The 72,089-nt window shown below is 42.0% G+C and overlaps 1 protein-coding gene across 1 annotated transcript; it reads right to left on the bottom strand.

The window, feature by feature from the left end:
• Positions 1 to 24,092: 24,092 nt before the first annotated feature.
• Positions 24,093 to 48,736, bottom strand: WDR1 (WD repeat domain 1). Its single transcript, XM_039541441.1, has 15 exons — positions 48,508 to 48,736; positions 47,949 to 48,070; positions 43,068 to 43,158; positions 38,727 to 38,874; positions 36,326 to 36,506; positions 34,278 to 34,355; positions 33,312 to 33,392; positions 32,957 to 33,190; positions 31,983 to 32,070; positions 30,652 to 30,808; positions 29,675 to 29,762; positions 27,479 to 27,589; positions 26,852 to 27,025; positions 25,658 to 25,802; positions 24,093 to 25,036 (listed from the first exon to the last, which is right to left on the bottom strand). Exons 1-15 carry the CDS (start codon positions 48,521 to 48,523, stop codon positions 24,927 to 24,929), a joined length of 1,824 nt encoding a protein of 607 aa, XP_039397375.1. The 5' UTR covers positions 48,524 to 48,736; the 3' UTR covers positions 24,093 to 24,926.
• Positions 48,737 to 72,089: the final 23,353 nt, after the last annotated feature.

The following is a 72,089-nucleotide window of genomic DNA, read 5'->3' as shown; positions in this document are numbered from 1 at the left end:
TGCACAAACACTGCTGTAATCTTGCATATTGTCATGATGGCGTTTTGCTAAGACGCACCTTTATGTGCTCCAGGAGTGAAAGTTTCTCCACTTTACCCCAGCATTCTGTCACTGGGATCCTTGTGTGTTCCAGTTCATGTGCCCCACCTGCCACCCTTGTGCTTTCTCTCACTTCATAAGGAAAATGAGCACTTAGCACCTGAATGAGACTCCACCTCATTCCTCAGAATAACTAATTTGGAAACATCAGCCAACATGTTTTACTGACTTTCCTTTTTAAATATTCATTTTAATTCTTCCTATTGGAGTAAATGAAGTTCCTAAATGCACAAGAGCATTTTAAATGACTCCTCTAAGTGAAAAGGCCCATTATGCAAAGTAAATCCATTTCATTCAGTTCATCTCCCACCACAGTTTCACATTCATTCTATCCTACATGGCAAACAGATCCATGAAGACCAAATGTGCACCAGAAGACTCTCTCAAAGAGAAGAAGAGGTAAAACAAAAACCAACCAGATATGCTAAGTGCAGGCTGCTACACAATAAATCTCACAAGAGATTTTTACCTTGTTTCATTCGGTTACTTGGCAACATACCAAAGATAACAATAATCAGAAAGAACCCTAAGAGTGAAATACAAGTCTTGGGCTGGGTCTAGGTACAGGTCTGAAAAGCCATAACTGGAAACAGGAAAGCTGGCTGCAGCATTCATACTCTATTGTACCTCCCTGGCCAGAATCATGAAGTGGTTGTTCCGCAGAAGATCTGGTCCATGCACTAAAGCCCTGATTCTGTTTTTGTTGAAATCAATGGAAGAAGTCTTATTGACTTCAGTGGTGAAAGATCAGGCCTTTGGCACATAGGAAGCCCAGTCTAAAACCCACTGTTTTCAAAAGGAGTCTTTCCTTTGACTGCAGTGAGCATTGATAAGGCTCATGTCTGCTAACTCAGTCATCCCACAGCTCATGCAGGTTATTCCTGTATATGAATATGAGCAGCCTGAAAAAAGACTAATCTTGCTTTTGCAGTATTGGGTTCCTATGTCTACACTGAAAGCACTTAGATCTTGAACGTGGCCCTGGTTGTGGTCTTAGGAAAGAAGTCCTTTTTCAAATGATCTTGAAAATGATTGAAAAGGAATATGCCACTGAACCCAAAGGGACCTTGCTTAATCTAGAAACTTAAATATTAAATTATTTAGAATTATATGGGTTATTTATACAACACCATTAGTGTGCCTGGTACCTGAAAACAAAAAAAAGAAGCTTGGTCCCTCTTCCAAAGAGCCTACAGTGTATACTTAGATATAAAGTATCAGAGGGGAAGCCATGTTAGTCTGGATGTGTAAAAAGCAACAAAGAGTCCTGTGGCACCTTATAGACTAACAGACGTATTGGAGCATAAGCTTTCATGGGTGAATACCCACTTCACTTATGCTCCAATACGTCTGTTAGTCTAAAAGGTGCCGCAGGACTCTTTGTTACTTTTTACTTAGATACAAATATTGTGACAGATAATAGACAAAGTGGGTAAGGGCACATGTGTTATAGGCACTAATACTTAATGGAAATCTGACTGCCAACCCAAGCTTCAGGAGAGTTAACATGTTATAGACAGACATCATAGACATTTGAAAATCAAGTTTATATATTATATATAAAAATCCACTTTAGCTTTCCCACTGAGGCAAAAAAACCAAAACCAAAAACCACCACCAGATCCCCCAACAGTCATGGTTGGACTTGATAAACGTTAGAGATGTGTTATTCAAGATAGTACCACACCTTTGAGTCTAAACGTGCCAAGTTCTGGTTTCTCATAATCATTAAATTTTTTTTTTACATGAACTGGGACTGAGACTGAAGATTATGAGGATGTGTTTTAATGAACCGGTGAGTCACGTGTAAGATTTCACAATATAAGCTTAACTTAGCAAAGGTATTTCTGCTCTTCTGTCTTTTGAGGTGCTTGAGTTTGATGTGGTAAAAACTGGAAGAAAACAATGAGAGTAGATAAGTGGGGCTAGCAGGGTCAGAGAAGTAGAGGGGAGGACTCCCTTAGCATCAGCATGTTGTACAGACTGGCAGAGGAAAGGAGGCCAAAGAAGCAGGAGGTTATTAATCAAGGGCAGCAATTTCAGCCCCAATTACTTCCTGTACAGCTGCTTATTACTGAGTCCAGTGAGTGTGGTGGTGTTCCCTTTGTGGTCATCACAATTGGGGTCTGAGTTGTCCACGCATGCTGGAATTGTATATAGGATATAGGAACAAAGTGACACCAGTGTTTTGGGTTATTTCTGTGGGGGTTTGGCAAGAGGGGAGAAATCCAGTCATTTTGAAAAATCTTAGACTTGTATGTGTAGGTGGCATTATTTGTTGGCCAGAGGAAAAAAACTGCAGCATCTAAGGTTATTGATTTAAGTGTGCATTAATTTGCTATTTATTCAGTAAAGCAGCACTGGGAAATTCCAATGATTTTTTTTTCATGTTCCTCCAAAAAAACATGAACAGCAAAGATACAGCAAGGAATAAAGCTATATTTTAGCTTTCTACCTTTGAGTATTCATCTATCCCTTTAAGGACTCTAAAATACCATCTTTAAACCAGCATTAGGCCAAGACAAAGCTCTGAACCAGCACTAGGTGAGAGCTCCCAGATCTTCTCATCAAAATGCTTCCAACTGTACATTCAGGTTTACCAGCTCTCATGAGCTGATTTTCACTCTGTGGGTGGATTCACTCTGCCCCCTCACAGGCTATCACTGCCACAGAGTGGTCCTTTCCCAAAGACTCAGGAAAGAAACCCAGGACAGAGCCAATGGCCAGTATGGCCATAATAATCTGAATCATTTCAGGGCAAGAAAGACAGACTTTGCCTAGCACCATCGTAGGGCTGAGACTATGATAGCCAACATCCTATTCTGGGGCAAATGCTGCCTAAGGAAGGATTCTGCCTTGAGCTCGGAAATTTTCCAAACTGAATTACTGTTGAAACAGAGTTCATTACCAGTTCTCAGTCACAAGCCTAGAGCTTTTCTGCTAGGTGAATAGGTGTGAAGGGGAGAGTAGGAACACATACCACCAGTTCCCATAGTCTTTCATTTGCTTTGTTTATATAACTGTCCAATATGGCCAAATTAATCCCCCAATGTAAACTCTCAGAAGTTGGTGCAGTCATACAGCAATAGATTTGGCACAATTAACAATGAATAGGAAATCTGACTCAACCTTAAAAAAATAAATGTACCTTTGTCAATTTCCTGATCTATGCCTACATCAAGATTTAAAAATGGTTTAAAAAAAGAGAATGGATATGGGTTTGTCTAGCAAGACTGAACCATTAGCTGCTGAAACAGCAATTAAACTATTTAAGTTACATAGTGAGTTATGTCTTCCAAATATAAAATGAATATTAACTTAATGGGATAAAGTCAGCAGACTTTATGGACTAAATACAGGGAAGCTAACTCAGAATTAAAGATAACAAGAGAAGTGATTGAGAAAACTGAGGATAGAAGAATTTTTTTTTTAAGAACATGATTTGACAACTACTCATTCCTGCTTTGTTATTGGTACGTCTTGGACACTGCAAGGTATGATTGGTAGACACCGCTGGGACAATATATTTTACTCTTTATCTTCTTGAAAAGCTGACTGGTCCAAATTATTATTATTTATATTTCAGTAGCACATAGGAGCTACAGCCATAGACCTGAACCCCATTGTGCCAGGTGCTGTACCAACACAGAACAAAAAGATAGACCCTACCCCAAAGAGCTTACAATGTAAGTATAAGACAAGAGAAAACAGATGGCTACAGGCAGACAAATAAGTACAAGGAAACAATATTATCTAACTAGACAAGCTAGCCTCAATGTGTGGGGAAGAGGTAGGACATATAAGCAGAGTGAATTATATGATGGCAGCAAACATGTTAATTCCATGATTTCTGAAAATATTCCCTTGGCCCTTCGGTGGTCCTTAGGACCTGAAGGTCCTTTGTAATAACAAAATGAAAATACTGTTGGGGAAAAAAAGGTAAACATATATGGGAAAGCAAGAGAAAGACAGCTTCTTGGAACTTGCACTAAGAAAGTTCTAAATGAAGTTTTGATGTGAAACCAAGAGTGTTGACTTTGGATCACATTAGAAATTTAACTGGACAACGAAAGAAGAACCTATCCAAACTCAGGACCACTTGCCAGTATTTACCTATAGCTGCTTTGCAAAGAAGTGGGTGGAGGAGAGGGTTATGGTGTTGCAATATTGCATGTAGCACAATAGACAAAGAGCCATTTTATAGGTTCAGGACCTGCTGTTGCAATACGCTTCTGAGTCACTCTTCACAGTGCCTCTGAGAAAGAAGCACTTGACAGCTTCTGCTGATGGCAGGATTCATGCTGGCTAATTGGCAGGCTGTAACCACCATGCAGCCTTCAGACTACACTGTGGTAGCACATTGTTGTGGGGCTCTTCCTAGCAGTCTCAGGAGAAAGAATCTTTCTTTGCTGTGTGCACATCTTGTGGTAGTGATAATATGATCTCTCCAAACTCCCCCAGCAGCCCTTCTCCAGAGCATAGAGAAGGATTTAGTTCTTTTAATTTATAGATGGTTCTTTTTTTCCTGTTTTACTGTGGGATTAGTAAAAATATTTGAACACTGATATAAAATAGTATACTTGGCTTTGCTAGAGAAGGCACTCCCATGCCAGAAAATTCATATTTACTTTAAAAAGTACATATCCATATAAGTGATTTTAGCTAGATAAACCCAACAAAGAAAGTTGGGAAGCAGTCTAAAGAGAATAGCCTTTTGCTTGCGGCTAGGATTAGCAGTAATGACCTTATGATATGTACTTAAATAAGCAGAACTCAAAACAAAGTTTAACACCGACTTTCCACAAGAAATTGAACCCATCCCATGCCACTGCCTGTCTATCTAAGCCATATTGAGGAACAGATAAGGAAAATGGAATAGATTACAGATGACAAAGAAAGAATGAAAGATATATCAAGCTGACCCATTTGGAGAAGGTTGGTCTGGCATAAAAGGACAACCAATCCCCCAAATTAGAAAATGTTATCTGTGTGGGTCCCATAGATATCATTTTGTTATTTCTCCAGTTTCCATAGACTCAATAAAGCTACAGGGTACCTCAAATTTTAAACTAAAAAGAGAAAACAAACAAACACTAAAAAAAGAGAAAGGAGTTATTTTGCAAGAAACACAACAACTGTCGAGATTTTTTTGCTTTGTTTTTGCCTTTTAAGACAAAAGCTCAATATGTTGATTCTTCAGGTCACTTTGGAAATAGAAAGTTATCAGAGGAGCCACAAAAGGCCTTGTATTCAGTGGTTCCCATGGGGAAGAGAAGTAGAAAGTACACCTCCCCCTCAGATATAAGAATCTGCTGGTGTGGTTACCAAGTGAAGGATTTTTCCAGAACAATCAAGGAGGCATATGTGAGCTGAACAGAACTTTTGGAAGGGTCCAAGATCAGTGTCATGGGATATTAATGCAGTAATTTAGTACCTATATAACTTTTTTCATCTCTGGATCTCAAAGCACATTGCAAAGAATTAATATTGCCCCAGTTTTGCAGATAGGGAACGTGACTAAAGAGGGGTTACGTGATTTTCCAAGGGTCACACAGCAAATCCTTAGCAGACATAGGTTTAGAACTGAGAATGCCTGACTCAGTTCTTTACCGTCAGCCAGACCATACTGTCTCAATAGACATACTAGAGTTGAGTTGTTAATGGGGAAATAAAAACCCAAACACAAAAACAACCTCTCACTTTTCTCCTAGTTTGAGTTTATTTCTTAGTTTCATATTTACCAAGTTCTTGTCTCAGACTGCTATTTAATCCCTTGTAGCCTCTGCCAACAAATCCATGTGTTTCTCTGAGAAATGCCAAGCCTCTTTTATACTTGTCTTCTAAGGTGAATTCAGGTGACCTGACTGTGACATACCAGAGGTACAGTCCAGACTAGTGGGAGGCTGTCACCCCTGTCCTGTAACCTGGGGTGCCCTTTACAATGCCTTGCTGCTATAGCCTCCAACGTGAACACCTCACAAACAGTCTCCAGCATGTAAGTAACTCCCAGCATGTAAGTCACCCCCAGACAGGGGTGTGCACAAAGGTGGGCAAGCAGGAGTACTCCCCGCCCTCCAGTAATTGGGCGGTGGGCACAGAACTCTTCCGGCCCAAAGGCCTCAGTGGGGAAAGTGAGCTCCTCTGGCCCAAGATTGTGCCCCTCCAAAAGTGGTCAAATTTTTATTCCTCCCCACATCCCTGCTCCCAGCTATGTCTGTGTGGGCTGCAGCCAGCCAGACAAACCTTGACTTTTACCTTAGTTATATTGCATACCTCCAGTCCTGGATCTTCCCGCAGAAATGTATGTCCTGTACTGCCCAGCTCCCTTCTGGACAGTACAAATAGTCTAAGTTTGTTATTCCTTAAAGGGACTAATATGCCATCTTATTGCCTTAAATAGTTACCCAAACACTTCAGTTTAAACACACCAGATTAGATAAAATAGTAACATGAGTTTATTAACTACAGAGGAATAGATCTGAAGGGAGTAGAAGTAATGAGGCAAAAAAGTCAGAAATGGTTACAAGCAAAATAAGATAACGCTTACTGGTGCCTAATTTAACAAACTATTTGGATTCAAAGCAAAGTTTTCTCACCACATGCTTTCAGCAATCTTACTGACCAAACTTTTTAGGTCAGGACCCCACCCCCGAAAGTCCAACAGATGCTTCTGTTGTCTTTTCAGATGGAGTGAATGCAATGGGCAGGGTGAGGAGAGAGAAGTGTGTCTTGGGGGTGTCTGCCCCTTCTTGTGAAGGTGGTCATATAATCTCAGGATTATAAGGCTCTTGGGCCTTTGCATGGCTGAGTATCTTTCATAGGATGATTAGAACTACCTCCAGTGCTGAAACTGAGGCAAGATGGTCAAGCCTCACAGGGCTGAGCTGTTCCATCACAAGCCAGAATAGTTTCTCCCACGTATTTTGCAGCCATAAAACAAGTCACACATCATGGCATGTGTATTTAATCTCCTGGGTGGTTTTCCTCATGATATACTGGTAACTTATAATAAATGTATCAAAATATGCTTCCATTTGAGAATAATTCAAAACATGAGATATTTAAACTCTATTTATTATTTTATTCATTATAAAGTGGGTCAATGGAACACAATTTAACTAGCAGGTTTATTATGGGTTTATTCAATTTGTTTGGGATTTTCTAAAGCCTCCTGCTTTAATTCTGGTCCTATTGAAATCAATGGTAAAATGACTATTGGTTTAAGTGGTAGCAGAGTAAGACCAACACTGAGCACTTTTACAAAGTCTGAACACTTTCGGAAAACACCCGTTACATTTTAGGCCTATTCTACACTAGAAAAAGGTTTACTGGTATAGCTATACTGGCTTCCCTGAATGAAATAAGCAGGTTTTTGCTGGTATAAATTCATCTGCACTAGAGCTTTTACCAGTATACAAATACTGTTTAAAAACAGTACTGGCAATACTATACCAGCAAAATTTCTAGTGTAGATGTGGCCTACAGGTCTGACTGCATGGAGTGTCATTTGTAACCTGCATCTACAGATCTAAAATCCTTTTGTAAAGTTAGAGGTGACAGAATCTCCTTAAGACCCTGCTTCTGCAAAGACTTACACATGTGTTTAAATTTATGCACTGGGAATGCTTCCATTGACTTCAGTGGGGCTAAACACAATGCACAAAGTTTAAGCATATGAGTAAAGTCTTGGCAGGATTCAGGCCTAAATAAGGTGACCAGATGTCCGATTTTATAGGACAGTCCCGATATTTGGGGCTTTGTCTGATATAGGCATCTATTACCCCTCACTACTGTCCTGATTTTTCACACTTGCTGTCTGGTCACCCTAGGCCTGAAACTCTGGCACATGTTGCGTAAAACACACACACACACACACAACTAATCTGACTCCATATTTGTCCATACCACATACAAACAGGTCACACTGAGAGGACACATCTGTAGCCATAGCATATTTCAGACACTCAGTCTCTTCCAAATATTCTGATATTTCATTCCAGGACCATTGGCTGATATATTTATTACATATATTACAGTTATTATTTTATTCTGTGTCCCGTTACAGCTGATTGTGCATAATGACAAGAACTTCACAATGCCCTGCCCAGACTCTGTCTGGGAAGCTCAGTCATCAAAGGCACCTAGGGAATTGAGACCAGGGTCCCACTGTCCCATACAAATATATAACAAAGTCAATCCTTGCCCCCAAGGAGCTTTCAGTCCTTTCAAAGCATATCCCAAAAATCAGATTTAGTTTTCATACCTTTGTCATACATGGTATGTCTAACACAAGTCAAATAAAAATATTAGAATAGAAGAAAACCACTTTTTTGATGGAATAGATTTTGCCTTAATTTCTTCAAAAGTACGTCACTGCTTATTCTGCACTCCAATCTCATTCCCATTTAAGCCTTGAAGTTTGTAGAACTGATAACTTGAACACTGTTTTTCACTAGCTCCAAGGTCCATGGGGAAAAATTGTTAATTAATTAATTCTAAATTATTAAAGTTCATGAAATGATTCTGGGACTAGATGATTCTCTGATAGCATCCAAACTGGAGCTCTCTCTAAAATATGGGAATTTGGACATAGTAAGCAGCTTCTATTTCTTTAAAAGACATGAATATCTGGCCATCATGTAAGTACAGAAAATATATTCTTTCAAGATTGTCCCGCTTGTCAGAAATTGACCGAAAGAGTTTTTGGTATATGGGGATTGAAGCCCAGATCCACTAAGCTATTTAGGCTGCTAACTTCCACTGAATACCTTGGTGGATCTGGGGCTGAGTGTCAGAGTTCACAGAGGGGCTACAGTCAGAATAGATTTATAGTGTTGTGAGAACTTGTTATATCCTAAGTGCCATGTAAATTGCACAACTTTTAGTAAGATTTTTCACTTAATCTACACTACATAGAACCATGTTAATGGAACAGTTTATAAACATGACTCATGCTAAGAGTTTAAACCCTGAATTTCAAACGGGGGTGGAGTTAAAATTCAAAAAATGTAGGCTGGGGAGCTTTTATTTTTGAGATTATTTGAACTATGCAGCCAATTAGAGATGACAGATAATAAGGATCATTAGCAGAAAGAAACTCAAGAACAATTTCCACCCAAAAGTTAAGTAATTAGCTTATTTCCTGCCCACATATTTCTCTCTCTCCTAGTTTAGGATTTATCTTTAATCCCTATTCCTCATCCTGGATTCCCCCCCACCCCTTTCTCATTTTATTCTGATTACATCTAATTTCATTCTTCCCTCATTGCATCTCTCTTTCCTTCCTCCCTTTTCATGTCAAATCCTCACTTTGATTTTTTTTAGGCCACTAATTGTCAGTCCCAGTTTCCCAGGGTCACAGTTAGTAGCACTCTGGGAAGTAGGCTCTGCCAGTGTGCTAATAAATTTGAGTTAGTTTTTTCCTACCTCACATATTTTTCCCAGTAATTCAACTCACACAGTCCTGCTCCTTGATCTTCTAATTAATTGCAACAACTTAATTATTTAGTAACGAGGAAAAAACAAATTTCCTTTTCTGAAGACACCTAAGGTGGGATCCATTAAGAGACTTAGGTGTTGCAGTGCTGAGCATCATGGCATCTACCTTATAGGTGCCTAAAATCTAGCCACACAGCTTGATTAAATACCTAGGCTCCCTATATGGTGAAAGGGGAGAGATAGGCATCTTACAGTGCAATCCACAAAAGCTAGCACAGTAGGTGAGGCCACCTAAACTAGCCAATGGTAGATGTCAGCCAGAGGGATGTGTCCACAGCCCCACCCCTGTCTTGGAGGTAGGCACCTACGTCCCGACTGCAGGGAGGTGTCAATCTGTGCTTAGCAATCCACAAACAGGAACTCTGAACCAGTGCTTAATTTTACTGAAAGGGGTGCCAGGTCTCAAGGAATTAGGTCCCATGGCTCAAGCAATTTTGTTACATTCAAAACTGGTGCAGCAAGCCCAGAGGTGCCAGGGCTATGAACTGCCAAGCCTAGAGGTGCCTAGAGGCTCAGCTCTGTCACAAATTAAGCACTGCTCTGAGCACACCTATCGGATAAGCCCTTATGAGTCTTATGGGCCTGCTGGATATATCACAGTCAGGCAGCTGCAGTGTTAGGAACAGAATCCAGGAGTCCTAACTCCCAGCCTGCTACATTCACCAATGTACAGTGCCTCTCTTGAGTCTGTGAATAGAACAGAATTAGGTTCTACTTAGCACCATTCATACTTAAGTCAAGGTGTCCCCCTCTCCCCCACAAAAAGAACTTAAAAAGGTAATGTATTAGATAATGGCAAGGGAATAACTATGTAGTGAAATAGGACATGCTTGACACTTAGTCTTGTACATTTAAATAATTTGTTTTTCTGAGGTGTGGGAAGCTGGTTGGTCAGGATGCCAGGGCAGTCTCTTTACTCTTCAAAGAGGCCCATGGGATCTTTAACTTGTACCTACATAGTTATCTAACATTGGCAAGGACACCCTGGCTTAAAGCCTCACCCATCTAAAAGATAGCATGATAACAGTGCAGCATTGTTTCCAGTGCATCACTGAAATGCCAGTAATGGCTCCAAGCCCAAGTTGTGGTTTTGGGAGTGGATCTATGCAAATACCTGTCTGATACCATGCATGTGGGTCATATGAACTGGATTCCTTGTGGTCCACTTGCAGGGATTGGCAGTGGGTCATTTTGGCAGGTTCGTTTGAAGGGTTGGGATCTATGCAAACCTGGACTTCCAAGGACATTCCCCACCATTCTCTCTCAGACCCTCAGGATTCCTTAGGGTTTTTGATTTCAAAAGGGCTAACTTTAAAGAATTAAGGAAATTAGTTAGGGAAGTGGATTGGACTGAAGAACTTGGGGATCTAAAGGTGGAGGAAGCCTGGAATTACTTGAAGTCAAAGCTGGGGGGTATTGCCAATACAGAGAAGGACTGGGATATCATACAGGAAGATCTGGATGACCTTGTAAACTGGAGTAATAGTAATAGGATGAAATTTAATAGTGAAAAGTGCAAGGTCATGCATTTAGGGATTAATAACAAGAACTATTGTTATAAGCTGGGGAGGCATCAGTTGGAAGTAACAGAGGAGGAGAAGGACCTCGGAGTATTGGTTGATCACAGGATGACTATGTGATATTGCCATGAAAAAAGATAATGCGGTCTTGGGATGCATCAGGCGAGGTATTTCCAGTAGAGATAAGGAGGTGTTAGTACCATTATACAAGGCACTGGTGAGACCTCATCTGGAATACTGTGTGCAGTTCTGGTCTTCCATGTTTAAGAAGGATGAATTCAAACTGGAACAGGTTCAGAGAAGGGCTACTAGGATGATCCAAGGAATGGAAAACCTGTCATATGAAAGGAGACTCAAAGAGCTTGGCTTGTTTAGCCTAACCAAAAGAAGGCTGAGAGGAGATATGATTATCCCTCTGATATATTTATAAAGAGCAAATACCAGGGAGGGAGAGGAATTATTTAAGCTCAGTACCAATGTGGACACAAGAACAAATGGATATAAACTGGCTCTCAGGAAGTTTAGACTTGAAATTAGACGAAGGTTTCTAACCATCAGAGGAGTGAAGTTCTGGAACAGCCTTCCAAGGGGAATTGTGGGGGCAAAAGACATATCTGGTTTCAAGACTAAGCTTGATAAGTTTATGGAGGGGATGGTATAATGGGATAGCCTAATTTTGGCAATTAATTCACCTTTGACTACTAGTGGTAAATATGCCCAATATCTTGTGATGGGATGTTAGGTGGAGTGGGATCTGAGTTACTAGACAGAATTCTTTCCTGGGTGTCTGGCTGGTGAGTCTTTCCCACATGCTCAGGGTTTAGCTGGTTGCCATATTTGGGGTCAGGAAGGAATTTTCCTCCAGGGCAGATTGGCAGAAGCCCTGGGGGTTTTTCACCTTCCTCTGCAGCATAGGGCACAGGTCACTTGCTGGAAGATTCTCTGCACCTTGAAGTATTTAAACCATGATTTGAGGACTTCAATGGCTCAGACACAGGTTTGATACAGGAATGGGTGGGTGAGATTCTGTGACCTGCATTGTGCAGGAGGTCAGACTAGATGATCATAATGGTCTCTTCTGACCTTAAAGTCTATGATTCTATGATCTTGCATATTTTCAGGAAGTCCCCAGTGCCCTGAGGCTGCTCCCCTCCAGCTGGGCTCTTCTGAGACTCAGGTGTCTCTTCCCTTTGGATCATTCAAGGGGTGAGGACTAGACTTTTCCAGAGAGAGATCATCCCAGGACAGCCTGATATGGACTTCCATCAGCTCTTTAAGCCATATGAGATCTTCAGAGGGAGGTGATGTGCCTCCCCTCCTCCCAGTAGAACTGTAGAAGCAGAGAAACCCTCCTGCCACTAGGCATTGGGACAGCTTGTGCTAGTGCAGAACTACCAAGAGGTGCTTTTCTTTTCTAAGAATAGATGGTTTCAGTTCTCTGTTTGCAGGATCCCATGTCAACCATGTGGAGGCAGCTTGTTCAAAATGCAGCCACTCCTTTATTAGCACTTCCCTCTTTGAGCAAATTAGGCTCATATAAGTCTTTACATTAGCTTCTGTTAAGTTATGTACTATTCCAGTCTTTACATGTATTCAAGGTTCTAAATGGCTGTGACCCATCCAGTCTGGCTGACCTCTATGCTTACAGCCAAGTTTTAGTCAGGGTCTGTAGGTGGTTATTTGCTTTGCCCCAGTTATAAACAAGATCAGTGGGAGTCATGGCATTTTGTAAGTACATGCCTCAACCACAGAATCCACTTCCTATTGCAAATGGAGTTGTTTAGGTCAGCTTTGTGATTCACTGAAAGGCTAAGGAAATAGGTTTATTGTTCTCAATTGCTGATAATTCTGTTATGGGTAATTATGCTGCACGCTCAGAAGTGGCCAAGAAAAATGCTATATAAACACAAGTTATTAATGTTGGTAGGCTGGGTACACACAGGGTACACTAGCACCCATATGCTAAAGATAATGGGATGTCTGTGTCATTGGGTTAGTGGAGCCTTCTGCTGGCAGTGTAACAGGATATGTCCCCTTACTCTCACTTCACAATTTGGAGAAGCTATGGGGGACAGGACAGCACATCTTGTCCATCTCCTTTCTACCAAAGATGCTGTGATGATTTGAGGGTAATAATGACCCATGCTAGATGTCCCCTCCCTTGAACAGCCTACTAGAAAAGATTAGCCACTGAGCACCTTCCTCTGAGGAACTGATAAACAACCTCACTGCTCCAGATGCCTTGTCATCAGGGGCCGCTCCAGGCCCCAGCATGCCAAGCGCGTGCTTGGGGCGGCATGCCGTGGAGGGTGCTCTGCCGGTCGCCGGGAGGCGGCTCCGGTGGACCTCCCGCAGGTGTGCCTGCGGAGGGTCCCCTGGTCCCGCGGCTTCAGTGGAACACCCCCCACCCCCCACATGTAGCAGAGACTGTAATTACTAACATCATGCATCTGATGTATCATACATAATGCACGATACTGAAGGGAGAGTGGAAATATTAGATCGATGAAGTCATGTGATCATGCTGAATGTTAGAGAACAGTAAAGTATTACATTGCTTAGGCATGCCAGAATTGAATTATATGTTATATTGGAACAAGACTGATTAAGTCATCAGAATATAGCCAATTACAGTACAGTACAATTACAGGGGCCACTTATACCATACAGGACAAAATATTGGTAGACCATAGCAGCACCAGCCCTCTCTATGCTAAGGAGGCAAATATACACAGTAGGGTAGTGAAACACACTGGTTGAGCAATAAAATCGATCATCTTACCCTGTAACTCATTAGAACATTCCAAGCTGTTAGAGTTGATGTTGTGAATGGAAGAATAGCTACATGATCATCTTTGAAGTGTAAACTCAAGAAATCTCCATAAGTAGTTTCCTGAGACTACTCAGTTGCCTTCCCATAGGCATTGCTAAGAGGACAAACATTCACAATGGAAGAGGACAAGAAACAGGAAATTGGTTCCCCCCCCCACAACCTATCAACCAAAACCACTTCTACATACATACAGTAAAGTTAGACACATTGTATCTTGTCACACTGGTCATCCTGTGAGAGAGTTTAAGACAAAAGGAGGCCAGCTGCATGGAGAAAGATCCTCGTACTTGCAGGGTAGACCCTCGTAGAAGGCTGCCTGGCACAAAATGACCATGAAGGATAATTTATTTTTTGAGAAGCATGGGGCTGTGGAGAAACCAAGTAGCTACAAATTGTGTGAATACAACGATTATAGCTATAATTTAATTATTACTAATACTACACATTTATATAGGATCATATATTTATGCATTTTACAATCTGACTAAAATACTAGGGCTGTCAAGCGATTAAAAAAATTAATCGTGATTAATCACACTGTTAAACAATAGAATATCATTTATTTAAATATTTTTGGATGTTTTCTACATTTTCAATTATATTGATTTCAATTACAACACAAAATAAAGTGTACAGTGCTCACTTTATTTTTTATTGCAAGTGTTTGCACTGTAAAAAGACAAAAAAGTATTTTTCAATTCACCTAATACAAATACTGTAATGCAATCTTTATCATGCAAGTTGAACTTACAAATATAGAATGATGTATAAAAATACTGCATTCAAAAATAAAAATGTAAAATTTTAGAGCTTGCAAGTCTACTCAATCCTACTTCTTGTTCAGCCAATTGCTCAGACAAACAAGTTTGTTTACATTTGCAAGAGATAATGCTTCTCGCTTCTCTTTACAATGTCACCTGAAAGTGAGAACAGGTGTTCTCATGGCACTGTTGTAGCCAGTGTTGCAAGATATTTACATGCCAGATGCGCATGCTTCAACCACCATTCCAGGGGATATGCGTCCATGTTGATGACAGATTCTGCTCGAAAATCATCCAAAGCAGTGCGAACCGATGCATGTTCATTTTCCATTATCTGAGTCAGATGCCACCAGCAGAAGGTTGATTTTCTTTTTTGGTGGTTCAGGTTCTGTAGTTTCCGCATCAGAGTGTTGCTCTTTTAAAACTTCTGAAAGCATGCTCCTTACCTCATCCCTCTCAGATTTTGGAAGGCACTTCAGATTCTTAAATCTTGTATTGAGTGCTGTAGCTATGTTTAGAAATCTCACCTTTGGTACTTTTTGTGTTTTGTGAAATCTGCAGGGAAATGAACAAGATGTGCTGGGTCATCTTCTGAGACTGCTATAACATGAAATATATGGCAGGATGTGGGTAAAACAGGGCAGGGGACATACAGTTCTTCCCAAAGGAGTTCAGGCACAAAATTTAACTAATGCATTACATTTTTAATGAGCGTCATCAGCATGGAAGCATGTCCTTTGGAATGGTGGCTGAAGCACGAAGGGGCATACAAATGTTTAACATATCTGGCATGTAAATACCTTGCAATGCTGGATACAAAAGTGCCATGCAAATGCCTGTTCTCACTTACTGGTGACATTGTAAATAAAGAAGAGGGCAGCATTATCTCCTGTAAATGAAAACAAACGTGTTTGTCTTAGCAACTAGCTGACCAAGAAGTAGGACTGAGTGGACTGGTAGTCTCCGAAGTTTTACATTTTTTTGTTTTTGAGTGCAGTTAAGTAACCAAAAAAAAAATCTACATTTGTAAGTTGCAGTTTCAGGACAAAGATTGCACTACAGTACTTGTATGAGGCGAATTGAAAAATACTATTCCTTCTGTTTATTATTTGTACAGTGCAAATATTTGTAATCAAAATATACACTTTGATTTCAATTACAACACAGAATACAAGATATATATGAAAGTATAGAAAAACATCCAAAATATTTAATAAATTTCAATTGGTAGTCTCTTGTTTAACAGTGCGATTAAAACTGCTATTAAAAAGATTTAAAAAATTAATTGAGATTAATCACGTGAGTTAACTGCAATTAATCGACAGCCCTATAAAATACATTCACTGTCCCCAAAACCTTATAATCTAAGATATCAGATTTAGTGAGAAAATTCATAAATGCCATATGCCAATACACAGGCATATTCTGATCATTCAAAGGGCTAAAGATGCAGAAAACAGAATCTATTATTATGCAACTATAGCAGGTACGAGGTAGACAGGCAGATTCCCAAAATCCAGACTTGACCTCCCTATTCCTAAAAAAAATACTCAGCTGGTAAAGAAATATTGTGCTGAACCTTATTCACTACTAAGAGACTGGCACACTATATTCCAAGGCCTCAGCCTTGTAAGCATGGCACTTCATGGTGTAGTTGGCCTGAAGGCCTTATTTACATTGGTTTTACTATACCAGAATTTTCCACAGAGTTACTTGATTTATATTTGTAAAAGTGGGAGCAGAATCATACCTCTGTGAGAAAAAGCCAGTTACGCACCTTCTCGCAAGTGTTGTTCTTTGTGATGTGTTGCTCATGTCCATTCCAATTAGGTGTGTGCGTGCCTCGTGTACAGTTATCAGAAAGTTTTTCCCCTAGCAGCACCCGTCAGGTCGGCTGTGGAGCCTCATGGAGTGGCGCCTCCAAGGTGGTAAATGCCGAGCAACGCCTCTTCAGTTCCTTCTTGCCAGTTACTCCGACAGAGGGGAAAGCAGGTGGGTTTGGAATGGATATGAGCAACACATCTCAAAGAATAACAGTTACGAGAAGGGGGAGTAACCATTTTTTTGTCTTTGAATGTTTGCTCATGTTGATTCCAATTAGGTGACTCCCAAGCTCTAACTAGGAGGTGGGTCGGAGTTCACGGAATCGCTGACTGGAGCATCACTCTGTCGAATGATGCATCATCTCTGGTGTGCTGGGTAATCGCGTAATGAGAGGTGACAGCGTGAACCGAGGACCACATCACCACTCTGCAAATCTGCTGAATTGGAACCTGAGCCAGGAACACTGCTGAGGGGGCTTGTGCTTTTGTGGAATGTGCCGTTAGTGCAGGAGCTGGTACTTTTGCCAAATCATAGCAGGCCCAGATATAGGACGTGATCCATAATTAAATCCTCTGGGACGAGACGAGGAGGCCTTTCATCCAGTCTGCGACTGCCACAAACAGCTGGTTTGGACTTACAGAATGGCTTTGTACATTCAATGTAAAAGGCTAGTGCTTGTCGAACGTTCAGGGGCTAGAGCCTTTGTTCTCTATTATCCACGTGAGGTTTAGGGTAAAAGACCGGTAGGAAAATGCCCTGGTTGGAGTGGAACTGGGACACAACCTTCAGGAGAAAGGCTTGGTTCGGTCTAAGTTGCACCTTGTCTTTACAGAAAATGGCGCCTCTCCCTTCACCTTTCCCCAGGACACGGTAGGTCTGGGCCAGACGGGTTGGGGTCGGGGTCGGGGCACATCTCCCCCAGCTGCAGCAGGTCCATGGCTGGGCTGGGTTGGGGCCGGGGGAGAGGAATTGCTTCCCGACGCAGCCTTGTGTGCCTGCGTGGTGCTTAATAGGCTGCTACATGGCCACGCAGCTTAGAGGGAACTTAAGTCACCACTACTTTTATTGCATAATTGATTACAAATGATTACTTATTGCAGATTTGATTTACCCTCTCCTTGATGCTCTGTTAAACATGATCTATTGATGAGTAGTATATTAATTGCAATAGCTAATTAACTGATCAGTTTATTGTATGATTGATTCATTACTGAATGGTTCCTTTTGTTACTTCAATCTACTAATTCAGTGCACTGCCTTCTACTTCATTACCATACTCCACTGCTGTGTCACCAGTGACACCTGCTAACTGATTTGCAACCTAATTGACTCTCTAATCCTGGGTTGCCTCATAGTGACTCAGAACACTGTCAGCACTACTCTCTGGATAAAAAAAAAAATTGGCTAGCTGATGTGTCTCAAAATGTAACTGTAAAAAGGGAATCATTGAATGGCTGTGTTTTTAGTAGGATCCGGCAGGGATTGGTTCGTGGCCCTATGCTATTTAACATTTTTATTAGTGACCTGAAAGTAAACATAAAACCACCACCAATAAGATTTTCAGATGACACAAAAATTGGGGGAAGTGATAAAAAATGAAAAGCAAACAGTGACTTTCCATGACCCCACTCTATGTTTTAATCAGGTTAGATGTAAACGTGTAGATCTGAGAACAAAGAATGTAGCCATATTTATCATATGGGGGACTCTACCCTGAGAAGCAGTGACTCTGAAAGAGATTTGGGGGAGCCATGGTAGATAATCAGCTGAACACAAGCTCCCAGTATATCACTGTGGCCATAAGGGCTAATGCAATCCTGGGATGCATAAACAGAGGAGAATAAAACAATTTGTTACCTCTGTATTTGGCACTGGTGCAACTGCTACTAGAATACTGTGTCCAGTTCTGGTGCCCACAATTCAAGAAGGATGCTGATAAATTGGAGAAGGCTCAGAGAAGAGCCATGAGAATGATTAAAGGATCAGAAAACATTTCTTAGAGTGAGAGACATAAAGGAGCTCTATCTATTTAGTTTACCTGAGAGAAGATTAAGGGATAACTTTATTACAGTCTGTAAGTAACTACATGGGGAACAAACATTTAATAATGGGCTCTTTCATTTAGCAGAGAAAAAGGTATAAACAACATGATCCCATGGCTGGAAGTTGAAGCTAAACAAATTCAGACTGGAAATAAGGTGTAAATTTTTAACAGGTGGAGTAACCAACCATTGGAACAATTTACCAAGGGTCATGGTGGATTCTCCACCACTGACCATTTTTAAATCCAGATTGGATGTTTCTCTAAAAGACATTCCCTAGGAATTATTTTGGGGGCAGTTCTATGGCCTGTATTACACAGGAGGTCAGACTAGATATTACCAGGCATGAAATATAGTTTACCATTGCTGGAATAGTTGAAGGATATTAAAATATTTATATCCCCCTCATTCATTTCACTCCTGCTAAAGTACATGTGCCCCATAGCCTGAAATCACACAGGAACAAGTAAATCTATTCAGTGATAGCATCACTAACACACAATGTCAAACTGCCATTCTAGACACAACTGCTTGAAAAAGAAAGAACATACACACCCCAGATGTTACCACTATGCCATCTAGCGTTAGAAGCACACCACTGCAGCTCATTGTACACATCAATCTGGCATAAAATTCACTTGTGACATGGGGAATCCAGAAGCTAAATCTGACAGCAAAGACCATATATTACTGCTCCCCATACTAAATCTGGCAATTACGGTCTACCCTGGTCTCTTGTAGACTGTAGGAAATACATAGCTCATCCTTTCTAAATGGAAACCACTGGCAATAAACATCCTTCTCCATACACACCCAAGAATACAGTTGCTACTGGGCCCAGGATGGTAACTACTGGCTTATCCCGTCCTTGTTATTGATAACCATCATCCTTCTACCCTCTTATTCTAAAATAGCAACAATTGAAGTGAACGGTCTTGTGTTGTATCCCTTATCCCCTTTGTGTGGTATGTTCTGTACATACATTTTAAGCATTTAAATATTCCAGTGAGTTTGTGCAGTGCTCAAATCAGGCTAAATCACTAAAGGGCCAGATTTTTCCCAATGCTCAGCATCCAGTTGGTCTGGATTTTTGAAAGAGCCCAGCAGTTTACTGACGTCGTCAGTTTTTCAAAAATGCTCAGCTGCTATTGAGTCTTCTGGCCCCTTCCTATAAAGCATTTAAATGGAAGCTAAAGGTGCAGAGATCTTTTGAAATCTGGCCCAAAATAAATTAGAGCTTTTAAAATTAATTTTTGTTTACTTAAAGGCAGACAGAGGCAAAGTTCTTTATCAGAAAGTAATCTACATTTCCTTGAATTCCTCCCCTTTTGGGGAGCCTATAATGTAAGAGGAGGTGGTTGCAGTTACCCAGGGTTCTTTCAACCCAAAACTCTCGTTAACTTTACTCTGTGTGAGGTGGCGTTAGGAAATAAATCAGGGGAGACACGGCCATCCGACCGATAGATGGCTGGCACAAACAGGACAACATAAAGTTTAGCTTTCAGTGAAAGCACTCTTACTTAGTCTCAAGCACTTACACACATCTGCAACAAGTTACTAAAACACTCCCCACCCTCAATTACCTAAGCTGAGTGTGGCTCTCAAGTGGCACAGCGGCAGCCTGTCTGCTGGTGGAGAACATAAGATGCATCCAGAAGAAGAGTCCTGAAGAGTCCAACTACCTCAAACTTTCCCCCCTTATTTATACCTTAGTAATACAATGACATGTCCCTTAAAGAAAACTTGTTGAGCAAGCAATTTCAAAGGTCAAGCAAGAGGTTTTCTTCTGATTATTGATTAACCAGGTGTGGTTTTTCCCCCAGAGTTTGCAGCCTTGAGACTGTCAGACATTCCTGAGGGCACAACCTGTTCTTCTAAAATGAACATATCGACAACTTCAACACAATTCTTATCAGGAAGGATGCAGGGCCAAGCTGCCCTTACTGTGGCACCCAAAACCCCCTCCTCTCCCCCCCCACCTTGGTTAAGCTAAGCCTGCTGCATGGCCACTCTACAGCCTGCTTACTTGGCTGCTTTTAGCAATAGCAGTTTCAGGCACTTTACTGGTTTGCCAAAATCTCCCCATACAGTTGCAACAGTTGGATTTTAGAACATAGCTTGTACCTCACCTGTATCTCCACACACTTCTAAAGGCCTTGGTCCTAAAAGCTTAACATACTGGAAGCAGATTCTCCCATTTTTAAAAATTATTTTTGCATAAACAGACCCATAGCCAAACTAAGAACAGGCTTTTGCCATCTACATTAGAATCTAATTTTGCATTAGATCTAGTTAGTTCATAGGTCTCCTGCTAGTTAAGATACTAGGTACTTCAGAGAAAATATATTTTGTCATGTGAAAAGATGGAAATAGATCGAACTCATCCCCAGAGCTTCTCTAAACCATCTCTTTCTACTTCAGCCCCAGCAAACATCTGCTGTAATAGGTCTCTGCATGTTGTTCTCATCTCAGCTGTATGAACAGTCCCATAGCACTCACTTTCTCCACCATGGCATAGTGGGTGCTCTCTGATGGATGCTAACAGTTCATTTAGAGGAGACAAATTGGCTGCCTATAGGCAGCCAATCTACAGACCCAAAGCACTATCAGACTGCAGAAGAAATCACTACCTACCTTATTTTCTGATGAAGATGTGCATCTTTGGAAAATAGGGCCTAATTCCCATACCACTCCCCTAAAGGAAACCCCATTCTCCCCCTAAAGGTTCTTTTCTTGAACACATGAAATATTTGTAATCATCTTCACCCCACCCCCTTAAAGTCCTTAACAGTTCTTTCAGGATACAGACACCCACTTTAGAATGTCAGAAGAAGAGGATCTTGAAAGCTATCACTGGACAGTATCACATGATGAGAATTGTCATGAGTTTGCGCTATTTTAACTTACTGAGAGGACTGTCATTCACCAGTGTTATTAGTCAATACAATAGCAAGTTGGGTCTCTTCATATTTTATTCATTAGGTTCTTCCTCTAGGATGGTAGCCCGGTTTACTATATTTTAGATTTTCTAGTTGTATACAGTAACTCCTCACTTAACGTTGTAGTTATGTTCCTGAAAAATGAAACTTTAAGTGAAACTATGTTAAACAAATCCAATTTTCCCCTAAAAGAGTTAATGTAAATGCGGGGGTGGGGTTTAGGTTCCAAAGGCAATTTTTGGGGGACAGACAAAAGGCATTATATACTGTACAGTACTGTGGTAGGGAGATGCCCCTGGCTTACCCCTGAGACTCAGTGCTGGGGGGTGCATGGTCTGGGAGTTAGGATGAGGGAGGAGGCTCAGGGCTGGGGCAGGCAGGAGGTGCAGAGCACTTACCTGGGGCAGCTCCTGTTTGGTGCAGGGGGTGTGCAGGTGGCTCTGCACAGCACTGACCCCATGGCCACGAATCTGGGCGCTCCCCCCTCCCCTCCCAGCAGGCAGGGCCACCCAGAACGCAGGGGCTTTAGGGGCCCTGGCCTGCAGCTCTAAAGCCCCCTTTGGAATGCGGCCCTGCAAGTACGGACTGGAGGACTCAGGAGGAGCAGGGGCAGCCGTGCAACCAGCAGCCGGAGAGAAGCGGCACGTTCCCCTTCAAAGCCAGCTGGAGAGAAGCGGCACTTTGAAGGGGAAAGCGCTGCTTCTCTCCGGCCATTGGCTGCCCCTGCTCCTCCTGAGTACTCTGGTCCATGCTCGCAGGGCTGCATTCCAGAAGGGGCTTTAGAGCTGCAGGCCAGGACCCCTGGGCCCTCTTAGCCCAGGGCCCTGCAGCCCCTAAAGCCCCTGCATTCCGGGTAGCCCTGCCTGCTTGGGAGGACAGCTTCCCCACTCGCTCCCTCCCCAGAAAGTCCTATGTGCTGCCAAACAGCTGTTTGGCAGCAGGGGGAAGTGCTGAGAGGAAGGTGGAGGTGGAGAAGAGAAACCTTGTGCAGTGCTCCCTTGTAAAGTCAGCCAAACGACGTTATATAAGGGAGCACTGCACAACTTTAAACGAGTATATTCCCTAATGGAGCAGCGACGTAACTTTGCAACAACGTTAAGCGGGAGGACATTAAGCGAGGAGTTACTACAAAACCAGAGAAGTCATCTCGGTCTAAACTACCAGATTAGAAACCCATAATCAATGCCAATAATGAATCTGATGGAAGCTGAAGCCCAGAGTATTCCTATACTCCACTATCCAAGGATCAGTCATAGGCAGCACAAGTGTCTCTGGCTAACATGCACTTACTAGTGCTATCAGACTCAGTTTAAGACTAATTTCTATGGGTAATAAACTTAGTCACTTTTCACTAGAAGAGCTACCTTCCACCAGCCAGCAGAGCATTGCTGGACTCTGCACAGCATTTGTTTCCCTCTCACCTCCTGTAGGTCACACCATCCAATTGCGATAAGGGAGCTACTAGAGGTGGGCTAGGAATAGTTTACTTATTGGATGGTAGGGAGCCTCAATAACTGGTGACATTTCCATTAAAAAACAAAAAACCACACCACCACCACCACAAGATGGTAGAACCACCTGTAGTGAACAACTCAAGTAGTTGTTTTCAGTATAATGACTGATCATTTCCTTGATATCACATTTGCTTGTTCAGAGAAGATAGACTTGACTACCACAGAAAACACAGGGCATTTTCAATGCTATAGCAATCCCTCCAGGTCATGTTTGAAGAACAGTGGTCACTGCACTATAACTGTTGGTAGACAACTACAGTATATAGCCAAGATTGTTAGCTTGGCACTTGCTCATCACTCTTCACTTCAATTAGGTGCGCGCGCACACACACACTTTCCTGTCTTAAAGTTCAGTGTACAAAGATACTGAAAGATAGGGAAAGGCCCAGTAAAGAATAGCTGATACAAAATAAATATTCCAGCAAAAGCTACCTCAGTTGAACTCTACAGGTTGGCTTTATATCAGAAGACAAAAGGTTGTTTAATTGTAACTTCCAGACACTCAACAGCTTTCCATTAGAAAGCACCACACTAAAAAACTATTTCACAGTGAAAAGTTTCCATGAAGGCGAGCAGAGGAAAGACAGTGGGTTTCAGGAGCAGAAATGCTTTCTGTGCTGCCTAGCAAGAGCCATTAGTAACAGTGTGAAAACCAAGCAAGCTGGAAGATTTCCACAAACAAGGGAGCATCAACTTTTTTTGATGGTGGTGGAGGACCATGGGGGAGAGAGGAGATTAAATAGCTGGATTTTTTTCCTAAATCTTGTTCACATGTTAATATTCAAACACTTTGAAGCTGTGGGTAGTGGCAGTTTCATTTTTGGTCATTAGGACTCATGTATCCATCACTTCACACCAACACTCCACAGATAACCAAGTCTTCCTCTGCTCTGCTAACACTCAGAACTTCAAGTCACATCTTAAGGCAAACTTGACAGTGAATTGTGATATCAATCTGAACAGTTTGTTAATAGCTCCACTGTAACAGGTTTTGTTTCTGGAAAGCGCAGAAGTGGCAATCAGAAAACATGTAAATTGGTTAGCAAAAATCACCTCAAGTCATAACAATGATTCACTTAGTTTAATTCCTGTACTGAAACAGGTGTTATAATTACTGCAAATTTGTTTACATCAACTTAATTCTTCTCTTTAGGAAACAAATGTATCTTTAAACAGAAGCCAAGGTTCTCTCCGACACTGAAATGACCAGACAGACATTCTCAGTTGTTCATAAGGTAACAACGATGTTTCTGGAGTGAGAAAATGCCATGACAGTTATTTGTAAACATTAAACCGACAACAGTAAGTACATTAAAATCCCACATTTCCATCCTAAAATAACCACAAATCTTTGACATGAAATACATAAAGAGTTTATTATGTGTGTATGTACCCCATTTCATTATGTGGAGGAGGAAATCTGAGGCAACAGTTTGGTGCAGTACAGACAAGCAACATAATATACAGTAGCTGCACACAGCTTGATTTGTTTTGAATCACAACTAAATATTCTTACTATGACCATTAGTACAGAAATGTTCTGCAATTAGAAAAAATGAGAAGTATTTCTCTCATGCTGTACAATCTCACACGGACTCTGTTAGAAAATAACTGATCATGTTTGAATTTTTCATGCCAACTTGTTCGGCTGTTGCCTCTGGAATGTTCAGCACAAAGGTTAAGTTCCAGACATAATTTAAGTGCTTTTCATGTGCAAACTGTTACTGGCTAAAGCTTTCAAAGTACATTTAATTACAGATATGAACACCCTGTAAAGATATGAGGATATGATAGAAGACCCAGAGGACAATAGAATTTTTTTTTCTTTTAAAGAGAAATGTTATGATCCACTGCAGTAGTTCTAGTCCCTGATGAGGTCCTTCCAAGTAGGACTGTTCACTTGTAGGAGATAGACCATTCTTTGACAGAAGCATCATGGGATGTTGTTACCAGAGTATGTTCATCCAGCCATGCCAAGCTGCTTACATGATGTAGCCTATGAGCATCTGTGCAGATGGAAAGAGATAATATTGCATTTTAAAAAACTCAGTTTAAGAATTGATAGGTTATTACAGTCATCTTAGGACAATATTTTTATTTTGAAAAAAAAAAATTCAATTAGAACATAATGGCCATACCGGATCAGACCAAAGGTCCATCTAACCCAGTATCCTGTCTTCCGACAGTGGCCAATGTTAGGTGCCCCAGAGGGAATGAACAGAACAGGTAATCAACAAGTGATCCATCCCGTCATCCATTCCCAGCTTCTGGCAAACAGAGGCTAGGGACACCATCCCTGTCCATTCTGGACAATAGCTATTGATGGACCTAGCCTCCATGAATTTATTTAGCTGGTTTTTGAACTGTAGTGCACAAAGTACTTGTAAAAATGCAGTTGCCTGCAAAGTGTACTTAGTGAATGGCAGTCTTGATCCATAGAACAGTTAGAAGGTTAAAATTACATTACAGGGGGTAGGATAGATGTCTCCGCCCCTATCTAGAGGGGGAGATAATTGCTAGTGTAATTCTGAGAGAGAGAGAGCGCGCGAGCAAGTGCTGTCCATATTGAGAGAGACTAGTAATTCTCAAAACTAAACCTCTTTCTATGAAAGAAATGCACAACATACCTGGTATCTTGACTCTGGTCTCCGGGTCACTTAAGGTCCAAACATAAACCATCATGTCCATGCCCCCAGAAGCAAAATGCTCATTGTCTGGAGACCAGGCAAGGCAAACAATTTTTGCATGGTGTCCATAGAAGATGTTATGTTCCTATTTGGGAGATATTGGGAAAATGGTGTTATTTTAAAGACTTCAAGTAGCTGTTCTGCTACCTGTCATTGTCCCTCATTAACAGGAAACAAAATTTTAACATGTTGCTAGAACAGTTAAAATATATCTGTATACCCCAGGTACACAGTAAAATTCTAAGCTAAACGCCCTTTACATTTGAAAATCATGGTTATTGCACAAGTCTGTCGCGGGAGCCGTTTAAAATTTCCATGTTATGCTATTTCTATTAACATCTGAAAGGAGCCAACAGAACTTAAACCAAAATGGATCAAAAATGGTAGGACTGGATGTTCAAGTTTTAATCAAACACCAACTGGAGATCCTAGGACTCTCAAATGTCTTGCTCAGCTGTAGCACAGAAGTGGTTATATGAAGCCTTAAGTAGCTGTTTTGAGAAACAACAACCCATACTTGACGGTGACCACATCCCAAATGGAATCTTTCCGAAACTCCCTCTTCTGTCCTTCAACCCCCGCCAGCCAAGTTCCCCACAGACCAGGGCAAATCAAAGTGGCACCAGCCTCTGCCATAACAGATGCAAAACCTCTACGACTTTCTAGATCCACAGGTCCTCCACATGCGGTGTACCTCATCCAGTACACTAAATGCCCAAACAACAACTGTGTGGGTGAAAAGAGACACTACGCTCTCAAATGAACTCAGACAGAAAAAAGGATAAAACCAACCAACCATGGGCAAGCATTTCTCACAACAATGATCACTCCATATCTGACCTCACAGCCCTTGTCCTCAAAGGGAACCTGCACAACACCTCCAAAAAAAATGAGCCTGGGAACTTAAGACTGGTCCTTGGCATCCAGTGGAGTTTAATACAGACAGACAGAGGATCTATGGCTCATTACAGTTATCTGTAACCCACTAACCCTCCTTTGTCCTGCAACAATAGAGGTTGTAACTACCCACGGTCACCTTAAGTTGTCTCTTCAATGTGGGTTAAATAAACATGCAGTTTTAGGACTAGTAAATGCTTTTGTTGGAAATCACAAGTCAGATACAGCAATTCTTACCGCATAGCCATCAGCAACACTAAAGACAGTGACAACTTTGTTTGCATCACAAACTGCAAGAAAGGCACCATCATGAGAATATGCCAGGTCAGTCACAGGACCTTTAGCTTGCAAGGTCTTCTCATCGATTTTCAGAGCGGTTCCTTGGATTGAGTATAGATGGACATTCCCATCCTGCAAGTTAATAATGAAAGTCAAAGCTTTACAACAAAATCAGGAAGGCTATTAAGTTAGAGGATCATATGCAATTACAGATATTTCTCCCTTTGAAAAAAATACATAAATCAGTATTTTTAGACTATATTGGCCATGTCAAATTAAAAACATGCTGCTGCTTTAAGACACGGGGAGAGTTTTGATAAAAAACTTAACTATCTAGAGAGAAGATGTTGGGGAATGTATACTAATCACAGAAGTGGGAAAATCTAATGGAAAGAGGCCAGAAGATAGCAGCTTAACAAAAAAACCCCAACAGCACAACTTTAGATTAAAAGCAAAAACATTAGTACACTGTCAACTTTGATATCTTGGTGCAGCAATAGCTGAGCGATATTTAATGGACAAGCAAAACCAAAAAGCTTGCAACCATGGAATACTGCTCCAGTGCTCACTGGAGTGTATCCTTACCAGTCCTCCCACTGCAGCGGTACCACCTCCTGGGTGAATGGCCACCACTTCTGGTTCATAGCCAGGGTCCTCAATTGCAAAACACTTCTTCTTATTCTTCATCAAGATGATCTATAAATGCAGAGCAATGTACCATAGAGAACATTGGTTCAAAATGCTTGACAGGCTATAATGTCTCGCCATACACACTATGCTTGTCAGCCACAGCAGGAGTTACTACTGCATTGGTTCAAAGGGAGTATTGAGAGTCATTCTAATCTATCTAGATTAGAAGTATGAGACACCTATGCCTGGCAACTAAGCTTTTTCTCCTATGAGCATTTGAAAGTGATGCAGGTGCTGGTGCAGACCACCTTCAGTCTACAAACTGCAAGCAGTCAGGACACGCTCTTGCATACTGTTAGCTGAAGTCCATTTAGTCACAACAAAAGAGGTGCATGAAGGAATCTAGCATTTCAAGCAATGCCTACTATCTTTCACAGTACTGTCTTTGGTTGGGAGGACTGAGTTACGAAGTACACAGGCTGTTGATCTCAACTGCATCATCCGAACTATTTGTTTTTAGTTATGACTGCCTCTAATAGGAAACTCTAGCTGGATAGGAAAATGAGCCTTTGCACATGAGATTATAAAATTTCAACCCACATCCTTATTAGTCAAAAGCATTACAAAGGAATGCAAGCATGGGTGGCAGGTGAACCCTGGGCTTGGGGAAGCAAGTGGCCAGCTCACCCTTTCTGCCCGAGGCCCCGCCCTACCTGCCAGAACCCAGAGCCCCGCCCCCCCCCCCCCAATAGCCCCAGCCACAGGGGAAGAGCACAGCACCAGGAAGGGGTCTGGGGGCTGAGCGTGGGTGGGGCCATGCAAGGCTGTTTGGGGAGGCTCAGTCTTCCCTGGCCTTCGATACCCATCGCCCATGAACGCAAGTGTGGTTTTAAAACAGACTTCCCCTAAGAAACAAGGATCTTTGGTTCTGCGTCATTTGAATCAGGCCGAGAGCTTGAGTAATCTTCAAAGTATCGTAGAGTGTGCTCCAACAATAGCCAAGAGATACATATCTATAGTGCCAGGAGGTGATAAGCAAGCTGTACACCAAAGATGGATACAACAGCATAAGTGGAGTAGCCTACCAAAGTAACAAAATGTTCAAGCAAGAGACTAAGGAGAATGGGTCCCTGTTTCTGTATTTTTACTACTGACAAAGGTCCTAAGACTGTTATCCTGACCATATCCAATATAGTTATCAGCGACTAATGATTTTGTTTCTTATATTAGCTATAATCTTCCTTCCAATTTTTTATTTTTAAAAAGATGTTAAATATCTATTGGGATTTTGGTTTTAAAGAGATGTCCTTACATAAGAACATCTGTCTAGTCACTGTATGAGCTAGAAGGTTAGATATGTATTTGCTCCTGCTCATTAACAGAAAAAGCTACCTTCCATATTTAAAAAGTGTTCTCACACACACACACCCCCACCAAAAAAAGGAAAACAAATTAAAGAAGAAACCAACACTGCTGTAATCAGCACTGGATTCAAATTTCATGTTGATTTTCATGTTGACTCAGCCTCTTTTGGCATCATTAGAGGAGTATGGTTACATACAGTTCAGGCACTGATTTAACAAAATTAATTTTTCTACCAATTTTAAAGTTTGGTGCAACCCCGTAGCATGGATGCAGGTACACCCTGATACTGGTGTAATGCATCCACAATAGAGGTGTGCACTAACTTAAAATAGACAAGTGGATTTAAACAAACCAAAAGCAAAAACAAAAAACCCACTGTATTTAGACAAGTCTTACACCAGCAGATTCTTTGATTTAGTTATGTTTGTACAGAATTTAAAAATAGTAAGGTGCTATATAAGTGCTGTTACCATGGGCTAACATTAACAGCTGCCTCTACCAACATAGACTCCTCCACTGAAATAAGTTTTAGAAATTTGTTAGTGTACCAATGACATACTTAGAGCATTAAATACTGTATAGGTTACACAGGGCACATCTACACAGCAACCAGACACCTGCAGCTGGCCCATACCAGCCGACTTGGGCTCACAGGACTTGGAATTCCACACAGCAGTGAAACAGCTCTGCAGTCCAAGCCTCACAAGCCCAAGTTGGCTGGCCCAGGCCAGCTGTGGGTGTCTAGTTGCTGTATAGACATTATCAAGGTAATATCTTGATACTTACTTGTCCAATGCATATAACTACTGTATATCCACCAGGACCAACAGCTAAACATTTTGGTTGAACATCCATTTTTACAACATCCTGGCCACTGAAAAGAAAAATACAAATTGCTTTTCTGTGTCTTTATTTTATTCATGTACAAGTCTCAATTCAATAGTCAGCCATTGAGAGATCCTTGAAAAGTAATCATGAAGTAAGTCTTCAGGTCTGCAATGTGCAGACAGTTCCCTTAGCTAGCTGTTGAATATCACTTCAAGGTATCTAAATTCACAATCACGATCTACAGCTGGATTCTTGTCTTAGAAGTTAAGGCTTCTCTACATGGAGACACCTGGGAAAATTAACCTGATTTAAAATTTTACAGTGGATTACTTTACCCACATTAAATTATCATGTGGATACTCTGATTCAGAATTAAAGTGACCTTAATTAATCTTCAGAGAGATAGACTGGGTAATCCTAAAAGGACTTGTCTCCTGAGGAGGTAGGATTGGCATAACCACAGGGGAAAGAATGTTTTCCAAAAAGAATCTTAGATCTTGTTTTCTTCTTATACAGTGTACTATATAAAGCCACATAAGAACAGAAGCATGCTCTCTCTCAGATATATCTATATAGTGAAGACAAAACCCTACACAAGTCATGCAATACAAGACAGATACATCTGATGCTTAAGAAATAAAAATAAAATCAGAAAATACTGTCTAAGAAATTAGTCTCATGTATGTGGAAAAAAATTAACTGATCTTCTATTGTTTCATAGATAAAGCAAGTTGGGTATTGCAAGCATTTCTAGGATTTTCATGGTAACTTGAAAAATTTGCACAAGTTGTATGATGAAGCCATTCAGCATCCCACACTATACCAGTGAAATTCTCTCTTTTTTAAAAAAGAAAAAACACGCAAAAAAAACCCCAAACACCAAACCACCCACCCCATACATACATAACACAACCAAATATGGTAGCTTCACTAACCTGTAGTCTCTCTTGGTTAGGCTAGTATAACGCACAGTGTCATCCATACTGCAACTGACCAGCTGATCCAATTCATCCACGGCCATTCTAGAAACCTGGTTTGTATGTCCTTTTCCAGAAAAGTCATCATTCTCCCCAGTTTCGGAATCCCAATAATGTGAGAAGTAGAATTAAGGAAATTTTTCTTAGAAAAGTGTGCGTGCGTGGAAAAAACTAGGACTTCCAACACCCAATTCCAGATAATGAAAAACAAACACTGACTCAAGTATTCCACAAAGGAACTAAATGAAATATTTGAATAACCAGTTTAGAACAGTAAAAAGGTATTGGCAAACAACAAATCATTTAGCGTTAGGTCTCAATGCCTAAGGAACACTTTCCAAGAGGGATATGGATATAAACACTGTATCTGTACTTTTCTTAACAAGGGACTAGTCAATCTGGTATGTTATCACCATGAGAGCTTCTTCCTCAGCAAACCTTCAAGTTTGTGTCATATATTTGCCAAAAAGATAATGCAGGTAAAGTGTGCATTATGTTCACAATGAGCATAAGTGTATAATACATCACATGTTAAGGGAATGTATAAAGAAATTGTATAAATTCACATTTGCCTGTTACAGAAAAAGCTAGTAGGGTTCAGCTAAAAAAACCCTCATAGGCTGACCCTCTGACAACACCCTGGGGGGAGATCTAGATTGCATTCCACGTTTATTGCTCCATGGGCCAGTGGGAACTGGAATTATTATATAATTAATAGATGTGCAAATTCTCTGGGAGTTGGGGGCCTGATTATGCTTGAGACACTGGCTAGACAAGGAACCATAATGAGCGGGTGACAGTCTTGCCAGGAGGATAGCAAAAAAATTAAGGCTACGATAAGGTGGTGAGAAACTTGCAGCGCTGAGAGCAATGCATAAAGCTAGGCTTATTAGTATATAAACCCAGAGGCAGAGCAACAAGGAGTTCATAATCCTTTCAGTTTAGGAATGACTTGATCCCTCTGAAGCACCTGACATTGGCCACTATTGAAGACAGGAGACTGAGCTGGATGGACCTTTGGTCTGACTCAGTATGGCTGTTCTTATGAATGTTAATAGGGATTCATGTAAGACTATTGTGGTATCAAGAAAGCAAGTTATTACAGAGAATGATAAAGATTACAGATAAGTGCCACGTTAGTTACAAGTTAGCAGGAATTTGGTTCAGCAATGTCAGAGGAAGTTATCTTGTCTTCAGTAAAGTGATTTTAAAAAGTTCCTGGAAAGTAGAATACCCATCTTAAGGAGAAGTGGGATAGAACAACACCATTTGATCACCAGAAAGGATATTAATGTGTCCATCATGACTTCCGGAGTAAATATAGGATTTTCCACCATTTTTATGCACCGTCAGACACTGAATTGATTTACTATGACCCTGTGAAAGAATAGAATTAATAGGCAATTCATTTCTCAGTTATTCAAACTAAAACAACAGCAATCTGTTCACAAAGTGCTACTGGTAAGATTTAGAAAGTAACATCACATTTTGGTTTTGGTCTTTGTTCAATCTCAAAATTCAAATGATTAGTTGTCTAGGTCTGTTTCAAGGAATCAATACATAAAGAAAGTGTTACAGCACTGATATTTCTATACAAATTCTAAAGAATTAAACTTTCTGTAATATGAAGTCACACACTTATGCATGGAAAGGGTCCTAAAGGGATCTCCATCCAAAAATAAGTGTTATGTTCCATCATAAACAAGTTCAGTGTTTACAAGATGGTTAAATATGGTCACCTACATGTATTGGTTGCCAGAATTACAGTAACAATAATAAAAAAAACAAGAAATCTAGGACACAGGTTTCTAGTTCATGTAAAAATGTAACTCCCATGGGATTGCTTTGTCACCCCGCCACAATTCCTATTATTAGAGCTTGACTACATAGTGAACCATATCTCCATGTTCACAACAATTAGCACTTGCAGGATTATGAAAGATGCTCATGGGTGGTATTCTAACTCCGATTTTTTTAGTGTAATTTTAAGCATGTTTAAAAACTAGTGTGGAAGTAAGCTCTTATTAGCATAATTAAGATCATTACTCACCTACACATTTGAACAAAGTATAACTACTATATCTGACTATGACGACTCAGGTGTTAGTCAGTGATACGCTCAGCAATATCCAGGCTTGAGGGTTCAAACAGATTCCTTACAGCCACATTTTAATGGAACAGTTACTAGTCCCAAACAGATTATTGCTAAAACCAAACTATGTGTAGTAGAAGGTGTGCTGCAGCGTGATCAAGGTCAACATACCTTTATGACACGTAGAGGCTTATTTGGGTTATTCTTATCCAAATAGTTAATGTAACCAGAGAGGGAGATGCTCAGTAAATGGTCCTTCTGCCACAAGCAACCCAACTGCTGATCCAGAACATTTGATCCCATGTTAAATGTACTGACAACAGAGTTAGCACCAACATCCCAGATTTTAGCAGTTTTGTCTCCAGAAGCAGAAAGCAAGCGAGTGCTATCGGGGCTCCAGCTAATCTGTAAAAACAAGTACCTGCTTTAGTATACCGACTGCACTTTCCATTGACAACAGTATAAGATCTTGCAATACTAAGTTAGATATTTATTGTGCTGCAGTTATGAAACAAAAAATACTTACAGCATAAATGCCTCCATCATGAGCCTTATTTCCACCCAGAGCACAAACTTTCTCTCCAGTCTTCCCATCATAGACAAAAATCTTTAAACAAAAACAAAACACATCACATAAGCATATTGTACAAAGTAACAGACAATTAGAGGAAGCTTGCACATATACAATCTCCAAAATGTATTATACAGCTAACTCTTTGCTGCAGGCATTAAAGTAACTTTGTAAAGGTCAAGTTAAGGCTTGAGGACAAATGCATACTTGTACATTAAATATTTAAGGTACCAGAGGATGTTAAGGCATTCTAAATAAAAGCAGCAAGCTGTTCCATGCAGGAATTCTGACATCTGAAATACTGGGAAGTATTATGCTTATGGCTCCTACTGTGATAGCTGCCATTCCCAGCTAGTCATTGGAATCTGCCTATATGCAGGAAGCTAGCCATGGCAACAGTGCTGTTGTCATTCTTGACCTCCTTAGCTGATAAAAATGTGTAGAGACAGGCTCTTACCTAGCCATTTATACTGCACCCACCTTCTCAGCCAGTGCAAGGAGTCTAGCAGTGGAAGCACCAGCACAGTTACGTGGTGGTACAGGATCAAGCCCTTTCATAGGGGATTTGAGAATTTTTGGATATTTTCCTTTGAGAACTGAAGAAAGCCTTGCTGCAAAAAGCTTTAGGCAGAGGTATCATCCCCCCAGCAGATAAGTAGCCTGCATTGGGGAGGAGCATCAGGAAGAGAGAGAAACAGGTACAGCCTGATAGGAGCAGCACCAGGTTTTTGTAGAACAGCTGCTGTTGCAGCCGTATCATAGGAGGATAATGACAGTTCTTAAGTCTGTTTTCTCACAGTAAAGAGAATCAGTGTGTAGGCTGTGGAACTGCTCCCCCAAACCCCATCCCCCTCAAAGAGTGTGTAACTCACAATTATTCCCCTCCCCCAAGTGGATATTGATGTGGCAGCTCATTTTTACCTGGCCATCTGCACTAGATGTAGCGAATCTGTTCCCATCAGGAGAGAACCTCACACAGTTAACAAAACGGCTGTGGTCCTGCAGGAGACAGCAATTAGCACCCAGCCAAAAACAGAAAAGCTTTAGACATCTTAGATAAATTACTTGATCCCCATGAGACCCATTCATTTACAGTGAAGTTCTAAAGCAAGAGGCTCTCCACCCTACTCAAGCCACAGACTGGCTGTGAGGGAGAGGCCTACAGAGGAAACCTCTGCACCATCCAGCATAGGTAAGAATGGAGGGTGACAGAGGTGGGTCAAGAGCAGCCATAGGATCCATGGCTCTGCAGTTCAAATAGCTTTAATGCAGGATACAAATCAGATTAGGAGTAATCACCATGGCTTTGGTTAGGAGGGAAGAGACACATCCCATTCAGGATTACTATTTTGTCTCCACCCACCCTCCATCTGTTCACTTCATACACATAAAGCCTTAGGAATCAGGCTTATGCAGGTGAGTTGAATTCCACCCATAAGAGTCAGAAAATGCATCCATTTCATGCCCAATGTTTATAACAACTTTACTCATTGATTTGGATTTTGCTAAAGAAGCAGTTACGGAAAGCTGAACGGTCTGAGTTGCCCATACACCAGTCTAGCCACTATAAGTAATCATTTAAACCTTCAGGAGTTTGTTCTCCAAGAGGATTGCCTACACTACAAAAAACCCAACAACCTTGGCAGAGAGCGTCTCAGAGTTTGGGTCAACAAGGTAAATGTTTCCACTCAGGCTCAGACTCTCCCCCACCTTGCCAGGTCTGAGTCCAGGCTCCTGCCAGAGTGGGAATATCTACACTGCTGTTTTCAGCTCTATAACACAAGCCAGGGTTAGCTGACCTAGGTTCCCAGATTCACTGATGGATTTCCCTCCCCCCATGCAGTGCAGACATACTGTAAGAGAACCAAAAAATAAGAAGTAGCTTCTGAAGTTCAAATGTATATTCAGTAGTGATAACACTTTACCGATTGTGGCACTCAAAACTGTTCTACTAAGTCTAGAATGGAAAAAGGACTAAAAAGCACTTAAAGGGTTTAAAGTCACCTTAAGGCACATGCAAACAACAGGTTTCCAACTGCCTTAAAATTAGTTGCCAAGTTTAACTTTTCAAGAAGCCCTACTAGTATGGTAGGGACTGCAACAGCGCCAAGTGGCAAGGCCTACCCAGAAGAAGACAGGCCCCAAGTAATAAGGCCAGGAGGCTCCCTAAGGGATGACATAAGAGATGTGAATGGTTTGGATATAGTCATTCCACTGTTTGGTTTGGTTTTTGGAAGGTCTCACATTGCACAAGTGCAACCCAAACCAGAAATTAAAGCTGACTTGTTATTTTCATAGTCCAGACAAAGTAAAGGGTGAAAATTAGATTTGTAGCTTCAATTTCATTTTTAAATAACCAGTAGTGATTTTTCGATACCTAGGCTAACATTTTCAAAGCTGCCAAGGGATTTGGATGCCTAATTCCTGTTTAGAATTGAGAATCCAAATCCCTTAAAGAGATTTGAAGATACCAAACCCTTCCTGCTCCACGGCTTTCCCATCCCCCGCCCAAACTGGCACTGCTGAAAGTATTGTTAAAAAAACCATGGTAGAATATTTTGAGATTGGACTAAATGAAGGAAAAAACTGCTCCTCAAGAAGGGATACTGAACATTGTTACACTTCCTACAAACCCACAAAAGAGTAATGAAAACCAGCACAGAAAAAGATGTGAGATGACACTAAACTTAAAATTATACTGTTTTGAAGAACTAGTCTAGAGAGAGAGTTTCCTTTCTAACCCATCATTTATTTTGTTTTTCTGAGCTTAAGCTAGACCTTCAATTATCCTCAACCATGGCTACTCAATGCTAAGAAGGATTTTAAACTGGAACCAAGATTTTGTCATGGCAATGAGCTGTATCACAAAAAGTAAGAACTGTGAAGACTTTTTAGTATACATCCATACGACTTAACACAGCGACATAACAGAACTTATGCGCAGAAGGAGAAAAGTATGTTAGACTCACACTTATTGTAAACTTGAATTTGAACGGCGGTCCCTCAAAGAAAGCACCACAATTGTCATCACTGCCAGTTACTATACGATAGGGCCTTGTTTGTTTTATATCCACGCTGTTGATCACCTTGTTGTGCCCAGAGATCTCTCCGACTGAAGAGCCAGTATCCCATAGGAACACTGCTCCAAATCTATTTAAAGATGACAATACACATAGTCCATAAAATAAAAATTACATGAAGGCTTAACTCCTTGAGCATCAGTAATCTGCATAGTGAGTGCACGCAGACAACAGAAATTAGGTCATCTAGTTAATCTCATGCAAGTGCAGCATTGTTTCCTAAAGGATATTCAAGTCCTTTGTCTAGGAGACGGGGTCCAAAAACTCAAAAGAGGATAACATCTGCCACATGTACCAAGCAGAGAAGCAAATACACAAAGCTTTTTAAATTAAAAATATCCCTTGGATCTCATTTTAAGGGATCAATTACTTAAAGCATACTGAGAGGAGCAAGTTGTTGTCCCAGGTGGATAGTTGCTACAAACAGATAATGGATAGTATGGAAGGCTGGAATATAAAACAGCATCATATATAGGGCCCTACCAAATAGATGGTCCATTTTGGTAAATGTCAGTCATACGATTTTAAAAATTGTAAATTTAATGATTTTAGCTATTTAAATATGAAATTTCACAATCTTGTAATTGTAGGGGTACTGACCCCCCCAAAAGGGGTCAGCTCGTGTTTTTAAAACAGTAAAAAAAATACTCACTGTCACTAATGTAGTTAAACAAGCTCTAGACAATCATTTCAGCAAGTTTCTAAAATGAAGCTAGATTTGCTGGAAGTGCAATATGATTCGTTAGGAAACCTTAATAACTTTGCTCTATTTTTTAAGTTTTTTTACTTCTGGGCATTTTGAAAGAAAAACAAAACAAAAATAGGTACGTTGATATGGAAGATACCACACACATTTCTTCAGTACCAACCCTTGGGACATTAGCAAACAAACTAATGCAGGAGGTGTCTCCCCAAAGAATTAAGTTAGGAGTCAATATACAGTAGAATCTCAAAGATACAAGCACCAGAGTTACGGACTTACTGGTCAACCAGACACCAATCAGGCAGCAGCAGAGACAAAAATGCTTTGGGGCTTTAGCCCTGGGCATCAGCCGCAGGGGTTTGGAGCTGCAACTGCGGGGGTGCACGAAGAGAAGAGGAAAGAAGTTTGGGGCGTTAGATGTGGGGGTGGAGGGAGGTAGTGCTGGGGCTTCAGCCTCAGTGCTCCCCCCATAGCTAAACCCCTGACTTGCTCCCCACTGAAACTAGGAGCGGAGCCATGGGAAAACCCTGAGCCATAGCACCCCCTGTGGGACAGAGGCTAGGAACAGAGCTGCAGGGCTGAAGCCCTGAGCCCCAGCGCACCCTCTGGGTCTAATGCCCTGAGCTCTGGTGCTCTCATGGGGCAGAAGCCCTGACCTCTCCAACCCCATGCCTGGAACCCTGAACTCCCCGCCCTGCAGTTGCAACCGCACCCCACCACCGGCCGATGAAGTCTATAATGTCTTGTTCAGAGTTGCAGAACATTTCAGGGTTACAAATAACCTCCATTCCGAAGATGTCCATAACAGAGGTGCTATTGTACCAGCCACTTGTATGGAACAGTAATTAGTTTTAAGATGCAGTATGTGGCCTTTGTCTGGAGGCCACTCTTGCTGGATTGGTCCCCATCTTCACAGGTCTGCCAGTCTTTTGTACTGGCAAGTGTACACATGTACCTGATTGAAGCTATACAACGGACACTTCTAGCCTGATAGACAAGATTGCAATTGGTGGTGAATTGTGTTCTTATTGCAATTAAACCCAAAAATGTAGTTATGCTCATGCGGAAGATGCAAATATAAAAGTGGGATTCTCTCTCCAACACATTTTGTGAACATTAAATGTTCTGAGATCTCTGCAGTTCTCCCTGCTACACACCCCCGCCCCCTCAAACCAAAAAAACACACCTCACCACACCCTGTGAACAAAATGGGCAATCTTGAATTGATTGTATGCAATGTCATAGCCATGTCGGTCCCAGAATGAGAGAGACAAGGTGAGAGAGACAGTATCTTTTATTGGACCATCTCACCCACCTTGTCTCCCTAAGAGGGAGAGGAAAAAACAAAACGTAGTACTGCTCTAAAAAGGTCTATTTTAATGGCATTGTGCTTCCCCAGTGAATAAGCTACTAACAGTTCTGCAGCTGTCAAATGCTATGTAAAGAGTTTTGCTACTAAACAGTGAATCTAGAAGTCTAAACAAGGAGGGTGATACACATTTCTCTTTGAGGAGCTTAAAGCTTTCTGCATCACTGATTTTGTTTTGTTAGGACAAAACAGTTTACAGTAGATTGAGAATTACTCACTTCTCCCTGCCTTCCCCCACAGCGGCAAGCCTCTTGCTGTCTTCTGTCCAGGCAATATCCTTGATTTTTCCTGCAAATGGCTGATATTCATACTTCAGTAGGTGTTCCTTCTGTGTGGTATCCCAAATTCTAAGCTTTCCAGAGACATCTGCCGTAACACAATAGTACATAACTATCACTGTTCCAGCAAGTACCAAAGTCACATGTCTCAGCAATCTGTCACAGTAAAAATTTTCAACCATACTGATCGCTAGTGCTAAAAAACCTACCATCATACGCCATTATACAGACTAAGATTCCTAAATAAAACTGAATCCAATAAGCATTAGAAATTGGAGCTCGTTAAAATCATATATTCAAAGTTCATCACGCAGAACTGATGATTATAGGTGTGTCCGAGATACGCACAGATCTGCTCTGCGTACAAGTCAGGCATTTGTGCAAATGACCTTTTAGGTCTCCAACCACAAGCATAAATACCTGGCCTACTCTCTGCATACAGAACTTAAATGCAAATGTACGAAGTTTAAAAGCTGGATTGCTACCCAAAAGTCAAATAAGTGTATTCAACAATCGTCCATCATCCTCAACTTCAAGGGATCGCCAGTCCATGAAAGACAAATTTCAAGTTATCCGTGAGTCCACTGATGGCTGAGGAGGCCTATTCTAGAGCCACAGACTCTTCCACATTGCAGACACATTTCCAAGCAGATGGGTGAGCCTGGGATGTTGGTTTGAGCCCTGGCCTGCTTGGTCAATCCTGTTTTTCCATTATTCGACAACGGTGATGTCACAACAGGCAAGGGATACAAGTTTATCCTTTTTAGACCAGAGGTCTCAGATTTATGCTTAGTATTCTGAGCATGCATTGTCAGTTGCCTTGAATCAATTACCACTTCTTCAGAATACTAGAGAAGCGTGGAACACAGTTCAGTTCAGAGGAAATATTGCGGTGTTAGTCACAAGTTGTGACACCCTGTACCTCGGGCAGGGGACACCCTACAACTCCATGTTCATCTTTATAAAATGATTGTGTGGTATCCAATGCAAAATTTGTCAGGTCAGGTGTTTTCGGAAGGCTCATGATGCACTGAGCATGGTTGTTATAGCGATGTTCTAGTAATGTTAATTTCACGTATATAGTTATGAGGCTGAAAATGTATCCTCATAAAGCAAGCCCAGACAAAAATTCTCCAAGAACACCTCATCAGGGCAGGTATGGGACAAACTCAGCCCAGCCTCACAGGAATCAAGGACGCTGGCCTCGGCAGCAACAAAAGAATCTGTTAGCCTCTCGAGGGAGTCATTCCCCTTCCTTTGGTCAGTTTGGAACTGTGATGAGGTAATGCTCACCTGACTCTGAAAGGGGGGCAAACAAAGCCAAGAGGAAAGAAAGGGCACGATAAAAGGGAGACACATTTGCCATGCTCTCTCTCCCACCTACATCTACAGACATCACACCAAATGACTGAAGACCTGATCAAAGAGGAGATACTGGCTGAAGAGCAGCCAGTCAGCCTGTGGTGAGAAGCATCTAAGTTTGTAAGAGCATTCAAAGTGTTAAGATCAGCTTTAAACGTGTTTTGCTTTTATTTCATTTGACCAAATCTGACTTAGGTTTTAAGTCAAAACCTATCTTTATAGTTAATAAATTTGTTTATTCTACCTGAAGCAGTGCATTTGGTATGAGGTATGTCAGAGGCTCCCCTCAGGATAACAAGCCTGATACATATCAATTTCTTTGTTAAATTGATGAACTCATAGAAGCTTGCAGTGTCCAGTAGGCATAACTGGGTACTGCAAGACGGTGGTTCCTAGGATTGTATCTAGGACTGGAGATACTGGCTAGTGTCATTCAGTTGCACAATCCAAGGAGCAGCTTACATGCCAGAGGCTGTGTGTGAACAGCCCAGGAGTTGGGGTTCCTACAGCAGAGCATTATTCCTGAGTCCCAGGCCTGTACCCCGCCCACTGAAGTATCACTTGAAGACAACAACGTCTACATTAGTGTTTTGTTATTCCTCCCCCGCATCATTTCACTACTGCTGTAGTAGCAATGGTGGGAACACTAGCATAAGAAGTGTGCAGGCCTCTTTTCCCCTGGGTTATCCAATTCAGCTCAGCAATATCTGGGGGGAAAATGCAGGCATGGATGCTTCTCAGTGACACTTAAGACTTAATGCACAATTGCTTCAAATTTAAAAGTGTGTTTTTTGGGTTTTTTTTGGTACAGAAGACCCACACAGCCTGACATACTTAAAGGTTAAATGTATGCTTTTGATCTGTGCTCAGTGGACTGGCGAGTTACTTACAGGTTACATACAAAAAAAAGTTTCAGGGGAAGACTTTTGATACCCCAACAGTCAAACATTGAGTATGTGGTAGGATGGGTGATGGCTCAGATGCCCCTGCTAGCAGACTCACTAAATAATGATCTGTGCTTAGAGCATCTTCTCCAACTAGACCACAGGTGAGAGAAAATGCAGCACTGATCTCAGTGTGTGTGTGTGTGGGGGGGGGGCACAGCACTACTGTTCAAAGTCCCTCAGAGTGGAATTTTATATTTCCAATGCCCTGCCTATTAAGAATAAAGTAGATGGGCACTCGGGCAAAGTGAAGTATCAACATAGGACAAACCCAGAAGTGCTGGGTTTGGGGCAGGGGGACACTACACACAGTATTTTAAAAAGGAACCAGTTTGACAATCACATGGACTGGTAGCCAGGAAAACCCTGCCTTTGATACAGACTATTTTACAAGGCTGCACTACCCAGACTTTTTACACTCCATTTGTGCGCAAAAGATATGTGCAAAGCTTAGGATCTGCATGGAGGGGTCCACAAGGAGGGTGGGGAGTGAGGTAGGGAGAGTCACTGAAACTTCCTGCAAATTCAAGATAGCCATGTTGAGAGATAAAAAGAGAGAGAATGAATTTAGATGGTCCCACTCTGAGATTAATGCAGAGTTGTGCCCCACTCAACATGGCTGTAAGAGCACGCTGTCATAGCAGGTCCATACTGGTTCTTCTATTTAGGAGCCGAGAGTATGTACAAAGGATATGCACACCCAACGTTCTGTGGAACCTGGTTTCATGGAACCTCCCTGTGCACAGCTCAGCTTTCAGGAAAAAGCTGATAGAACCTCTATGGAGGTGAAGGACCTGGAGATCTGAGACTAGATCCAAAGCCATGAAGTGGTTCTAGAGCCATAACCTGGCCCATGAGATCTTGGCAGTGCTGTGAAGCTACTCAGGAACTTTGCTGGAGCCAAGATTCCGGCCTGGAGCAGACTTAATCTTGTAGGCTCCAGAAGTCAATTTGGCATGTGTTCACATATGGAAGGTTTTATTTTCAACCAAACGGGTTGGGAACTTATTTAAAAATAAATAAGACGACAAGTTAGGGGCTTGAATTCAAGTTAAGATGTTTCTTACTTGTCAATACAGCCACCATGAAAGTGTTATATATCTTTCTTTAAAGATAGTGTTGGAGAATAAATATTAATAAACTAAAAATACTTTTAAAATCTTTTTAAAGTTTCCCTTATTGATTTTTGTCCTTTCAGCTGACAAAGATCAATTATCTAATGGAGCATGGCATTAATGTAGGTTTGTTTCCTTGTTTATACAACAGTATCAAAAATAAATTTTAGTTTCTGCCAGGAAGCCAGATGAGGCAGCAAGGGCTTTGTTTAGTGTAGATTCTCGAAGTTTGGGTTCATTCTCACTGTTTTCATAGAATCTTTACACAAAAATAGTTTGAGAATCAGCATCCTTTCCCTGCCAAGTTGCTGTGGTGAAAACTGCAGTTCAGTTTACAGCCCTGAGAGAGATCAGTCCAGCAACAAGGAAAATGAGGACCTTTTTGTGTGCATATGAGACAGACACACACAGACCCAGTGGCAGAATTTCATTTTAAAGACAGAATTTAACACCATATTTACAGTTTAGAGAACTTGTAAAGAGCAAAAACCAAAATTAAAAATTCCATAGTTCTCTCCTAACGCTGATGCACATACAAGGCATTCACTATAGCTAAAGGACTGTTTATAAGAAGTTAATTTTATATGTCTATTATGTACAAGTTTATTAAGTTTAGAGTATATTAAAATACTTGGATTTAAACTAACATGTCTCCTCATGGAGGAGGAAGCATAGTGTAACATTAATGGCACATGGTTAGGAAAAAAATACTTATTTTTGTTTCAGCTTTGTTAAATACGTATTATGTAGTCTACAAATGTTCAAGCTATATACCTAAAGTCTGTGCCACTAAGTTTTAACCTAAGCATTTTAGCAATCCTGTCCCATAACTCATGCCAGAATGTGTTCTGATACTTTACCTCCAGATGCTATGTAGAATCCACTGGGAGCATACTTGGCAACCACAACTTGATGGGCATGCTCAGTATAGATATCAGCAATTGCTGGATTCTGCAGATAAAACAGAATTAAAAAGTTACAAAATGACATTTGTGGGTTTCAGAGAAAAAAAGAGAAACAAAACTGTTTTAAAGCTGAGGCACTGGAGATACTTAAATCCCATCTACAATAAAGAGGAAGGGAGAACAACAGAAGTAAAACATACCGCTGATCAGTGGAAACTTACTGTTTAGTGTGAGACAATACAGGGTCTAACATGGCTCCTGCAGTGAGAAGCAATATCCTCACTGGCCAATCACACATTAGCGTAATCCCCAAAATACCTGTCCACAATACTGGAGGTTGGCAATTCATTGACTGATAAAGACTAAGTTGCACTGGAATGTAGAGAGAAAGGGTTCCAGAACAGGAATCAAGATAAAAAGCACTTAAATATATACAACTGTACAGAAAGATAGGTAGGTGAAAGGAGAAAGTAATCACCTACTTTGTAGGAGTACTAAGCATGGAAAGGTTACTTCAGTGAAACATGCCTATAAAGCCTTAGAACAAAAAATGTTAGATAACTCCTTGCTTAGCAGGACATATGCACTTGTAGTTTCTGATGTATTAATACTGTAAGTCTTCACTGCTAGATCTAGAGACATATTATGAGAGTTGCATCAGCAGGCACAGGAGATTACTTAGCTACACTTGCAGATGTAGAGCCCTGGGAGTTAAACCAGCCTTTGGAGACCACAGCAGGGAAAATGCTGCCGTATGTTTACACTGTCAGCTGCAAGCGCACTGGCATGGCCACATTAGCAGCTCTTGCAATGCCACAAACAGCAGTGCATTGTGGAAGCTATCCCAGTGTGCAAGTGCTTGCAATGCGTTTTTCAAATGGGAGGGGGGTGGAGTGTGACAGGGAGTGTGTTGTGTGTATGTTGGGGGAGACAATGTGTTGTGGGGGGCTGAGAGAGTGTGTCAGCATGCTGTCTTGTAAGTTCAGAAAGCAGCAGCCCCTCCTCCCCCACACTCACAACAGCAGCATTCCACACTAATGGCTTGCTTTGTCCCGGAGCAGATAAGCATGCCAGTTGTCAGAAATGGAGATCTGAAAGGGGCTATCCACATGCCTGCGGCCAATTTCAAACCAATGAGAAGAGTGGCCTCTTGACTTCAGGGGATTATGGGATGTTGCCGGAGGCCAATCAGAGCGCAGTAATGCAACACCTCATCCACACTGATGCCCGGGTGTTTCAGCCAGAGTACAGCACACTTTATGCTTCTCGTGGAGGTGAATTACCAGGAGCACTCCAGCTGCAGAGTCCAGGTGCTCTACATGTCTTGCCGGTGTGGACACACCTCAGAAGTTAGGGCGGAAGGGGCTGCTTTAATACACTAACTTTCAAGTGATTTACTAAGGGCTTGGCTACAATGTGGACTGAAACGCCCTTGTCTTTTGGGGAAACTAATTTATAAGCAGATTTCCCTAAACAGATTTCAACAGAAGGGCTAGTATAGAAAAAGTTATTCCTACGAGCAATAGGAAAATTGGGATCCAGACGAAGTTGCATCATTGACTGTAAAGACATTACAATTATAGCTTTTATGCTTCTCTTTGGAGAGGTCTTCAAACTCCATAGCAGAAGGGACACTCAGGTCATTCAACACATGCTCAGATGCCTCAAAGTTTAACCACAAAACTGACTCAGTGACTGAATGAGTGAGGAGCTCTATCATCCCTACCACATCAAAATACAAGAGATACTGGTCTATATTTATTGGATATCATAACATTTATTCCATAGAGTATTGATTATTCAAGTGCAGCAGACCAGCTAAATTAAAAAATTTTTTGACTGATGGTTCTGCAATTTGTCAGTTCACCTTTCATCTCCAAAAAAGACTTGTGTTGTTTGGTCAAAAGGAAAGAAGTGTGGGTGAAATTGTTTTGATGCTGTAATTCACAAACATTTGTTCGACTGCATCATAAAAATCACTAAGTAATAGGGTATGATTCGATCATGTGCTCAGGAGAAACTGGGCTGTTACAGAGTACCTATTCTGTATTAGGAAGCTTGCAGGTTTTTTACCAGGAAAAGGTCTTGCTCTTGCCAGTACTATCAGTCTCTCAGAGATGTAATGTAGCTTACTTAAGCAAGGGTAAGCTTTTCTATTTCTGGTCTAGAATACATTTATACCAGTTGAGTGCACTTCTAGCTCTGGCAAGTCAGAAATTATTGCACTTTAAAGAGTCACTCAATTCCCTGACACTCTCCATTTTGCTGGGTGATTGAATTTAAGTAAGCAAAACATGTCTGTTCTACAGGACAAGTTCATATTCCTCTCTGTTGTAGTTTCACCTCCTATAAGTTCAGACGGCTCTCTGTATACTGCATTCTATTGCCAACATTATGAGTTGTTCCTGTTTTGTAGCAGAGTTACATCAGTCCTCTGAAGCGAAGTGGATAAAAACTGGATTTGAGGGACACTGAATTTAAGACAGTCAAGCCTCTGATTTATTTTTTTAAGCCTACTGCTGGTTAAAGATTATGAATGCCAAACATAAAGAAAGCCTTTTTTTCAGTTTATTTTCTTTGTACATTTAATAGCACTATTCCCCCAATTATAGCCAGTTCCTTCATTTGCGTGCATCTTTCACCCAACAGGGAAGAGAAACATTTGTTTAGAATTAGAAGTTATGACAGGACCAGAAAAAACTAGGACTGGAATGAATGGAAATTCAGGGGCAGGTACAGTATTAACTCATTCTTTGAGGACCAGCTAGCGGGAAAAGGAGGGAGGGACCTGTTCAACAACCAAAACAAAAACACACACCAAACACAGAATTCAGGTTATTCATTGAGATTATGTGGCCCTTACACCGAAACCAGAGCTGCTTATGATAGCTTGGAACTCAAACTGTCTCAGACTTTGCAGGAAGAAGGACCCATAATGGAAGTAAAATATTCATGAGATATCAAGTCTTTCAAGTATCACTGATCCCTCCTGCCTTAGCAATGCTTTTCCAACACGCATCCAAGACTTAAATATACTGAATCAAGTTTTGGACTTCTCTGTCATAGCTAAGAGACCATCCTCATTAGCCTCACGTACTTCACTAGGGGCAATGGATTTGTAAGACACCAACGACCTGTCTGGTTTGTTGACTAGGATGAAGCAGTCCCAGCTGGAATTGGGAGAGTTATTCTACTGTACAGGAGTCACATGTATTATTCTCCAAGGGTCTGTCCCTTGTTTGTGTTGACATGAGATAGAGTTATTTGACTAGGCTTCCCTATTTTTGATGGGGAGTGTTTCAGAGACTAGATTAATAGGTAGTACAGGCATGGTCCTTTACTAAGGAGAGGATTATTCATTTAATACTACTATTAAATTGCAACAGACTGAACAAAGACTACGATGCATGCTTTTGTGACATTAAAAACTATTAAAACAAATTTTGTAACAAGCTGCAGTCAGCTGACAACTACCAGAAGACTCTCCCCTTGCCTGCCAGTTTACTCTTACAGCATACCGAAAGATGTAGGTATTAGTTTTAATGTTACGACTAAGTCAACTGGCTTGGATATCTTTCTGTACATCTGTCATACCCTCTTAGCATTTTACCCTCTTAGCTGAAACTTTTGGTTTCAAGAAGACTGGGACATTTTTGCTGTTGTCATTTAGCCAAGATGTGGGACCACAACTATGCTGAAACATTAAAACTAGAGTCCAAGGAAGTTTTTTTTTTTAAAAACCAAGAAACCTGAGATAACATTTAAAAAAAATTGAAAACAATTTAGTATTTGGTTCCATATCATGGAAGGCACTTTCAGCACACTGGCAGCTAGAAAAGAGATTTGGATATACCCAACAAAGGGGGAGGGAGCACAAATCCTGGAGAACCACTGTCAGAGACAAACATTGTCATGGAAAGCAGGAAATTCCAAGGATATATAATCTTCCCACCTGTAACCTTGCCCCCACCCCACAACGTTTACATTGCGGGGGGGGGGGGGGGGGGAAGAATAGAGAAGGAAGGAGAATAGGGTGAGGAGTCTCATTTTCCAGTAGCAAAAATACATTTACCATTTTGAAGACTATATTGAACCTGGAGCCCAAAAGAATAAAACAGCTCTACAAGCTGTTCCCATGCATTTCAATAGAATGAAATCTTTGCAGCCTGATTATTACTATTTAAATGGCACATTGTTCACAGTTCACTGCTGATCACCACATAAGATACAACCTACTGAACATATCTGTTTTATACATTTCATTCATATGTAGTAAAGTTCCCTAGGACTAAGACTAAGAGCTTTGCATATGCAGATATTAAACTTTCAATCAAATAGGTGAGAACTGTTTTGATTTCTCAAATGCAGCAAACAGAGTAAACCACACAGCACTGGATTTGATTTGTAAGATTGGGTTTTTCTCCAAGGAGACAGCTTAGCCCAGGAAGTGGGGGTATTTATTAACTTAATAAATCAATTTTAATGGATCCCTAGGCCCCATAATACAGATATTTGTATTATCATATTAACAGGGCTAAGCAGAGCATGACATACCAATCCCATCCTAAATTCTACAGGAAGGGATGAGAGGAGGAGACTACGCAGATTTTGCAGAGATTTTTTTTTCCTTTACAGATTTCTGTAGTCCCCTCCCTGCCCACAATTTTATGACTGAGTCATACACCCTCCCTCTTCATCACAGATCTATCTGACCTCCATTGAAATTCCAAAGTATCAGAAACAAGCCATTATGGGAGAGCAGTTGGAAAAAACCAAAAAGAAACTTAGAGGAAAGAACCACATCATGAAACAAACAAAAACTATATTATACATTACATCAATGTTTCTGATGACGACACATTTTCCATTGGTATACAGAAAGTTGTTGCCCTTGGGATCCCCGCCAATAATTTTGGAGACGCCTCTTTCAACCTGGGGGAGACTGGCAAACACTTTTTCTACAAAAAGAAAAAAAAAACGTAGATGTTGATTGCGGGCATCCCTAGCAAACGTCGTTCAAAGGCAAGTCAAGCCGCCCCAGTGGCTGCTGCTGCTGCTGAACAGTCACTTGTTGCTGCCCCGGAGCCCGGGACACGGAACACGCTGCACCCAGCACAACCCGGGCGGGGCTAACGGGGGTCCCCGGCGAGCGAGCCCAGCGCGGTCCCAGGCACCGCCCGGGGCAGCGGCAACGCAGGCACGGCCGGAGCCCGAGCAGGCGGCACCGGAGCCATTGACACGGCACGTCGGCTCCGGGCTGAGCCAGCCACCCGCCGTGCAACCCCCAGGCGGCGGCGGCGGCAGCAGCAGCCGCCGGGGCGGGCTCCGGGCAGGCAGCCACACGAAGGTGGCTCCCTCCGGGGCACGGGAACAGCCGGGCGCCCCCCGCACTTACTGCTCTCGAACGGCATCTTGGCCCACTTGTTCCCGCGGCCAGAGGGAGGCGACGCGCTCGGTGCCCAGGCGGTGGCAGCGGCCCAGCCTCTCCCTGCTCCTGCTCCGGCCTCAGCCCCAAGCTGCAGAGCAGGAAGCGCCCGCCGAGCTCGCCGCTACTCCCAGGCTTTGACCATATATAGTCAACTCTGCGCTCGCCGAGGAGCGGCGGCAGCTCCCCTCCGCCGCGAGCCCGCGCCCCCACGCCCCGCCCCGGAAATGACGTAGGCTCGCGCCAGCCGCGGCCGGCCCCGCCCCGCCCCAGTCTGGGCGCGCGCCGCAGAGAAAGAGACGGGGGAGAGACTTCGCCCGGCCTCGGCCTCGGGCCTGAGAGCCGCCTCGGCTTCTGCGCATGCTCGCTCCCTTCGGGTGGCCCTCTGGCGCGTGCGCGAAAGGGAGAGCGAGCGGTGAAGGCGTGCGGCGGCGGCTGTTTGTCCTCAGCGTGCCCTGCCCCCACCTCCTTGCCCGAGCCCTGCAGGGCAGGGCGCGGAGAAGAGGGAGCGATAGCAAGCGGGCAGTGGGGGGAAGGGAGGGGGAAGAGAGACAGTGGGGTGAGCAGGAGGGGCCGTGGGGGCTGAGGGCGGGGGCAGATGGGGCTGGGGAGAAAGACGGGGGCGCTGGGGGCTGTGGGGAGACAGGCGAGCCGGAGTTGATGGGGGAGGGGGAGGAGCAGATAAAGGCGGTTAGGACTGAGAATCGGGGTGTGGGAGGGGACGGAGGGTAGCACAGATCAGGTGCGGGCACAGCGGGGAGGGGAGCAGGCAAAGGTGGTTAGAAGTGGTTGCTGGGAGACAGTGGGGAGCGGTTGCCGAGCCTGGGTGTGAGATGGCAGCCGCTCAGGAGTGGGTACAAGGCGGAGGAGCAGATCTTGGGTGGGTGAAAGAAGATGGTGGAGCAGACTTGGGCAGGATGACAGTGGATTGATCGAGGAGGTTGGGTAGATGGTGAAGCAGATCAGTAGGGAGTATGAGAATGGAGGAGGAAAGGAAGAGCTACTCTTAGAAGCTACTTGGGCTGGTCTCCAGTCCTGCTCTGGTCTGCTCCACAACATAGGTGATACATGGATTTTGTTCTGAAAATAATTGCTTCATGGGCACCATGCTTGTTATAACTTAAAAAAAGGTGTCAGCACAAAACCCTAGATATAGTTGTACTGAGCGCAGGAATTTAATCACTTGAATTTGCTCCTGCCACCATACCCCAGATCACTGAAAAAAGGAAGCCCTTTCTGACACTGGGCGTTCTCATACGGGGTGCAAAGTAGCTGGGTCATACTTGCAATTAGTCTTTTCTGGGTAATCAAGCTTAAAATCCATCAGACTTCCATGCTGTTCTCATTTTTGAAGGCTATCCAGTCTTTATTTGTATTTTTATTAATACCCCCCTCCTCGCAATCATGGTAGTGTTTGAGTGTCTCACAACCAATGAAATTTTCTTCAGAAATTCCTGTGATTTAGGGAAGTAGAATTATCCATTTATTTTATAAACAGATGGAGAACTGGCCCAGAGAAAACTGACTGCCTAAAGATTTACAGGAAGTTTGTAGTAGGGGCAGAACTTGAACACAGCACCCAGTCCAGTGCCTTCAACACAAGACTGTCTTTCCTGTCATTTTGAGAGTAGAAGTGTGGGAGAAGGCACAGGAAACTGACTGAACTCCACTTTGTGAGGAAAACAAAGCAAAATGTATGTTGGGGAACATCGAAAACACAATCAGCATTTTTGTGGATATATATGAAGCTGGGACTTTTGAAGCAACCACAGCTAAAAGGGTAGATAATTAGGCTTTAGCATGGTCTCACAATCATATTCATGAGGCATTATTCTTTTTAGAGATTCATATGTTATCTTGCATGGATAGGGCAGCTAGTCCCTTGGATCAGTCCCAAATGCAGACTGTTATATGAAATCTAGCCCAGGATGCTTTACTCATTTTTCCACTTACCTTGAAACACTCAGAATATGGTTTAGATAAGATGTGATTTCCTGTGTCACTTGGCTTCAGTTGGAGTTCTGGATACAGCTGGCCAGGAAATATTTTTCCCCATGAAAATTTTCATTTTTTTCTAATTTTTTCTACACAACTTTTCAAATTTCGAGAAAATTGTTGATAAAATCTTTATTCCTCCCTCACAAATTTTTTCCATTTTTTCAGTGATTTTTCAGTGGAAATTTTTCACTCAGCTCTAGTTGTGGGTGCTCAGCACCTCTCAACAGGGAAAAACAGACAAGTCCAAGCTTTTGAATATTTTGAAAATGTATGCTGTAATGGCGTTTTCTCAGACCTGTGGAGACACTGAGCTATAGCATTTGCTTCATTTTTGAAAGCATGATTATACAGTAACAACTTTATCATTGAAGTCTTTTTAGAGAAAAACTGAGAATTATGATTAATTTCCTTTATTGACTACAAATGTGCATGCTGCTTTGCAAAGCAGACAGAACTGCATTCTCTACCACAGAAGGCTTACAGAGGCCCTAATTCTGCGAACATGCTTACTTTTAAGTGTGTGTGATGTCAAAGGGACTACTCACATACTTAAAGATAAGCAGCCATGCAAGTGTTTGCAGGACTAGGGCTTATGTAAAACAAAAACAGATTGCAGCACTTGGGGATTTTTTTGGGGAGAGCATAGACTACAGACCTAGGAATGGATTATTGTAAAGAACGTCTAGAATGTGAACTACATAGCATCTCCTCCCCGCCCTGAAGAAGAGCTCTGTGTAAACCTGAAAGCTTATCTCTGTCCCCAGTAGAAATTGGGCCAATAAAATAAATTACCTTACACATGTTGTCTCATTGTGGGGGATGTGAGTGATATTCCCAAACTGGAGCCATTCTTTTTAGGTGACAAATCTGAGGAACTGTCCCAGATTGAGGTGTCATTAGAGGAGGTTTTGGAACAAATTGATAAACTAAACATTAATGAGTCACCAGGACCAGATGGTATTCACCCAAGAGTTCTGAAGGAACTCAAATGTGAAATTGCAGGATTACTAACTGTAGTCTGTAACCTATCATTTAAATCAGCTTCTGAACCAAATGACTGGAGGATAGACCAGTTTTTAAAAAGAGCTCCAGAGGTGACCCTGGCAATTATGTCCGGTAAGCCTGACTTCAGTACTGGACAAACTGGTTGAAACTATAGTAAAGAACAAAATTGTCAGACACATAGATGAACATAATTTGTTGGGGAAGAGTCAGTGTAAAGGGAAATCATGCCTCACTAATCTACTATAATTCTCTGAGGGAGTCAACAAGCATGTGGACAAGGGGGATCCAGTGGCTATAGTGTACTTAGATTTTCAGACAGCCTTGACAAGGTCCCTCACCAAAGGCTCTTAAGCAAAGTAAGCTGTCATGGGATAAGAGGGAAGGTTCTCTCATGGATTGGTAACTGGTTAAAATATAGGAAACAAAAGGGTAGGAATAAATGGTCAGTTTTCAGAATGGAGAGAGGTAAATAGTGGTGTCCCCTAGAGGTCAGTACTGGGCCCAGTCCTATTCAACATATTCATAAATGATCTGGGAAAAGTGGTAAACAGGTGGCAAACTTTGCAGATGATACAAAACTACTCAAGACAGTTAAATCCCAATCAGACTGCGAAGAGCTACAAAAGGATCTCCCAGAACTGGTTTCAGAGTAGCATCCGAAGAAGTGAGCTGTAGCCCACGAAAGCTTATGCTGAAATAAATTTGTTAGTCTCTAAGGTGCCACAAGTACTCCTTTTCCCAGAACTGGGTGACTGGGCAACAAAATGGCAGATGAAATTTAATTTTGATAAATACAAAGTAATGCAAATTGGAAAACATAATCTCAACTATACATATAAAATGATGGGGTCTAAATCGGGTGTTACCACTCAAGAAAGAGATCTTGGAGTCATTGTGGATAGTTCTCTGAAAACATCCACTCAATGTGCAGCAGAAGTGAAAAAAGTGAACAATGTTGGGAATCATTAAGAAAGGGCTAGATAATAAGACAGAAAATATCATATTGCCTCTATATAAATCCATGGTACATCCACTTCTTGAATAGTGCATGCAGATGTGGTCACCCCATCTCAAAAAAGATATATTGGAATTGGAAAAGGTTTGGAAAAGGGCAACAAAAATGATTCGAGGTATGGAACAGCTGCCGTATGAGGAGAGATTAATAAGACTGGGACTTTTCAGCTTGGAAAAGAGATGACTATGGGGAGATATCTTAGAGGTCTATAAAATCATGAGTAGTGTGGAGAAAGTAAATAAGGAAGTGTTATTTACTCATAACACAAGAACTAGGGGCCACCATATGAAATTAATAGGCAGCAGGTTTAAAACAAAAGGAAGTATTTTTTCACACAACACATTCAATCTGTGGAACTCCTTGCCAGAGGATGTTGTGAAGGCCAAAACTATAACAGGATTAAAAAAAGAACTAGATAAATTCATGGAGGATAGATCCATCAATGGCTATTAGCCAGGATTGGCAGGGATGTGTCCCTAGCCTATGTTTGCCAGAAGCTGGGACTGGACAACAGGGGATGGATCACTTGATGATTATCTGTTCTGTTTACTCCCTCTGGGGCACCTGACATTGGCCACTATCAAAAGATAGGACACTGGGTTAGATGGATCTTTGGTCTGACCCAGTATGGCTGTTCTTATGTAACTATATAGCAATATTTTAAAATACACCTTTACCCCACTATAAAGCGACCCGCTATAACATGGGTTCACATATAGCGCAGTAGCAGCGGGGCTTCAGTGGCGCTTTAAAGGGTCTGGGGCTCCGGCTGCTGCGGGGAGCCCAGGGCCCTTTCAATCACTGCTGGAGCCCCGCTGCTGCTACCCCAGGGCTGCGGCAGTGGGGCTTGCCGGCGATTTAAAGGTCTCGGGGCTCCAGCTGCTACGGGGAACCCTGGGCCCTTTAAATCACCGCCGGAGCCTTGTCACCCCCTACCCCGATATAATGGGGTTTCAACTATAACGTGGTAGGGATTTTTGGCTCCCCATGACTGCGTTATAGTGAGGTAGAGGTGTATATAGGGAATAAAAATTCAGATTTAATCATGTTCCTTCTTTCCCTCCCCAACCACTATGAGTTTGATAATAGTGGAAAAAACCCTTCTTATAATAATACAAGTTATTTAATAAGTACACCTCTATCTCGATATAACGCCATCCTCGGGAGCCAAAAAATCTTACCGTGTTATAGGTGAAACCTCGTTATATTGAACTTGCTTTGATCCACCAGAGTGTGCAGCTCCGCCCCCCCGGAGCACTGCTTTACTGCGTTATATCCGAATTTGTGTTATATCAGGTCACGTTATATCAAGGTAGAGGTGTAGTAATAAATTTGCAGGTCAGCAATAGGGCCCTGGGCACATGTTAGCAGCTCCTTAAAATGTAGTTCACTGTCTTTTTGCATTTCTACACCACTTAACAAAATGTTGCACACAAGTTTTGGTAGAGTGGTGAATGATCAGCGCTCCTTTGGAAGACTGATAAGCAAATAGGCCTCCTTGTGCTGCATTTTGGCTCCTGGGGAGTGATGTTGCAGCCTGTTTATCTCCATTTCTTGAGGCCTAAATGGGGAAAACAGCCCCCAGGCAAACAAACAAAAATGGAGTAGGAAGTTTGATATAAGGGATTTGTTAGTTTACTGTACAATGGGGCTAATTTACAATACCTATTGGCCCAATAAAAGATATTACTTTGTCTCTTTCATATCCTGGGACCAGCACAGCTATAACACTGCAAATACCTGATAGTTGTATGACCAATTTCCAAAAGTGGCTAATACAATGGAAGATAGGCACTTTAAGTGCAAATACAACAACATTGAACAAAACCGAAAACAAATAAATCTTGAATTGTGCCTTGAAATTCATTAGCCTCTTGTTCTGATCGACTTCCAAGGGGACACATTGGGAATGTGGAATCTAGGTTCCATGAAAAGGAACAGTGCTGAGTATTGTAAACATACTGGTGATATTGGAGGATAAAACATATAAAGGTTTCCTCTAGTGGCTTCATGCAAATATTAAACAGGAGATTTGGCAACATGAAACTTGTTGACTAAGGATAGGTCTACACTTAAAGTGCTATAGCAGCACAGCTGCACTGTTGCAACTGTGCTGCTGTAGTGCATCATTCACTCTAGACAGGAGGGGTTTTCCTAACAGCATAGGTAATACATCTTTCCAAGAGGTGGTAGCTGATAGAAGAATTCTTCTGTCGACCTAGTGCTGTCTACATGGGGACCTAGGTCGGCTTAACAATGCTGCTCAGGGGTGTCGATTTTTAACACCCCTGATCTCTAGTTAAACTGACCTAATTTTCTAGTGAAGATCAGGCCTAAGATCAGGGACTAGGGTGAAATCCTGGCTCCACTGAAATCAAAGGCAAAACATCCATTGACTTCAGTAAACCAGAATGTCACTCCAGATTCTTACCATTCTGCAACTGCTTAGCACAAGTCAGCTGGTCAAAAGGGCCATAAATAATACTGGAAAATGGACCTGACAAATTTAAGCCTTGCAGATTCTCTGTGTGCTGGTCTACACTGGGGTGGGGCGGGGGAAATGTCAATGTAAGCAGGGGCGGCTCTAGCGATTTCGCTGCCCCAAGCACGGCTGCACGCCGCGGGGGGCGCTCTGCCGGTCGCCGGTCCCGCGGGTCCGGTGGACCTCCTGCAGGCATGCCTACGGATGCTCCACCGAAGCCGCAGGACCAGTGGACCCTCCGCAGGCACGCCTGTGGGAGGTCCACCGGAGCCGCCTGCCGCCCTCCCGGTGACTGGCAGAGCGCCCCCCGCGGCATGCCGCCCCAAGCACATGCTTGGCGTGCTGGGGTCTGGAGCCGGCCCTGGATGTAAGATACGCAACTTCAGCTACGGGAATAGCGTAGCTGAAGTTGACGTATCTTATTTCGACTTACCTCCCGTCCTCACAGCGCAGGATCAACGGCCGTGGCTCTCCTGTCGACTCTGCTTCCACCTCTCACCCTGGTGGAGTTCTGGAGCTGACGGGAGCGCGTTCAGGGATCGATATATCGCATCTAGACGGGATGTGATATATCGATACCCGATAGATCTATCGCTACCCGCCGATCCGGTGGGTAGTCTGGACGTACCCCCTGACTAAGAGAATGTTCATGTGGCATAGAGCCACAAGAGTGGAGCCTGTACCAACACTTTCCTAGCCCCTGGTTCAAACAGCATGGTCAGGTGAAATGTGGTGTAACTGGTGAATCCCCCCTTCTGTGTGCAGGGCTGGTGCAAGAATATTTTGTGCCCTAGACGAAACTTCCATCTTGTGCCCCCCCTTCCCCCAGCATCGCTTATTAAAAACTTTAAAAAATGAATACTGCATAATGTGGCACTGTTCATTAGAATTACACGTTCGGCTTGAAAATTTATTAATTTAATTATTTAGTCTACATATTTAATGAAAATAAATGAATAACCTGACAGTGCTGACATTGTTATTGTTTTCACTTCGCACAACATAGCATGGATCTTAAAATAAATCACATACATTATACTCAATACACTGTCATAGAGTAACACGTTATAATTTAGAATTTATTTTTCCGCAGGGAAGGGAAGCAGACTGGGTTCGGTCAGTGGGGATTTGGGTTTGGCTGGGGAGGGGAAGGGAAGCAGACAGGATTCAGTCAGTGACGGTTTGAGTTTGGTCTGGAGGAGAAGGAAGCAGACTGGGTTTGGGTCAATGGGGGACTGGGTTTGTCTGGGGAGCGGAAGGGAAGCAGACAAGGTTCGGTCACTGGGAGGATCGGGTTTGGCTGGGGAGGGGAAGGGAAGCAGACTGAGTCAGTGGGGTATCGGGTTAGGTGGGGAAGGGAAGCAGACCAGGTTCGGTCAGTGGGGGTTCGGGTTTGGCTGGGGAGTGAAAGGGGAGCAGTCTGCAGACTGGGTTCAGTCACTGGGAGGATTGGGTTTGGCTGGGGAGGGGAAGCAGACCTGATTCAGTCAGTGACAGTTCGAGTTTGGCTGAGAGGAGAAGGAAGCAGACTGGGTTCGGATCAGTGGGAGATTGGGTTTGTCTGGGGAGCAGAAGGGAAGCAGACTGGGTTGAGTCAGTGGAGTATCGGGTTTGGTGGGGAGGGGAAGCAGACTGGGTTCGGTCAGTGAGGGTTTGGGTTTGGCTAGGGAGTGCAAGGGGAGCAGACCACGTTTGGTCACTGGGAGGATCGGGTTTGGCTAGGGAGGGGAAGGGAAGCAGACTGGGTTTGGGTGTGGATGGGTGCGGCGGGCAGGGTAGGATTCAAAGAGCCGCAAGGTGAAATGGGTCTATCCTCTCCAGTCAGGAGGGTAGAAAGCTGTGGTGTAGGGAGGTGGGTTAAAGCGGCTTAGCTGCCCCTCCATGCAAGAGACCCCGCCGAGCTGCCAGTCATGGCCTCCCTCCCTTCTCTCCCCAGGGAGCAGAGCCTCTGCCCTGGAAAACCTGCAGCCTGCTTTCCGAGGCGCACTGTGTGTTATTCCTGGCTGCTGAAATGGGCCTTGAGGGCCATAGATAGCCACTGTAAAGTAGAATAGCCTTGAAACTTTATGCTGAGAACTAGATTGTTGGCCACCTTGGTACATGCCAAACTGCAACAGTCACTGGTCTGGAGCTAGGATCTTGACCAATGTGTTTAGTTTCAATGAGTTTAGTTTCAATCTGCCATGTCTAAACCTAAACTTTGTGTAGCACTTTAATCATTTTGTTTTTAAATAAAGCCTCACTTCTCTGTATATTTGGATCAGTGTGCACAGCTCTAGCTGGTACTATTACTAATGTAATGATAGGTTCTAGCTCCAGTACACACTGATGGGTACAAAATTAGTTATAGCCTCTCAGGAGAAAGATCTAGGTGTCAGTGTCAACAGCAGCTTAATTAAGACCTCTCTAAAACGCTAGGCTATATTAAGAAAAGGAAAGGATATGGATAATATAGAAAACATAACACCATTGTATAAATTAAGGGCATGTTTTCACCAGGAACATTCAGTTTTGGACATCAAGATATTTAGCAGAGATAATAGTCCATAAAAATACGCCATCAGTAATTAGAGGCATGGGAAGGAGTTTAAATACAAATTGAGATTAAAATGCATGGGACTACAAGAGAAAATAAATTATATTCCTCTAGAATTTAAGATTGAATTATAGGACAATTTATAAAATCAAGGGAACAGTCATTAAAAGGCAATTGATTTTAAAATGATAAAAGGAGTGTTGTATGATTGACCCCTGGAATTCCCTGTCACAGGATAATATTGAGGCAAATGCCTTAGTAAGATTCAGCTGTTATAAAGATTAGACATAAGAATACATATGCATAAAAATAGTGTCTGCTGTTGCTCTAGATAAACGCTCATTTCTCATGATTCAAGGCATAAGCTAAACACCCTTTAGAGTTCAGAAGAAATTTACCCATAGCCAAGTATTATATAGTTAGGTGTAGTATGGAGGTTTTATGCCTTTTTCTGAAGTATCAAGGTTTGACCAGTGTCCAATAGGATATGAGACTAAATGGACCATAGAGTCTGCTTGCTCTGTGTTATTTAAAAATCATACTCATAGGAACAGACTTAAGGAACACATCCTATTTCTGTGGTGGTCCAAATGGTCAGACACACTTACTCTAAATTATGTAGGGCAGCTTACAATTGTCAATAATATTGAGCATTACAGTTCCTCTCTTCCTAACCACCAACAAAAAAAGGGGGTTTGTTGCATTTTGGGTCATGTGTTACCTTTGCCATAGAATGTGGGAATGTTTCTTTGACAGTGTAACAAGCCTTGTGGATAAGGGGAAGTGGCATATCTTGACTTTAGTAAGGCTTTTGATGCTGTTGTCTTGTATGACTGTCTTATAAACAAAACTAGGGAAATACAATATAGATGGAGCTACTATAAGGTGGGTGCATAACTGGGTGGAAAACCGTTCCCAGAGAACAGTTATCAGTGGTTCACAGTCAAGCTAGAAGGGCATATCAAGTGGGACCCCACAGGGATTGGACCTGAGTTCAGTTCTACTCAATATCTTCATAAATTATTTAGATAATGGCATAGAGTACACTTAGAAAGTTTGCGGCCAATACCAAGCTGGGAGAGGCTGCAAATACTTTGGGGGATAGAATTAAAATTCAAATAATTTGGACAAACTGGAGAAATGGTCTGTAAATAGGATGAAATTCGATAAAGACAAATGCAAAGTACTCCACTTAGGAAGGAACAATCAGTTGCACACATTCAAAATGGGAAATGACTGCCTACGAAGGAGTACAGGCAGGGCTGGTGCAACCATTTAGGCGAACTAGGTGGTCGCCTAGGGCACTAGGATTTGGGGGTCATCATTTTCTTCGGCAGTGACCGCAGCAGCCAGATCTTCGGCCGCCCTGGTTGCCACCGGCATTTAGTCAGGGAGCTGGGGCAGGGGAGCACGGGGAGGGCCGCCTGCAGCAAGTGAGGGGGGAGGGAGGGCAGCACGCAGGGGAACTCCCAGCCCCAGCTCACCCCTGCCCCACCGCCTCCCCGAGCACACTGTTGCTGCTTCACTTCTCCCACCTCCCGCCTGGTGAGGCGGGAGAAGTGAAGCAGTGACGGCATGCTCGGGGAGGAGGCGGGAGAAGTGAAGCAGCGACAGCGTGCTCGGGGTGCTCGTGCTCGTGAGCGGAGCAGGGGTGAGCTGAGGCGGGGGGGTGCCTCAGGGCGGAGGGTGGGGGTGGGGAGCTGCTGCGGGGGAGGGGGCTCCTCAGGGTGGAGGGGGGGTGCTTCCGCGGGGGGAGGGGGCACCTCAGGGTGGGGGGGGAGGGCGCAAGGTGGAAGTTTCGCCTAGGGCGCAAAACATCCTTGCACCGGCCCTGAGTACAGGTGAAAGGGGCCTGGGTGTTATACTAAATCACAAGCTAAATATGAGTCTACAGTGTAACACTGCTGGGAAAAAAGTGAACACCATTCTGGGGTATATTTGCAGGAGTGTTGTAAGCAAGACACAAGAAGTAATTCTTCCGCTCTATTCCATGCTGATGAGGCCTCAATAAGGAGTATTGTGTTCAGTTCTGGGCACCACATTACAGGAAAAATGTGAACAAATTGTAGAAAGTCTACTCTAGAGGACAGCAACAAAAATGATTAAAGATCTAGAAAACATGACCTATGAGGAAAGATTGAAAATACTGGGTTTGTTTAGTCTGGAGAAGAGAAAATTGAGAGGGGACATGGTAACAGTTTTCAAGTACATCAAAGGTTGTTACAAGGAGGAAGGTGAATAATTGTTCTTGTTAACTTCTGAGGATAGGACAAGAAGCAACGGGCATAAATTTTAGCAAAGGTAGCTTAGCTTGAACATCAGGAAAAATTTCCTGTCAGGGTGGTTAAGCACTGGAACAAATTGCCTAGGGAGATAGTGGAATCACTGGTGGTTTTTAAGAACAGGTTAGACAAACACTGGTCTGGGATTGTCTAGTTATTATTTAGTCTTTCCAGTTCTATACTTCTATGATTATACATTGGTTATTTTTACTGTTATGCTGCAGATTTTCAGCATTAGCATTGTTTCCATGCCTACTACAAAGTAGATGTGGTATTAAAATAGTTGTTTGTAACAAAAAAAAATATATCTAGCTTCCAAAACACCTCTAGACTTTTGTTCTTTCCAGAGGTACGTACCCTTTTGATACAGGGTGGCCTGTCCTTTAAGGGCCCTGGAGCCTGGGCCCAATCTTCTTTAATTATCAGACTCAGCTGGGAAGATGGTCAGGTGATGCCTGTGAAGCATTAACAGAGCTCAATTGGAGGAGAGCTGCAGGAGGGAGGTTGGCTCCTGTGTTTGGTCCTGGAGTAGAGAGAGGTGCAGACTGAAAGATCTCTGGGTCTCTGCAGCTTGTGTTTGCTAGGGAAATAACTGTTTGTTTCTAATATGAATTAAATAAACCATGCCCTGAGGGAAGGGCCTGAAAGAGCTGGATGTGGTGTTTAATACTTCCAGTAGCCCAAACACCTTCATAATGAGATAAAGCAAAAACTCTACCCCACTCTAAATGGTTATTCTTGATCTGGCCTGATAAGAAAAGCTGTACTATTTGGTAATAATCCTGTTGCTAACAGTATGAAGAAACAAATGGAAATATAGTGGAGACAAAAAATCAAGACTTGACATTGATTAGTGTATGTCAGGTGCAGGGCCGGCTCCAGGGTTTTTGCCATCCCAAGCAGCAAAAAAAAAGCCGCAATTGCAATCAGCTCTACTGCCGCTGCTTCAGTCTTTGGCGGCAATTCAGCGGCGGGTCCTTCGCTCCGAGAGGGAGTGAGGGACCCCGCACCAAATTGCTGCCGAAGAGCCCGACGTGCCTCCCTCTCTGTTGACCGCCCCAGGAACCTGCTTGCTGGGCTGGTGCCTGGAGCTGCCCTGGTCCGGTGTTAACTATTTTCAAAAAGAAATTCCAATATTACAGCCAGACATACACACACTTATAAGGCATGCTGGCCTCCAGCTGTCACTAGCATACCTTTGAGTGTTCTGAGGTAGTAGACTAGGCAGTATCCTCTATAGTAGGCTATTTGACATCAGCATTTTATTTTGAATCCTGGTGCTCTGTTGCATATTGCTTTGCTAGTGGTACCGTGCCACACATTCCATTAGCATGTGTCACATTTTATACTGGTGTCTGACATAGCCTCTGCTCCAACTAGCATACCACTGATGTTACTGGTAAGAGCCAAATTAATTTTAAGACCATGTGACGTATTGCCCACTGCTCATTATAAGTCTGCTCAATTCTGTATCCCTCCCACACAATTCAATGTACTCTCAGTGGCACTCTTAAGTTTTGATTTTTGTAATTGCAATCCAAAGCTAAACATTGTCAAAGTTGGGAGCCCAGAGTTATGCACTTACATCCACATTTAGGCACCTAAAGAAAGTGACCTGATTTCCAGAAGTAATGAGCACCTGCAACACCAATTGAATTCAGTAAGTTTTTGAGGGCACAACATCAGTGAAATTCTACAGTACTGAGAGAGACCTAATAGGCAAGACTAAGACAGAAGTAAGTTATGCCAGAAAATGCAGCAGGACATAACTTGAGTCATAGAATATTACATCTCACCGTTGGGGAGTTGTTAAGTTATCTGTGAGCAATGCCATCCTTTACCTCAGAGACCTTCAGTAAGAGCTCTGAAACAGAGAGAGCTGCATTTTATTCAGAAGTACACCATATCCAGCCTGCATTGTGTAAAGCAGCAAACGTGTTTGTACACAAGGGGTTTATTCATCCAACAGAGGAAACTTCAATTATGCAGTGAATTATATCCAGGATGTTATCACTTTTCCATCTAGTGAGGATCTGATTCTGAAGTACGTACTTGGATTTTTTAGAAACCATTGTTTGCCATGACGGTTCAAACTCAGTAATCAAGTAGTCTTCCAGAATGACTCCACTCAAAAGAAAGCAAAACTCTGTAAGATTAGATTAATTCTGTTTTTAACCTGTTTTTTGAAGGCCTATCCTTTGTGACTTTCCCATAGCAAGTGTCCCATAGAACTTGTTTGGTTGATTTGTTTGTTACACATTTTTATTTTGTTTGGGGTGATTGTGACGCTTCCTGGGGGTACCCAGGCCCGTGAGGCACCTTGCTACAACAGGCCCATAGTCTGAGCAAGCCTTATCTGTATCAAACAAATAAAAAGAAGTATTTCTTCACACAACACACAGTCAACCTGTGGAACTCCTTGCCAGAGGATGTTGTGAAGGCCAAGACCATAACAGGGTTCAAAAAAGAACTAGATAAATTCATGGAGGATAGGATCAATGGATATTAGCCAGGATGGGCAGGAATGGTGTCTCTAACCTCTATTTGCCTGAAGCTGGGGATGAGCGACAGGGGATGGATCACTTGATGATTACCTGTTCTGTTCATTCCATCTGGGGCACCTGGCACTGGCCACTGTCAGAAGACAGGATATGGGGCTAGATGGACCTTTGGTCTGACCCAGTAGGGCCATTCTTATGTTCTTATCTGCCAGAGTTCAGATCCCTGACTCCACCAGTCACGAGCAACACAAGTACTCCCCACTCTGCCTATACCTGTTCTGCTGTCCTTCTGCATAGTGATAGGCACACACAACCCTTGAGCCCTCCAAGCATTTCCCTGGAGCATCCAGCTGCTGTTCCCCTGGACACTTGCCATACAGATTTGCTGTTCCCAAAAGAACAGTACCACCCAGCTCTACTAGTTACAGCCTAGATCACAGCTCTGCGTAACACAGCACTTAGATATGTTTACAGTGAAAACAAGCAAGAGTTTATTTAACAGAGACGAGATTCAGATTAAATATTGGAAACAGAGAATTAAATATATTAAATAAAATCATAATTTGCATTCTAAACCCTAGATTTATGTAACTAGTTCCTTTCATGTCTTAGAGCAAATGCTCACCTCCGAAGTCCTTGTAGTGTTTTACAACAAGGCTCAACTGTGACCTTTAGTTCATGAGACAAGCCAAACAGACAGCTTGCTTCCTTGGTGGAAGATTCAGGGGGTACCTCTGCCCCACATACATACCAGCAAGCCAGAGTCTTTTCTCATAAACAGGATCCCATCCTGCTGTTTTATTTCTTCCCATACATTCCCTCGCTTGAAGATTTCACAATCTCTTGATTAGCATTTTGACTCCACATGCAAGTAGACCTATATTGTAAAGTGGACAGTGCACGGCAGACCTCCTGGTGACCTGCCTTACCATAAGAACATAATTTTCAGTATAGATACATAATCATTTAAAAATGTATGTGCAAGTTATGATGACCAGTGGGCCACTGGCTCTTAGTAGAGGCCACAGATGCCACCCTTTGGTGAATTACTGTGCATATATCTGACCCAGGGGACCCCTGTAAAACTCTATGCATCCCTTGTGTATTCTGCCAATTGGCATCAAGGGATCCCTGGGTCACAGGGATGTATTGCTAAGGATAATTCTCCATTGTTAATAAGTAATCTCCCATTAGAAGTATTGTACCAAAATAATTCATAAGCCTATATTTGGCTTCTTTTAGACTGAGCAGATTGTATAGGCTAGAAACAGGGCACTCTGATTAGGTCGGAAGCAGTAGGGTATGCTAGTATGAATATGCTAGGGGCAGCCAGCCAGAGAGTCCTTACTTCCATTATGCAACTCTTTAGTTGCAAGTGTCATAATATTATTTATTTTATAGGCTCTGATCCAAAGTTCATTGTAGTCAATTGGAATCTTTCCTTTGCCTCAGACTTTGGATCAGGCCTGCATAGCTCAAAAATGCGTTAAGTCAAGCTCTCTCTACTTCACGATGGTTATAGTATATAAATAGATGTAGAGATGAAGGATAAATAAAAACTGAAAGTGAAATGAATGAAGCGGTGAAATTTAGTATGGTTGCTAGTTCCATTAATCTGAGTAAAAAATTTACATTAGGACATTTTTAACGTCCATGTTGTTAACACTTCTAAGAGAAGACAGAGTAAACTCCATGCATGGTTTACAACAGTCCAAACTCTCCCTAGAGTTTTTGGAACAATTTTAGTTGACTAGCTTCACAGCACTCCAAGTATGATAAAAGCCAATATTTTCAAGGTTGAACAAAATGAGCACTGTTAGAAATACATGGGGCTTTACAAAGTGTGTAAATTGAATTTAGAGGAACCTACAGTCTAATCTGGCTATTTAGTGACTTGGGTTTACCATTTGTTTTGTCAAAAGATCTATTGAGTGGTATGTAAGGCATCATGGATGTATAGGAAGTAAAATAACTACCATTTAAATTACTTTTGGGGTATATAGCAAGTTGGGATGGAGGAAAAATGGTTTTTTGAGGGGATACGATAGCATGTAAAAGACTAAAAAAAATATGGGCATTTGCTAGTAGTAGCAATGGCATGCTGTTTACATGACACCAAGAAAGTGTTAACACAGAGTGGAGAGCAATGCCATTTGAATTACTTAGCCAAAAGAAAGCACAGTTATGTTATTGAGGGCTTTAGTATGTCTCTTAATGATGGTGTGTTATCAGGATTAATGGCTTGGCACTGGAGAAAAGGCATATCAGCTCTCACTGGCATGTATACCAGTTTGTTACACAGGCTAGTAGTATGTTAAATGATATCTCACTGGAAAAGGGGAAATTCCAGAAGCAATTGTAACTATGGCACACAGCATATACTCTAGATGGTAATGTCTTCACTTTCGTCACTGCAAAAAGATTACAAAAGGAAAAGTACCATAATAGGATCTTCTGTTGTAATGTAAATATCTTTAATCCAGATTATTTTGGTTGAAAATTCAAACAACGAATAAAATAGTTTCATTGAATTTGTCTGTTAGTTTCAGGAATTAATTTTAAGGGAGTTAGCTCAATCACATGAAATGTGTCTAGGGGTATGTCTACATGACAAAATAACCCCATGCTAGTAAATCTCAGAGCCCATGTCATCTGAGTCGGGCTCCAGGGCTCATGCTATAAGCTAAAAATAGCCACATAGACACTCCAGCTTGGGCTCTGAAACCTGGCGTAGGGGGAAGGCCTCAGAGCCCAGGCTCCAGCCCAAGTCTGAACATCTACATTGCTATTTTTAGCCCTGTAGCATAAGCCCATTGACCCAGGCTGACTCAATGCCACTTTTTTTCCCTTCCGTATAGATGTATTTTAGGAGCTGGATGTTTAGTCCAGTAATGCCTTTCCAAATGCATATACCTCTGAGATGCCTTGTTAAACGATACTGTAAAATGAACTATACCTCATCAGACAGTCATTTTCTAAGGGTAAAATTCACTCTGTGCAGAGAGACAGCAAAATGCCTATGTATCTTTTAAAATCTCACTTAACCTCTGTTTTGGAGGCTTAAGTTGTGCATAGGTCATGCACCTTTGCTTGGCAAAGAGCTGTTCACTTTATACATCCAGCATTTCTAACCACTGCCACTAGTAACTGGGAAAACAGCAGATCCTTGAGATTCAAGTAAATCTAGGTTTAGTAACTGGTAATAAGAGAGTTAAATAATGCACATCTATTCCAAAGATGTAGTTTAGTCTAGTGATGAAAGCAGTGGACAGGGAGTCAGAAAACACGGGTTCTATTCATGACACTAACTATTAGGGCTGTTGATTAATTGCAGTTAACTCACGCGATTAACTCAAAAAATTAACTGCAATTAAAAAAATTAATCACAATTAATTGCACTGTTAAACAATAGAATACCAATTGAAATGTATTAAATATTTTGGATGTTTTCCTACATTTTCAAATATGTTGATTTCTATTACAACACAGAATACAAGTGTACAGTTTTCACTTTATTATTTTTTATTACAAATATTTGCACTGTAAAAATGATAAACAAAATAAATAGTATTTTTCAAGTCACCTTGTACAAGTACTGTAGTGCAATCTCTATCGTGAAAGTGTAACTTATGTAACAACAAAAAAATCTACATTTGTTGTTACATAACTGCACTCAAAAACAAAACAATGTAAAACTTCAGAGCCTACAAGTCCACTCAGTCCTACTTCTTGTTCAGCCAATCGCTAAGTTAAACAAGTTTGTTTACATTTACGGGAGGTACTGCGGCCTACTTTTTATTTACATCACCTGAAAGTCAGAACAGGTGTTTGCATGGCACTTTGGTAGCCAGTGTTGCAAGGTATTTACATGCCAGATATGCTAAACATTCCTATGCCCCTTTATGCTTCAGCGACCATTCCGGAGGACATGCTTCCATGCTGATGATCTTTGTTAAAAAAATATCACATTAATTAAATTTGTGACTGAACTTCTTGGGGGAGAATTGTATGTCCCCTGCTCTGTTTTATCCACATTCTGCCATATATTTCATGTTATAGCAGTCTCAGATGATGACCCAGCACATATTGTTTGATTTATGAACACTGTCACTGCAGATTTGACAAAACACAAAGAAGGTACCAATGTGAGATTTCTAAAAATAGCTAAAGCACTTGACCCAAGGTTTAAGAATCTGAAATGCTGTTCAAAATCAGAGGGACGAGGTGTACAGCATGCTTTCAGAAGTCTTCAAAGAGCAACACTCTGATGCGGAAACTACAGAACCTGAACCCCCCCCCAGCCCAAAATCAACCTGCTGGTGGCATCTAACTCAGATGATGAAAATGAACATGCATCAGTCTCCTCTGCTTTGGATTGTTATCAAGCAGAACCCATCATCAGCATGGAAGCATGTCCTCTGGAATGGTGGTTGAAGCATAAAGGGACATATGAATATTTAGCACATCTGGCATGTAAATATCTTGTGATGCCGGTTACAACAGTGCCATGCAAACGCCTGTTCTCACTTTCAGGTGACATTGTAAACAAGAAGTGGACACCATTATCTCCAGCAAATGTAACCAAAGCATATTCTCACCAACAACTGCACACCGCACCATAGTAACTCTAGCTCAGGAACCAACCCATGCAACAAACCTCGATGCCAACTCTGCCCACATATCTACACCAGCAACACCATCACAGGACCTAACCAGATCAGCCACACCATCACCGGTTCATTCACCTGCACGTCCACCAATGTAATATATGCCATCATATGCCAGCAATGCCCCTCTGCTATGTACATTGGCCAAACTGGACAGTCTCTAAGGAAAAGGATAAATGGACACAAATCAGACATTAGGAATGGCAATATACAAAAACCTGTAGGAGAACACTTCAACCTCCCTGGCCACACAATAGCAGATGTTAAGGTGGCCATCCTACAACAAAAAAACTTTAGGACCAGACTTCAAAGAGAAACTGCTGAGCTCCAGTTCATCTGCAAATTTAACACCATCAGCTTAGGACTAAACAAAGACTGTGAATGGCTTGCCAATTACAGAACCAGTTTCTCCTCCCTTGGCTTTCACACCTCAGCTCCTGGAACAGGGCCCCATCCTCCCTGATTGATCTAACCTCGTTATCTCTAGCTTGCTTCTTGCTTGCTTATATATACACACCTGTCCCTGGAAATTTCCACTGCTTGCATCCGAAGAAGTGGGTATTCACCCACGAAAGCTCATGCTGCAAAACTTCTGTTAGTCTATAAGGTGCCACAGGATTCTTTGCTGCTTCTACGTAACCAAACTTGTTTGTCTGAGCGATTGGCTGAAGTAGGACGGAGTAGACTTGTAGGCCCTGAAGTTTTACATTGTTTTATTTTTGAATGCAGTTTTTTTTTGTACGTAATTCGACATTTGTAAATTCAACTTTCATGATAAAGAGATTGCCCTGCAGTACTTGTTTAGGTGAATCGAAATATACTATTTCTTTTGTTTTCTTACAGTGCCAATATTTGTATTAAAAATAAATATAAAGTAAGCACCATACACTTCGTATTCTGTGTTGTAATTGAAATCAATATATTTGAAAATGTAGAAAACATCTAAAAATAGAATATCATTTATTTAAATATTACTGTTCAACAGTGCGATTAATCGCGCTATTAATCATGATAACTTTTTTTAATTGCTTGACAGCCCTACTAACTATATAATAGTGATACACACCACTTGTAAAGGACTGTATATGAGATCACCACATGAAAGACCCTACTTAAATGCAAAAAATTATAGCGTAGAATAAGCTGTCAAGAAAAATTGTCATGCAAGAGAGCTCACAGGCATCCTGTGAAAGAACATGGGATGTGACATGTCATTCAGAGGCCCTTATTGACTTGCTTCAGCTATAGCTAGAAAGTCACTGCTTTAAACAGGCTTGGGGCAAAATGTGACACGTTCGATTTCCTTTGAATTTGCCAGTTCCCTTTCCTCATAGTGCATTGGTATGTCCAAGGGTTCCGTATAGAGGAGAGTGAGACCCCGTACAAAGGCTTCTGGTTCAATATTTTTGGTGCAGCAGGCCTAGCTCCACTTCCTATTTTACTTTTTTTTGTTTGTTTTTTACACACTGGTTCCTGTTCCAGCTTCTGTCCCCTTTCTCTTTTTGAGAATATGCTTCTTGCATTTTTTTAAGTACATGAGATTAACAAATAAATAACAATGTCTGACCTGATGGCTGCTTTAATTTATGCTGGCTACTTTCAGCCCTGCAGAGTCAAAACCACAGCCAGAGATTGCCTCATCTGCCATAATTTTATTAATAAAAGAGGTGACATAGGAGCCTCTTTGGAACGTCTGAGCCACCGGAGGATTTTCCCTTGCACTGGGGATAATTCCCCCAAGGTCAGATAAATTTGCTTTATAGAAAGAGGCCACAGTGCACCAGTGTGTTTCCTTATCAATTCAACATATTCATAAAGTAATTCATTTTTCCTTCACAAATTCACACATCAGCACCAAACATATTCATATGCTCACTCAAATGTAAACGTCACATTTTTTAAAGCTTGTCAGTGTTTACAGAAGAGGTCCAAAAGACTAAATGCTAATTCACAGACAAGGTGGGAGAGGCAATATCTTTTATTGGACCAACTTATGCTGGTGAGAGCCACAAACTTTCAAGTTTATACAGAAGCTTAGGCTATGGCTACACTACGAGGTTTTAGTGACGCGGCTGTGCTGCTACATCTGTGCTGCTAAAAGGCAAACAGTGTAGCTGCTGTTTGTTGGCAGGAGAAAGCTCTCCTGCCAATAAAACATTTCCACCCCCCACGAGCGGCAGTGGCTTTGTCGGCAGGAGAGCACTCCTACAGTTATTTCCCCATTTTTTTAGGATGGCATTGGCCTCCTTCCTGCTAATCTTCTTAATACATTTTTACTTTGTTGATCTAAAGATCATTATGGGCCACAATGAAGCTATGCCAGTTTACAGAGCCAAGATTCTGGCTCCATAGTTCGGATTTAATATATTGTAATTGTGGACAAATTTAGGATGCTGTTTTCAAAAGAGCTCAACATTATCTTAAATGTGTTTCCAAAGTCAATGGTAGTTTAGGAGGAGATTTAGGTCAATACTGAGTGCCTTTGAAAATCCTACTTAATTTACTTTAATTGTGAGTTCACTATTTATTGTGGTATTCCCTACTAGATTCTGTATTTTTGTGCCAAAAGCTATTTTGTCATTTTCTCCAAAATTCATAACAGGTGCATCTTGTCTACAAAAGAGCATTTTTAGGTTGATATTACAATCTGATTTATAATTTATTTATATGCCTTTAGACACAATTTCTTTTTGCATTTCTACTGAGGCTTTTAAAATTAAAACAAAAGATAACTCTCTTGTAAGAGGTTCTACTTTAACTGAGGGATGACATCCTGAGACTTATGAATGTTTGGGGTGGGAGGGGGAAGGAATCAAGAGTTTCCTGCAGAGACTTTGTTTTTAGCCCTTAATTGCTAAAGGCAAGTGGGATACCATCCCCATTTAAGTATTTGTAAAGAAACCGAAAAGAAACAGACATAACTGTTCTTTTTTAACAAACCCTGAGTGGTCAAAAAGTCAACGTGGGTAGACATATGAATATTTCAGGTAAAGAACAGTCTTGAGTGCTTGACTATTAGTTGCTTCATTTAAACTAGAGTAGTTGGATTTGAAATGACCTACTTGATACAGTAACTAGCAGTGCCCAATCATCTCAGAAAGGTTTGTGAGCTGGTCCTCCCTACTCTTCATCAGATATGCTACAAAAATGTTGCTTCATTAACATTTAGGGCCTGATCCAAAACCCACTGAAGTCAATGGAAAGATTCCCATTGACTTCAATAGGTGTTTGATCAGGCCCTTAGCAGATACAGAGTATGATACAGAAAGTAATGATGTATGCTATGCCACATTAGGCATTTAAATGTAAATGTCTACCAATGACCCTTTTTTCTCCTGAAGAAATTATCTGTACTTTTATTGGGAAGTTATTCATGATCACAGCCACTTTGAACACAGGCTAAGTACACCTACTCCAACCTAACATATCACCTTGTACGTAATTCTCTCAAATTTAGTTAAACTTTGAGTTACTGTGGGATGAATACATTAGCCTACTGATTCTGTAGCATCTTGTAATATATTGATATCTCAACTCCATTTACGAATATTAACTAAACCTCATGACAACTTTTGTGACATAAGCTACAACCCACATTTTACAAATGCAGAAATCGGAGACAGAGTTTTGCACAAGATCACAATGCAAGTCAGTAAGGGTGCGGAGGAAAGTATTGAGCTCTGTCCACCAGTTCACTGCTCTAACCAATAAATTCTGTGGTTAGAGAGCATGGGCTGATCTATCTAGGGAGATTTTGTGGCTCCATCACAGTAATGTCTGAGTGCCTGACAGATGTTTATGGATTTATCTTCAAAACACAACGTAAATTACGGAATTATTATATTCTTTTAAAAAAATATGGAGAACTGAGGCACAGAAAGATTAATTGGCTTCCCCACCATCAGACAGGAAGACTGTAGCACAGCTGGGAACTGAACTCAGATTGGTGGAGTCTTAGATTAGAATTTTAAGTACAAGACCATCCTTCCTGCCTGCACATATCCCCTTCTAGAAGAAAGGTAGCTTTGTGCTCCAATAGAGGGGAAAGAGTGGCCATTAAATACTATCTTCTTCTGAAATTACATTTCTTTAATTAAAATCCCATTAAAGATAATGTTACAAGACAGAGAAGGTTCTGGAAAGTTCTGTACTATAATAGTTGGAAACTGAGAAGTAAAACCTCAATCATTCGGACTGTCAGACCGGACTGAAGTGAAGGAAGCTGTTACTAGGAGCCTTAAGGAAACAGTTTGGAATATATACCTTCCTGCTGGTGCTGCCCAAGAAGATTCTGAAGTGTTCGGCTACAGGTGGCATATAGAAAGCTCAATAGGTGGTGGCTTTCATGGAGACTTATTAGCTAGAACCTAGGAGGCAGCCAGGAGGGAGTGCATAAGGTCCCTTGCTACAGGAAACTGCTGCATGCTTTGTTCCTTTTAGAATCACAGCAATAACCAGGTGGAATCTACAAAAGTGCGTAGGGGAATGAGGTGCCGGTCCTACTCTACTGATTTGAACAAAGGACTAACATTGAAGGCCTGTTGGTTAAATGTCAGTGAGTCTGGTCACCATTATCCAGAGGATTTAAGTGACACTGGAGCTTCATAGCAACAAGAGTATTAGCCTGGTGGGAATGAAAGCTGAAGCAGCTCAGTACCCATTTAAAGAAAATTAATTATTTTGTTTGTTTCAGTGAGGACTAACTTCTTATCCTAGGTACTCCTGTTTCCTGGGACTGGATTAAAAGGCTGCTTCTCTTTTACCCTGCCTTTCTTCAACAGGGCCCTTTTACCAGTTCTAGAGGGTTTTGTTTAGGGTCCCTCATCTAAAGGGCCCCTCTCCTCTCCCAGGCTAGGGGGCGTTGTGGCCAGCTTTGACAGACAAACCTTCAAAGGCCTTGATGACTGTACATCAGTTAAGCACCTGTAACTGGGCTATCTAAAAGTCATTGACATTGGTTCCTGCAGACATGCCAAACTTCATACAACTGACTTAACCCTTAGTTATCCTTTAGCAAGCCACACGCAACCACACACAGACACACACACGGTCACAAAACGGTTACA

The sequence above is a fragment of the Mauremys reevesii genome, linkage group 5 (genome assembly GCF_016161935.1).
Source record: "Mauremys reevesii isolate NIE-2019 linkage group 5, ASM1616193v1, whole genome shotgun sequence".
In the NCBI taxonomy this organism is placed as follows: Eukaryota; Metazoa; Chordata; order Testudines; family Geoemydidae; genus Mauremys; species Mauremys reevesii.
The sequence above is the reverse complement of the archived record's forward strand: the minus strand, read 5'-3'. Positions and strand labels throughout refer to the sequence as shown.

What these genes read in the sequence shown, in the direction of transcription:
- WDR1 (XM_039541441.1), bottom strand. An exon ending in TCGTCATCAGAAACATTGAT is followed by an intron (nt 43,159 to 47,948) that starts GTAATGTATAAT and finishes TTTTATCTGCAG; the next exon opens with AATCCAGCAATTGCTGATAT. An exon ending in AGCCTCTACGTGTCATAAAG is followed by an intron (nt 32,071 to 32,956) that starts GTATGTTGACCT and finishes ATTCTTTCACAG; the next exon opens with GGTCATAGTAAATCAATTCA.